The sequence below is a fragment of the Papilio xuthus genome, unplaced genomic scaffold (genome assembly GCF_000836235.2).
Source record: "Papilio xuthus unplaced genomic scaffold, Pxut_1.1 DF827714.1, whole genome shotgun sequence".
Lineage (NCBI taxonomy): Eukaryota > Metazoa > Arthropoda > Insecta > Lepidoptera > Papilionidae > Papilio > Papilio xuthus.
Genome location: NW_013530935.1, coordinates 3,262,239 through 3,332,656, shown reverse-complemented (window position 1 = coordinate 3,332,656; position 70,418 = coordinate 3,262,239). Strand labels below are relative to the sequence as shown.

At 31.7% G+C, this 70,418-nt stretch overlaps 2 protein-coding genes across 2 annotated transcripts in view; both read left to right on the top strand.

The window, feature by feature from the left end:
* The window catches only part of Fbxl7 (F-box and leucine-rich repeat protein 7), a 33,026-nt gene extending 31,255 nt beyond the window's left edge, over positions 1-1,771 (top strand). The window contains exon 6 of the mRNA XM_013310376.1: positions 386-1,771. Within this exon, the coding sequence (XP_013165830.1) occupies positions 386-598 (213 nt within the window). The 3' untranslated portion in view covers positions 599-1,771. The remainder of the gene's footprint in view (positions 1-385) is intronic.
* A 25,898-nt stretch (positions 1,772-27,669) lies between these two features.
* On the top strand, positions 27,670-45,173 carry LOC106116712 (uncharacterized). Its single transcript, XM_013310656.1, has 5 exons — positions 27,670-27,972; positions 28,377-28,566; positions 41,251-41,434; positions 44,318-44,523; positions 44,997-45,173. The coding sequence occupies exons 1-5, from the start codon at positions 27,796-27,798 to the stop codon at positions 45,017-45,019; spliced, it is 780 nt and encodes a 259-aa protein (XP_013166110.1). The 5' UTR covers positions 27,670-27,795; the 3' UTR covers positions 45,020-45,173.
* Positions 45,174-70,418: the final 25,245 nt, after the last annotated feature.

The following is a 70,418-nucleotide window of genomic DNA, read 5'->3' as shown; positions in this document are numbered from 1 at the left end:
AAAGAGATTAAACGGTTTTCAGACCATAACAGAAAGACAAAAAAGCAAGAGACAAAAAATAAATAAGTAAATAAATAGATTGTCAAGTTGTAATAAATATAAATTATTTATTTAAAAGTGCCGATTTTAAGATAATTCGATTTTATATTGCTTTTTTCTGATAACGATTAAATGACGCAAAGTTGTATGTTAGTTTTTAACTTTAAATTTAGAAATTTAACTTTTGTAAATTATATTCGGATTTTTATTTTTCATAACAACAAACAAACCTTTATAATTTAATTTCTATACAGATGAATTAAGTTCAAACCATACTATCAATAAAAATCTATATAAATATATATTTCAGATTTAATCATAATTCTAATGCTAATTAACATTTTAGATTCTAGCACGTTGCTGTCCTAACCTAAAGAAGCTAGCACTGCGCGGCTGTGAACTAGTCGGTGACGATGGACTGGAGGCTGTAGCGTACTACTGCCGCGGTCTCACACAACTCAATATACAGGACACGCCTGTCACGCTGCGCGGATATCGCGCTGTTAAAAAGTACTGCAAGCGATGTGTTATAGAACACACCAATCCTGGATTCTGCTGACGACGTGAGAATATACTAAAGTGGTAGATTACAGAATCGAAAACATCCTTCTGTTTTTGGTAATAAGGGTGTGCATTCACTGAAGTGGTAGAACATAATACATGGTGTTCAAACTGTAAGTAATCCATGGAATGTTTTCTAAGGGGTGTTTATAAAATAAGTGATAGTTTTTGATTATAGAGTGAGAGACTAAAGGGCGATGGATTTCTGTAGAACGATAAAGGTGTACACACACTGAAAGCAAATAAGATTGTAAATACAAGAGACATTTTTTATAAGGTGTGCACACACTAATGTGATTTTTTTTCCATCAAGGAATCTTCAATTTGTATGCGATGTTTGACGTATAAAATTGACTATTCGCGTATAGCGTAGAGACGTCAATTTACTTTATATTACAGTATTACAATAAGTCACAATGACTATGGAGTTTGTGTCTGCCAAAATTCAAGTCACGTAAATTCACTTCCCGTCCGAATAAGCCGCTGTGAAAAACGGACCCCGAGGGTTGTTTACTGTTAAAAATATCTTTGCGTTGTCAATACCAGGCTAAAAAGAGACATATATAAAATATTGATGTCTCTTTCTAGCATGTTATACCAATTTTTTTAGAATTGCGTATTTTTTTTGACAGTGAAATATTCAAGGTCGAGTTTTAGAAATATTCTGGATACTAATCGTTTAATTTCTTTCTTTATACAAGTATAATTTTATAATTGAATTAAAGGGTTAAAAGCTTTAATTCTGTATAAAAAGCTCATTGTATACTGCGGTAATGTCAGCGTCAGAGAACAAAGCTTTTATATCAAAAGCTTTTTAAATAAAAGCTCGTGTTCATGACGCGTTTTAAATTATTTAAAGTTGAATACTATTTGTTCAAGAGAAATTGACGGGTTAAAATGTAACTTATTTTCCAATATTCGTCGTTTTAAAGGTTTAAATTTGATGTATTGTGCTACAGGATGATATGCGGGATTTTAATTACGAAAAGGTACATGGTGTTGTATTTTACGAATACAAAAAGATTGGGAGCAATGTGCAAAAAATGTTTATTTAAAGTTAATTAGTTCTCAATTTGGAGTGAATATGAATGGTCTAAAATCTTGAATTTTAATATAATAAATTTCCATTTATCCATATGTAAATAATATAAGAATATACAATTTTTGTATTATAAAGGCTTTAAAATTGCTATTTATACTAAGTTTAGTATACAAATGTATGTAAGTTGTTTTTTTTATATTTTTTTTTATAAAATTGTAAATAATTAAAAAATTGAAAAAAATATATAATTTTGGTGCAATTATCGAAAAATATAAAATATGTGCTCAATTTATTTGCAATTTATCAACATAACATAAATATGAAATTTTAAAAATTACATAATGTGCCATAGTTATAAATTGTCTGAAACATATAAGATTTTTCAAACGATTTAACTGAAATATTTTTTATAAGAATTTGTAAATAATCAATATATATAGTTTCCTATAAGATAAAGTATTTGTAATATAAATATCTTTAAAAGATATTGTTTATATTGTAAAATTATACTTTTGTATTAATTAACTCAATTGCCATTGTTGATTCAGTTTATAATATAAATTATAATTAATACTAATAAATTGTTTCATTATACAACTGTATTGTCATACAAAAAAGGTTACATTTGAATTACAAAAACTAACAACAACAACGCATCTGCGGTTCCTCTGGTATTGCTGATGTCCATGGGCGTCGTTGAACACCTCGGTGTTCCCGTTACTCGTTTGCCTCCTTCTGTGATAAAAAAGTTACTAAAAAAAATTCATAGGACAATAAATTGTCTTTGATTTTTTTTACCAAATAAAAAATTAAATTGTTATCTAGATTTAAATCATAACAATAAATTAGAATTACAACTAAATAACTTATTAAAATAATTTTGGCTCTAATTTTTAAACCTTTGCGTAAAAAATTAAGCATAAATTGCAACTTAATTATCTCGAGCGTTCTTTATAAGGTTCAATCGCATTAGTGATTTATTTAAGGCAGATTCAACTTAGAATGACTACGAAGAAATCCCACAATAGTGGACTGTCAAAGAAAATTACACTTCGAGAGATCCAACAAGATAAATTACAAGATGCTGGGGGTGCCTTTTTGAATAGTCTTTATTCTATTGACTATGGAGTCCGTGGTTAAGTGACTTAAAAGCATTCTGAGGGCATACAATGCAACCTAATGAGGTTGAACGACACTATTACGTGCATACAGATAATAAATACTATATCTTTTAATATAAAAAATATTTTTATTCATTACTACCTCTTGCCTGCTTAATTAAATAAAACATTGGTAGTTAATGTGTTCTTCCAGACCGTGTTCTACATGCAACTATTCAGATACGTTCTAATAAACATCCATCCATCCATACATTCCCATTTATAACACAAGTAAAATTATTTTTATTTAATATTAAAAATAAATTTAGTAATTCATATTAAATTATTTAAAAATAACTGTAATTTAACTTAATTAATTTTTATAAAACGGTGAATAACAGTTGAACAACGAAATAATTAGAGAATTAAATTATTTTCAATGTTTGTCATATTATGTGACTGGGAACACCAATCAGAACGCGATGACGTCACATCCGATCTGTCATAATCAAGTTAACGAAAAAGGCGAGGGTGATATGTTTCTCCTGAAAATTATCACAATGAAGACTAAATTTATCAAAAGAAAAAGTTATAATTTACTGAAGACTTTAATCGTGATAATTTACTTTCGTGTAAACAAAGATTTTAGTGCATCGGAGCTCAGAAACATAAAAATGATTTAGTAAGTACCTTTAATTTATATTTTAAAAAGTAAAACTAATTTTGCGTACTAATTTGTATTATTTCAGAAATTATTTCGCTATTTGTATTTAGCAAATTACTTAATGTACTTAATACTTATCTTTTGCAAAATAACTAAAACAACTTTATAATAGAAATGAAAACATCAATTTTAATTTGATTTTACATGTGTGTGTTTTTTCCGTGATAAATGTATTACAATTTGTTGTCCCTGGTTTTTCGAAACGAATGAAAGAGATGACAGTATGTTTCTATACAAGACATTTGATGGTGGAAACTAATTCTTAACAAGGAGATGAAATAGAAGCCTTGTCATTTGATAAGTCTTCGTTCTCATCTCGGAGACGTACAATTAATTATCGGGCTTCAATGCTTGCGAGGTTATTTTTACCTTTAAATTTTTATTTATTTTTTGTATATTTTTAGAAGTAATTTTATCGTATTTAGCTAATATATAAATTAATAAACATATACAATTTAATAAACTTTTTAAGCGTATTATCAACCCCTTCTTAAAAACAAAGATTAAAAATGCAGTGACGCACATTGTAATACCCATAGTATGTTTCTTAATATCAGACGTAAATAGATGCCCTCATTTACACCGCATTAAGCAAATGTCAGTCCCATTTAGCAAATTAACTTTGCGGAGAAAACGTAGCGTATAACGCTTTCGGCCAACATGTATCAAAATTTCATCTCTTTCATTTTCTTTGTTAAGACAGAGACAACTATATGTTTGTAAAATATGCTTTAGCAGTGGAAATGGTTATGAGGACATTCAAAGGATTAATTTTCTTTCTTAGTATCGTATATTGGAGTAAACGTACAAAGTACATCCGTGAATAGTAGCCTAGCTATAGTTCTTTGTGATCGTTAAAAATCGACAAGTGGTACTGTTGACGGCGAAGCAGGCCCTCAAGACTTACTCGTTAGATGTCGTTTCTTACTTCCATTATGTACTCAGCACGTGGAAAACTTGCGCTAGTGTACATGCATCATTATATAATTCATCTTAATTCACGTTCAACTGTCGAACTATTTCAACTGTGAAAAATATCCTTAAATTTGTGATTTTGTATAAATACTTAATTTATTTGATATACCAGAAACCAGCATTCTTTAAATACGAGTTATCGTTAATACGATACGATACGCTAATGCGTAGGCTACAAAAATGCGATTTTGAAAACTGAATGACATTTCTAAGGTTATTTTTTTTTATTTATAACCAAGTTGACATCCAGCGATCAAAGGGTTAAAACACGTGTTTAATATCTAAGTGTTTAGTGGAATACAGTTTTATTACATCTATGTTGCTTATAAATAATTAAATTATATAAAGCAACGTGTAGTTACGTGTTGAAAACGGTAGTTGTTTTTATCATCAAGTTTCTGATATCGTATGAGTTCTGTGAGATGATACAAGTGGACTAACTCTTTATCACTTGTCAGATAAAATATTTTAAAATAGGCTGAAGATATCTGATAAAAACGCATCAATGAATCGTCTTGCTCTTATCGCAACACTTATAGAGTTTAGACGTTCGCCGCAATGTCGTTTTCAACCTATTATACCATATATGCTTCAATAATCTTAAGATATCCACCGCTGTGTCACCGATCAATTGTAAAATGTGACAATTTGATATCTTTCTAAAATTTATTATCACTTTTTACTATTAAAGAAAGCTATGGGGCTTGCGGCTTGTATTTTACCGTTGATATGACGGACGAGAATAGAATGTCTGGAATTAAATTCCATTACTATTTTCTCTAATAATCTTTGACTAGTAGCCTATTAATCGTTTCGGTTTCTGAGATGATAATTTCTGTATAAAACATATCGACATCCCTAAATATGTTTTAAACGGCGACTTTGAGCTCAAAAATCCACAGTAATTAAAGTAAAAATCTATCGTGAGTTTACCCAAGTTTCTACATCTTTAATGAATTGAAACATACTTCATCTAGGACTATATATTGATCTGTTCGATTGGTTTATAACTAAGATTCACGGCAGGCGTGATTCCCACTTCAATAGTAGAACAATATTACAAGGCCGTCCCAACGGGACGTGGCGGTGGACATGTAGATTACTATATTGCATGCATGAATAAAATGTATTCTCCTTTAGATTCCATTGACAGTGGTATATTTGTTTTAGTAGGGTTATACTTAATGCTAATAGAATTCTTCTATAGTTGATATTTAATGGTAGGTTTATAGTAAAAATTTACCGTGTCGTTTCAAATCGATTTAGAAAATAAATATGTGTAAAATGAATTTCACGCAACAAATAAATAAACTGTGGCGTTTATTCGAAATCAATGGAAATTACAAATTATGTTTACATTTCATTGGCTAACAAAGTTATTTATTGTCCAAGGATTCATTTTGAAAATTACTGTATAAAACATATAGTCATTCTTGTCATTACCTTCGAAAAAACTGTGATAACAACATATTTTAAAGGGAGATTTTAGTCTCAGAAACTCACAGTTAGTAATTAAATTAATGATACAAATACGTTTTCTTTTAATAAATATGTCATAGTCTTATAAAGATAAATTTGTTTAGATAGATCTGACTAATATAAATGTTTGGTTGGATGGATGTTTGTTTGAAGGTATCTCGAGAAAGCTGCATGGATCTCGCTAAAATTTAGCAGCGATATAGAACATAGTCTAGTCGAACACATACGCTACTAAGTTTGTTTTTTTAATTCCGCACGGACGGATTCGCGGGCGACAGCTAGTTTGTTATTTCTATTGAATTCCACTATAGAAGTATCCATATTTCTACTACGTATCATGATATGTAATATATTTATATTAAAAAATATAACACACTGTAATCATAAACACATAAATTTCGTACAAAAATTATCCTCTACGTCACGGCTTTACGTAGATCCTTTTTATGTCACGGGACAGTACCTCATGATAAATCACTACCCAATAACAATCCCCCAGCTAATCCCGCTGCCCTGATAAAATAGCTTAAAATAATCCTTTTTATCATTTGGATAAATTAATTTACTAAAATATATTAATTGAGTGACAAGTTTATCTTATCATATTCGATATGACCGTATCAACCTAAATTTCACAGCTCGTATTCTTGAACAATTTATTTATGCGTTGTATTGGTCTGTCGAATGTAGGTTTTCTCTTAAATAAATGTATTCGGGCTTTTAAGTTTTTCTCACTTGTATTTTCTCGACCGCTTTTAGTCTGTATTGTTCGGTCGTCGCGAGTGGTCGTATCGCGGCTGTTGGTTTTTGGTAAAAGACGTGCGAATGAAAAGTTGTGTTTAAATTTTATGTAACGCATTTATCTTTGTGTTGTTGTGTTCATCGTGATATTGTTTGAGTTTAAAACTATTGATTGTGTTAATCGGTAAGTAAAATTAATTTGAAATTAAATCTTAAATATCAAAGTATATAAATTCATTATGTACTAAGTAAATGAATATGTTTTCATTTTCACTTATTAAATAGGTAAGATTTTATATACGAATATAGTGGTTTTTAAAAGAAATACTTTCTATTTGTTGTTGGTTATAAGAGAATGCAATACGGTAGTAAATAAGGGTAGCTTCATACCTGAGACAAAACAGCACAAATAAGTTATTTAGGCATAAAGAGCGTCGGTGGCTCAGTGGTCAAGCACTTGACTTGCAATCTGCAGGTCCTGGGTTCGAATCCCGCCATGTACCAATGTGTTTTTCAATTTCCGATTTACATATGTACATTTATCCGACGTTCTTACGGTGAAGGAAAACATCGTGATGCAACCTGCACATTATTGAGAAGAAATTGAAAGATATATGTGAAGTCAACCAACCCGCACTTGGCCAGCGTGGTTGACTATGGCCTAATCACCCTTAACTTAGGGTAGGCTCCGAGCCCCTCGGTGGGGACGTATAGTGAGCTGATGATAATGATGTAGGATTATTTTAGTATCCTAGTATACGCAATTGATTGCAACACTGGTATTGCTAGTCCCATAATTTCTATTTATTTCTTTCTGAATAAATGATGAAATAAAATAATTTAAATCGATAAATTTATTATCAATTATTCAAATTAAATTTATACGCTGTATTTATGTACTAATATGTAAACATGTCTTCCAAATAATTTGCGAGAAGTGTTTAATTTTGGAATTCGAAACGTTAAATTAATTTAATTAAAAGTAATGTAATAACGGGTTAGGTTTCCATGTTCGGAAATCCCTGACAGTTGGGGTTTTTAATATATTGTACAGATTTAGACATTGACACTTCTTTCTTTTGTGTCCAAAAAAATCGTAGGCGTAATTTTTTTTATATTGTTGATTTTAAAAATAACTTTATTAGTAATTAGCTTAAGAACTAACTTACTATAACTTAAGCAGTTAGTGAACTAGTCAAATTAATTTTGAAACAACGCAAAAAATAAATTATTTTCAACGAAATTTAAAAACAAATGTGACACCGTGGTAAACATAATTAATTTTATATATGAAGAAGATTTTGATCAAAAAATGTGCGTTAAATCGAAATAAGCGTGAATTACTTTAAATAGGTTTGCGTTGAACCCACGTGATCAGTATTATGTTGAATTTATTACACGTGTTTATAGATCTGTTTTATGTTTATTATTTTATTTTACAATTGGAATGTATACAATTATTATCGAATGAAATAAATAAACAAAAGGTTTCGATGACTGTGTTGATAAGAGTTCATTGCTTTTTTAATATTTAGGTTAATTGCAATATTTTTACGAGGTTTTGTTGATTGTACTGTAAAATTAGCACTTATTATTAACGTTATCAAATACGATAAGTCTTTGTTTAGGCAATCGTACGATTGTCTGATGCACTGAATGGACAATTGAGGAAAATCATCATAGATGTTGGTGAATTATGGTTAGGTTAGTTTTTTTTTATATCATAAGGTGGCAAACGAGCGAGCGGCCACCTGAAATCACTGAAATAGCAAAGTGACCGTTGCCCATAGAAATACGCAATGGCATAGGCGTTGCCTACCGTTAATCGCCGGAGGAGAGGATGCACAGAAAGAAAATATTTTCCCTGCCCATGCATCCTCTCATCCGGAAAGTCCACTTCCTTTCCCATCCTTTCCTTATAAGAAAAAGGGTGGGAAGGGAAAGGGGACTAAGTAAAGCCTCCGGGACGCACACATATCAGACGAAACGCGGAATTGCTTCTACTTGACGCCTGTCTTCTGTGTGGTCGTGGTATTTCACCGGGCGAGCCGGGCCAATTTGTGCGAAGGTGTTAAAGCGGACTCTACCACTGTTAAACAAACTGATATATTTTTTTAAGTTAACATCTAATTTCGTATTATTGTTAAGTTTAGGCTTATGTCTAAACTTGAAAATATTCTTTATCATCAAACTGTTCAATTTATTATTACTTCATGGGTTAGATATTTAAAAATTAAAATGTGTTGGAGTTGAAAAGAAAATTAAAGCTGTCACAGCCTCGATCCTTATTGAAATGAAGTTTAATAGAATTGGTTTAACAGTCCACTTTATTGACGAATTGATAAAGACTTTATTATTAGTCTTGACGTTTAATAAAATCCTCAATGTTGTTTTCATTTTAATTTTACCCAAATATAACCTGGCCAAACTTTTATTATTATAAAAAGAAATATATTTTAAGATAAAAAAATACTTTGGTTAACTTTTAAAAATGTCATTCTGAAAACCTAAGTCCATTGTGTATTCAGACTTTATGTCATGAATAAGTACCAACTTTTGCTAACTATATTTGAATGGCAACTTTATTTAATAAAGTTTGACTTACAATATTGAGATTCATAAAATATAGGTATTATTAAGACTTTTTTAAATCGTTTTAATTAAACTATGTTGAAAAGTTAACAAGAATTTAATATTAAAACGATAAATATTTTGCCGTAAGTTATAAGCGAAAAGCGTAATCTTATATTTATATAAAATTCTGGTGTTATGTTAGTTACCGTATTCCTCCAAAACGGTTTGACAGATTCAGATCTTTTCAAAACCCTCACTGATAAGGATTGTCCACCCCCTAATATTTTGTTTTTATTTTTGTATATTTTTTTGTATAATGTGACATTCAAAATAGAACCCTAATTTTTCAACCTCATTTCTCAGAACCCTATTTTTTATAGTAATTATATTATAGTAAATTCTAGACATTCCTAGAAATAATTTATGAGGTAAAACAACGTTTGTCGAGCTAGTTTTATACTATTATACCGTACAGTATTTTTACTTCAAACGATCAATCGATTCCAACGGTGTCTATTATTTCAGTTGGCTAATCTTACGAGCTGTCTGTCGATACGATCCTTATTCGTCTAATTTTTTGTTACAAATCTTATCACGTACTGAAATACTAGACTAGTGTCTGTATAAGACTTTTAGTGAATTTAAACTTTCGATTCTTACGTAAAACATTACGTATATAACATTAAGATCGCTTGACACATTACTCCGACATACATCTTATTAATATTGTAAATGCGAATGTTTAGATGGATGGATGTTTGTTCTGTCTTGACATATCTCCAGAACAGCTGCATCGATCTCGCTGAAATTTGGCATTGATGTAAAACAAAGCCTGGAAGAATACTTAAGTTACTAATTTAGTTTTTTTTTATTCCGCGCGAAAGAGTCTCGGGTGAATGCTAGTGACATACATGTGTGTTACAAATCTAGACAAATATCTTATTGTAGTTCAGCAAATAATATTTTAAATATTGGTTTGTATGGATGGATAGATTGATGTTTGTTATAATTTTAACTCGTTAACGCATGAACGGATCTAAATAAATATGAAAAGAAATACATTCCAATTTAGAAAAGAGGTTGTAACTTTTTAAAATAAGATCGATAGTGTTTTATTTTTCTTTTCATGCGCTGACTATGAAGTCAATTTATTTAATGATAATATATTTGTGTTTTTAAACTTTTTAACATCTTTTCCTGTGCCAAAATGTTTTGATCTGCTTTCACAAGTTTCAGACGTCAAACACATAAGACTCGGGAATGGACGAAGTTGTTTCTTAATTCCTTCAAGTTAAACTTTTAGAGTAGGTAATAAATATTTTTGTAAAAAATATACGTATGCATGTATCATTCTTCACAAAGTTAATAAATATTTTTTAGCTTAAAGGGCTTTCTGCAATGATAATTTAACTCTATATATTATTAGCTTATTTTCATAGTTACCTATGTTTTATTATTCAGAAAATATATAATCTGAGATATAAAAGGTGCTGAATTAAGCCTAGTAATAAATAATTTATTTCTTAAAATATTTTGTACAATTTGATCTAAAACAGAATGATTGAATCTGTTATCGATAATAGATTTGAATTGCCTCATTCGAAAGTATTTTTTTTAATAGTTTAAAAAGTTTAATTATTATTGACTTGCTTTTCCAACTTTAGAACTTCGTGGAAGCTTGTCAATGCCAATGAATAAAATGTTGGTTACTGGAAGAAAGTTTCGACAGTTTGACTTTTTGACTTTCGCTCTTTGCAATGAAAGGTTTCTCATTGTAAAACTTTTGACAACAGCAAAGGTAGTCTTTCATTTGAAGAGTGTGTCGTTTTGTCGCCATTAAGTTTTTTTAAAAAAAGTTTAAATTAAATAAATTTTTACTAAAGTAATAGCGGAAAGTTTTAATACAAAGGTTGGACGTGACACCTTCAATTGATACTCTACGAGTTACAAATTCAGTACGAAGACAAAAATGTCCCGAATTACATTTTAATATTGATAATAGCAACACTGGCAATAAACAAAAAAATTATAAAAAAGAAAAACCAGACACAAAAATAAAATTCTTATAGCCCACTGACTTGATATTAATAAAAAATAGCAACACTGTACTCGGAAATGATTCGACGTCACGTCGGATAAATATTATAACTGCATCAATCTAAATCTATGTTTCAAGGTCAGTTATGCCTTGAATCGTGTATCATATATATCTAGTATCTGCAAATCTGAGAATTTATACTTTTTTTCGAGAGCTTAGTTTTTTCAGACAGGCAGGATGGTAATGAAAGTTAAAAAATATCGCCTTTAAGAGCTGGACACAAAAAGTCGAAAATAGACCGACGTGGAGAAAATTACTTGAGCAGGCCCAGGCCTAGGCCCAACCATGGCTGTAGCGTCTCATATGATGATGATGAAATTAGTATAATTGACCGTTTCATTAAATCCCATAGTCTTTAGTGATTAGGCTGTTTTATTCATAGACAATATAGAATTCTATTTAAGTGAAAGAGTTTAAAGTCGTCCAGTATTTTTTGAGTTTACTCGTTAAAAATATAGATAAAAAAATCTTTCCTCTTTATAATAGTGTTGATTTTTTAACATCAATAAATTATAATTTTATTAATATTAATGTAATACAATTATCAATTATTTGATAACACTATTAATAACATAATTTAAGATATCAACGCGTTATCGCGAACTGATTCTAAATATACTTTGTGTTAATTAAAATATCAAAGTTTTTATTATGTAGCTAGATATTTCGACAAAGTACAATATGCGAATTAGTAAAGAAATAATATTAAATAGATTTATTGTTAATTAAATAATCACAATAAAAAAGAAATTCTATAATATATTATTACAGCTGTTGCTCGCGACTTCGTCCGCGCGCGATTTCATAATAGAAATCCAATTCACAGACCTATTTAATATGCATATAAAATTGCATTTCGGGGGAATATGGTAACTAACATTATGACACGAGATTTTATATATAACATAATCTTATGATATAATTTTTTTATGTAATATTTAGTAAATTTCATGTTATAATCCAACAAAATTATTAACAGTGGTAGAGCCCGCTTTAACATCTTCGCACGAATTGGCCCGGCTCGCCCGGTGAAATACCACGACCACACAGAAGACAGGCGTCAAGTGGAAGCAATTCCGCGTTTCGTCTGATGAGTGTGCGTCCCGGAGGCCTAATTTAGTCCTTTTTCCCTTCCCACCTTTTTCTTATAAGGAAAGGATGGGAAGTGGAAGTGGACTTTCCGGATGAGAGGATGCATGAAAATGTTTTCTTTCTGTGCATCGTTTCTTCCGTAGATTAAAGGTAGACAACGCATATGCAATTGCGTGTGTCTATGGGCAACGGTCACTTCGCTATTTCAGCGATTTCAAGTGGCCGCTCGCTCGTTTGCCACCTTATGATATAAAAAAAATTCTTATATGTTAAGTAGACTTCATCAACATTTGTTTGTTAGGTGAGATTTATCCCAAATGTATGTATACATTGTGATACAAACCCTTTATATATTATATGTACATAAGATTTATATAAAAACATAGTTTGTGAGAAAACTTTTTTCCTTCGACGAGCTGTTTGATCAAGTTCATCTCTAGGGATAGAATTAAGGCCGTCCTATTTTATTGCCTAAGATATAGATGAGAAAATGTAATCAAACGGACGTCGTTCTTTTTGCGTTAGTATCTATTTTTAGATGTACCACTAAATTATACACAGCTTTAATCTTAAACTTTGTTATAAAAAAATATATAAAATCTCACTTAATAATTATCGCCTAATTTAACAATCTCCTATTAATAGTACGCCCTTCGTACACGTAAATTGTCTAAACTAAAATACACACAACGTCGAATCGTCAACACGACAGACATAGGGACTACATGTCAACTGTATAGATTTGCTCCGCCATCTTAAAAATTGCAGTGACTTTCCTCCTGAAGATCTTTACAGATTGCGAGCGACTGTCTTTGACAGATAGGAATGTCAGCGACGCGCGTTGTGTACGAACATCTTCATTGCGTTTGCATTGACATTGCGTAAGTCACTTATCGACTAAAATCGCCACGTTTCGGAGATTTACGTCGCCTTTGTACTAAGGGTCGTATTTAACGATAAAATCTGATATTTTTAATGATTATACAACTTGTAATCGTGTTATTGCGCAATGATAGAAACGTAAAAAAGTGACTACGGTTGATAAGCTTAGCCTCAAATTCCACTGCCAGTTGTTTCGAAGCATATAGTTGTCTCTTGTTTTCAAAAGAGAATGAATAGCAGAGCGATATGTTTGATACAAGTATTTCGACTATGAAAACTCGTTTAAATGAAATTAATGTGTAAATAAACGTACGAAATACTAGTTATTGCGTCAGAATTAGTTTCAGTCGGCACGATAAAACGCCACTTTTACGGTGCGTATATTTGAAGAAAATAAACACAGACATACGGTATACTGTTATTGCTATACAAAATGTTTCCGCATTGGCATCCGTAGCACAATGGGGTCGGCAGAGATATGAATTTAGTTAGATTAAGTGAGAGGTCTAAAATACATAAAATAGATTATAAAAAACGAACTATCTAGACATATGAAAATCTAAAGATGTGCTCAATCACACTTAAGTATTAAATAAATCTAGAATAATTAAAAAATCTTTCTAGAAGAAATAACTTTGTGTCTATAGTAATACGTGGATTATTTCTTACCCTGGGTTTCTGACACCAAAACCTTTATATAAAACATATCGTCATCCCTGTAATTATCATTGAGAGAACAGATATTTTTAAACAGAGATCATGGTCTCAGAAAACCACCATTAGTTCAATAACTTGGTGTATAGCAATGTAGGTAATATTGAATAACTGATTATTTTGCATGTATTGTAAAATTTCAAGATAATTCTCACAGGTGTTATAATTATTATGAAAAATTATAATTTATTTACTAAGTAAGATTTATATAGATATGAGTTTAATCGATTTTATATTCAATTACTGTATCTTACATTAGAAATTAGTTAAAAACTAGCTGTCGCCCGCGACTCTGTCCGCGCGGATTTAAATAAACTTAGTTGCCTTTGTGTTCTTCCAGACTATGTTCTACAACTGCACCGAATTTCATCAAGATTCTATTAGCCGTTTCGGAGATAACTTTAAACATCCATCCATTCATCCATCTAAACATTCGAATTTATAATATAAGTAAGATAAAACAAATAAATAAGAAAATAATTTAAAACAATTATTAGTAATTTTCATTGCATTAAAATTTTTATTTCCGTGTTTTTTTTAGATTAAAAAAATAGTATTACGTAAGCCCTCATTTAGCTTAATAAATAAATCTATTTGTGATTGTCTTTGCGTGTTATAAGCGTAAAGAATTGGCTCCAACCTTCATGACTATCGATATATAGATAAATGTATTTTTAACTATCAAGTGTTGCGTTATCAATGATCTTGAGTAGCGTCTTGTCCGGTGGCCCGCATACCTTCCGATAACGAAACAAACAACTCTTCAATTTATATGTCTTTAGTTTCCATTGCCGATACACAAAGATATAACATAACATATATGTAACACGTATCAATTGTAAAAATATAACGAATCAAGCTGTACGCTCTAAAATCGCTGCTAAGTAGTTTTTTTAATATTATAATGTGGCAAGAGGCCACCTGATTACGCCGAAAGAGCAAGGCTACCGCACCTTTGTGGTGGGAAACATACAGAAAATATTCCCGTTCAGATGCATCCCCTCCTCCAAATCCATATCCCCCACAGGGAAAGGGAAGAGTAAATTAATTTTGTTTAATATTTAAAGGAAAGTGCTCGCAACGTCCGCTCTATAAATAGTATTAACTTGAATCTCTTTGCTAATACACTGGTATAAGTCGTTGACATCTTTGTCATTCTCAGTGCATGGACTGAGAAAAAATTATTTCGTACAATTTTTTCGGATAGGAACTCACATTTTTATATCCAAATAGCTGCCAACACCGTCCGCGGGACTTTAAAAAAATGTAGTCATTGTGTTCTTCCATATTATGTGATAATATATGCCAAATATCAGCAAGATTCTTGCAGTAGTTCTGGAGATACCTTCTAATAAACATCGACTCATCCAACCAAACATTCGCATTTATAATATTAGTAAGAAGTAAGGTATCTGTACGTATATAATTTGTAAAAATGTTACATCACACGTATTATTGGCATAAGTTCATTACTTTAGTATTTCGTTTGAGACATCTCTAAGATATTACTTGTACAATGCTCCAACAATCCGAAGCGTTTGAGTATAAATATTTATATAAACATCGGATAACCGTGAAGTTGACGAGGATTTGCTAAATATAGATTCTTTAATACGAATAAACGTACAATAGTTTTTTCTTACGCTTCCAAAAATAAGAAACCAACTGGCGAGCGACAAATAAATATCATACGTGATTTGCTTTAAGAAAACCTTTTTTTTATAGTTTTTACTGCGTTTAAGGAATCATAAATCGCTTTCGATTATGCCTAGCATATGTTAAGAAAGAAACAATATTTTCTGTACTCATTTTTCGTTTTAAGAACGATTAATTAGGTATTTTACCATTCGATAAAATATGATTTATATGAAATACTAGCTGTCGCCTGCGACTCCGTCCGCGTGGAATTAAAAACAAACTAATTATGTAACCTATGAGTTTTTCTAGAGTATGTTCTACATCTATGCTAAATTTCAGTGGTATTCATGTAGCTATTCCGGAGATACAAACATCCATCCATCCATCTGAACATTCGCATTTATAATATTAAAAAGAATATGTAACACAAAAAGGGACCTAATCCAAAATGTAATTTCACCGAACGCATGATTTATTAGGGACGATTGTCGGAAGCTATTATTTGGATGATTTGAAAAATGTTCCTCTTGAGCAACGATGTGTGGTATAAAAATGATGGCATCGGCAACCGTATTACATTATCATGATTTGAATTTCCAATTCTCAAGATTAGATAAATTATAATCGGGTCTTGTTCGATTCTTTTAGTTATATTGAAATAAGATATTGTTATTAAGATAAAATAGACACACTAGATATTCTTTTAAACAACTCCTTTATTACATTTCAGAATTAATATGGAAATTTCTTGATTTTAACACTAAAATTAGTAAACTAAAATTACTAAATTCTGAAAGAACATACATGAAAGTTTTTGTTCATATTTAGGCTGTTTTGTTGAATATGAATTTATATCAGGAAATTAATATTTCAATTGTTGTAAGTATTAAGATTGTTAGCGCCACCTATCACCAATAATAAGACTTAAAATTAACATTACAGTTGGTTTCTGAAACCAAAAATCTCTATATAAAATATATCGCCATCCCATTATCCATGACAAATAAGTCATTTCTTAAAGTTAAAATCTATCACAATTGAAATGAGTTTCTTACAGTGATTTTCAACTACCGTATAAGGTCATTGTTTATCTCTGTTTTATCTAATGAAAATGAAAGGGATAGAGAACGGACATTGTTAAAGAGCTTTGATCTTCACGTACGGAACAAATCACGACATTCGGTAGTTTTTGTAATGTTTACATTTTGCGCTTCATTGCGAACTAATGTATTACATCATTGTGTGGCATCGTCCGAACTTGTGTTGCGTATAATTAAGCTATGATATAATGGTTGAGAACAACAGAAGGTTACCATTCCCGAAATATTAATGTAAAAAATTTCATCTCAGTAAATTTTCTCACATGATTATTTCACGGTAAGAATTACCAGTCTCTTCGTTTTTGCTTAAAATAGTATTCGTATTTAATACTTCAAAACTACCGTAGTTGTATATACACAAATCAAATAATACTTAATCAAAAAGCAATTCATTTAATTAGTTTCCAATATCTCGTGAAGTTCGATTAATCTTAATTAAAATTTACGAGTATATTTGTAGCTTTAGGTTTAAATAAACTATAGATATTAGATGACAAAAGACAAAACAATTTTGTATGAAAACTAGATTTTTAAATCCGTTTAACGAGCGGCTGTAATACCTAGGTGAATCAACGACTATAGTCATCAGCACCACACAGAAGACAGGCGTCAAGTGGAAGCAATTCCGCGTTTCGTCTGATGAGTGTGCGTCCTGGAGGGCTAATTTAGTCCTCTTTCCCTTCCTGCTCTTTTTCTCATAAGGAAAAGATGGGAAGTGGAAGTGGACTTTCCGGATGAGAGGATGCACGGAAAGGGGAAATATTTTCTTTCTGTGCATCCTCTCCTCTGTCGATTAAAGGTAGGCAACGCATTTGCAATTGCGTATGTGTATGGGCAACGGTCACTTCGCTATTTCAGCGATTTCAGGTGCCGCTCGCTCGTTTGCCACCTCATGATATAAAAAAAATCAGCAACACGGGTGAGATATACCTGCTATCAAACCGGGGGTTTCCGAAAACAAATTCCCAGTTTAAAACATATTGTTATCTCTGTCAAAGATTATCTGAGGATGATGTTATGTTTTAAACGGGAATGTCTCAGAAGCTACAGTAAGTGGTGTCGATGAATCGTCACTTTATAATGTTGGTATAACGTGATATTGTAAACGTAGTATTATAAAAATATAAAAAAACCTAACAACTAGCTCATAAAACATAGAACGGGTCGTTAACAGTTTAAAGATGGTAATAAATTATTGCTTTGTTTCAAACACTTACAATAGAACGATCGTACGAAGCAAAGTTTACGTTCAAACCGGCCAATATTTGTACAGCCGTTTTTCATTAAACAGTCAAATAAGCGATTAATTCATAATAAGTTAAACAAATACATCTTATTAATATATGACCTTGACTCTACATAAGCTTGGTGTACTCAATATTTTTAATATTTATACGACATGATTGGATCTTACAGATTTAATTTTGGAAAAGTCAATATTGGCACAAATTAAACAAGTTTTTTCGTTTGTATTATCCAATAACTATATCTAGGATAGTATTTTTATATCATCTCATCAAATAAAATGTACTCAATTCTTTGTTTTCATTTAATTTCATATCAAACATTTGAACCTTTAATTTATTATTAAATACTAGCTGTCTGCGCGAAATTAAAATAAAACGTAATAAATAGCCCTTGTGTTCTTTCAGACTATGTTCTATATCTGCGCCAAATTTCATCGTGATCCATCCAACTATCCATTCATCCATCTGAACATTTATAATATTAGTAAGATTTATTAATATTAAAAATCTAACCATGCGTTAATTATTGATAAATTGGTTAGTTATTTTTAAAAAAATTCAAAAAAATATATATAAAATTACACGAAGAAAAATTTTGTGATATTAACTTTTCAAGAAGGGTCGTCTAAAATGTAATTTCATTTTCTCTAGAACTTTATCTAAGAGCCAGAGATTTATCTCGAGTTTTTGCTTAAGTATACGATATCATTGTCTAAGAGAATAATACAAATTGAACAAAAGTAAATCATACAGCCTAATTTTGCTTACAATGAGTTTCTTTGATATCACGGTAACTTAGCAAGATTCCTTTTTAACAACATAATCTTTTTAAATAATATATTTAAGTCTTTGAATCTGATTACATTGATATCTATCTAAAAATCTTGTTTATTATAATTTGAATATTTATAAAGTAAATCTTGCACAAGCTATAGTTGTTTTGTCAACAACTATAGCTTGTGCAAGTATAAAAGTAGTTAATATAAATAATGTTTATAAAAAAATTACATTTATGTAAATTATTAAGAGTGGTAGATGCCGCTTTAATATCTTCGCACGAATTGGCCCGGCTCGCCCTGTGAAATACCACGACCATACAGAAGACAGGCGTGTAAAGGAAGCAATTCCGCGTTTCGTCTGATGAGTGTGCGTCACGGAAGCCTTATTTAGTCCTCTTTTCCTTCCCACCCTTTTTCTTATAAGGAAAGGATCGGAAATGGAAGTGGACTTTCCGGAAAGAGAGGATGCATGGAAAGGGAAAATATTTTCTTTTTGTGCATCCTCTCCTTCGTCGATACAAGGTAGGCAACGCATATGCAATTGCGTATGTCTTTGGGCAACAGTCACTTCGCTATTTCAGCGATTTCAGGTGGCCCCTCGTTCGTTTGCCACCTTGATAAAAAAAAAATTAAGTGGTCATAAAATTGTGTTCGTCTACTTTAGTCTCAATGATTGCATTACGTTAATAAATTGGTTATATTATAATATTATGTTAGTAATAAAATATTTTTATACGATTATGTTACGAAGTATGTTGCGCGTTTTACGTTTTCAAAACATTCACGTTCTTTTTATGATCACTATCAATCATCTACAATTTCGATTGTGAGTAATATTTCAAATAAAACATTCATACAATTTAAGAGCATCTAAATTATATTGAGAATGGCATCGTAAATATAAGCGGTATCTTCCAGTTGTAAAACGTACGCGCTTAGAATTGAAATTGGTAGGTTAATATTTATTTTACCTTTGAAATGGGCGCTGCTTGAAACGATGTTGCTGCAATGAATTGACAACAATAGTGGTAGGCAAACAATACCAATATCTATTGTCAAATGGATTGTCTCGCAGAAGACAGATAAGAGGTGGAAGTAATTGTGCACTTCTTCTGAGGCCAAATTTTAGTCCTGTATTCCGACCTGTATGATGGGCAGGGCAGTAAATTTAACGAAGGAGGGGGGGACGTATAATAAAGAGAAATATTCTCTTTCTGCGCGCCCACAGTTCCATCGATTAAAGGTAGGCAATGCATCTGCAATTATGAAATTCTCTGTGCAGCAGTTGTTTCGCTATTCCAGCGAATGTAGCCGGCCGCTTGCTCGATAGTCACCTTATAATATAGAAAAAAAATGGCACATTGATTCATAAACTTTATGTTAACAAACAACACTAATTGCTTAAGATTTCTACGAAAACTAGAAAAAATGTTTTTCATACTAACAAAAACGCTGTCTTATTGCAAATATTCATTTTGTTACAAATTTATTCTCTTTAGCAATTAATTTCGAATTAATAATATGATAAATGAATTTACATTTTAAAATCTGTATTAAATCAAAGCTTACTCGTGACCTTTAAAGTTTTGTTACCAATTTAATCTCAATTATTGACGGAGATTAAATTCCAGGAAATAATCGTTAAGTAACTCGGGAGTGAAATGTTTCTGGATAAGTTAATAAGATAATGAATAACTTGTGCAAAGTAAATGTTTCTAAACAAAATACAAACAAGATATAATTTTCTTTGAATAGACATATTTTTTAATTTTCTTGTATAAAATATAAATTGTATTCAAGACATATTTATTTAACAATCTTACTAATATTATAAATGCGAAGGTTTGGATGGATGAATGGATGTTTGTTTGTAGGTATGTTCAGAACGGCTGAACGGATCTCGATGAAATTTTGAACATGTATGACATAGTTTGGAAAAACACATATGCTACTATTTAAGTTTTTTTTAATACCGTGCGGACGGAGTCGCGTACGACAGCTAGTATTTAATAATAATAAAACCTCGTTTTATTGGTCTTCAGAAAAATCTATCCATGCTGTAGAAGCAAAATACAAAGGCTCCTTGACTTTTTTTTATTAATAACATTTTTTTTAATAACCGTCAAGATCAAAATTGTTTCATAACAATTAAACGAAAAATGTTTTATACTCATCTTTTTAGCCAACTTTAAAAAAAGGAGGTTATCAATTCATCTGTATTTTTATGTGTGTTACCGCGTAACTGGCCGCTTCGATTTTGAAATTGTTTTTTAATCGAAAGGTAGTACTTGCAGTTATTGTACTGGGTCCCATTTTGTATGCATTGACGCTGCGATATTTGGAATAGACTTCTTATCGAATCTAAAAGATGTGACTATTTTCGTCTGATCGGCCGAATTGTGTGCAGCATCTCGTGCGAACGAGACGCTTTAAAGTTTGGATGGAACTGTACTTTAGGAGTATTGCATGTATAGAATCGTATAATTAAATAAGCTAGATCGATTAGTCATATCTGTGGGGATTATTTAAAATATTCCATAATGTATCTACTTACTATCAACATTATCTGACGTCAGTTTTAATATCAAACTGCACGTGCAATTAATCATTTTAATAACTACTTGAAAATGTAATAATCTAGGTTAATTTATTGTACTAGGTACCTTTTGTATTGATTCTACTAACCCACTATAAAGGTGAGTACAGACTAGAGCATTTACTTGTAACAGGACAACCATACGTCCTTTGGAAACTTTGCTTTTACCTATATTAGACCATTCGTAAGACCAATACATTAGAGAGAAATGTTTTAGTGTATAGCCACCTTGAAACAATGCTCCTTCAATCTACCTTTAACAAAATTAAATTAAGAAATCAGAGAATTTAACCTAAGAAATCAAATTAGTTAGCCTATGTGTTCTTCCAGACTATGTTCTACATCTATGCCAAAATTCAACGGTTTCAGCCATTCTAAACATAACTTCAAACAAACATCCATCCATCCAAAGATTGGCATTCATAATGTTAGTGGGATAGTAAGATTATAAACAAATTATTATTTATGTTTAAAAATTTGAACTTAATTTTGTGCTTACTAATTAGTCACTTAATAAAATCCGGACGTTAAACTGCTAAAAGATCTTGAAACTCTTTGAATATTGCTATAAAAGAACCTTTTGAGTTGAATTAACGAAGGGAAATTGAAATTTATCTATCTATAAAACCCTTTTTATAATTATTCGTTCATTATTCCACAAGTACTCAGGATCTGTTTTGTTTCTTAATTTGTAATAAAAACTTTGTTTCATTGTAGAAAAAAGCAAGTGTTACTATAAAATAAAAGCAAAATATAGAGTAACAAAATGGATATCTATTAATGGAGTAATTTGAGGTAAGAAATAATTTAATACCTAATTAAATTACACATTTACACACACACGTGCACTTATTCTCGCACACATCCACGTGAGGTCGTAAATTAATAAAATCAATAAGACTTATGCTCTAAAATAATTATAAAGGAATACATATTTTTTAAGGAAGTTGTAGATGTTTTAAAAATAAAATAAATAAAACTATGCCTTTTTTATTAATACTTCCTCTATATTTGAGAAGTTTGAACCATAAGCCTTACCTTACGTAAAAAAAATCATCCCCTTTTAACATAGGGATACACTCTATAAAGTTTACTTTTAAATGGCAACCTTGGCTGAAAGGATTTGTTTTTTTTAAAGACCGAAAAAATAATAACGTAGGAGAAACTTATATAACGGGTAAAACACACACGTATATTCGTCCGGTGGCGGCACCGACTAGTTTTTTTAGCCGTTTTATATAAGTTTATTACAATGTCTCACGATAGTTTGAATAATTTAACATAGAAAAAACTTAAGAGTGAACAAATTTTGGTCAATGGAAACGTACACTTATATTATATTAGCTGTATTTTGATAGGAAACATGTGTAATGTAGACTAGGTTCGTGTATTTAGCAAATCCGAATCCGATTGAATTGATTAACACAAACATTGCAATGTAACCGCATTGGAATTGTAAACTTATTTGAATCTGTTTGTTGATATTATCGATACGTGATTCATCATCAGCTCACTATACGTCCCCACCGAGGGGCACGGAGCCTACCCTAAGTTGAGGGTGATTAGGCCATAGTCAACCACGCTGGCCAAGTGCGGGTTGGTTGACTTCACACATATCTTTTGAATTTCTTCTCAGATATGTGCAGGTTGCATCACGATGTTTTCCTTCACCGTAAGAACGTCGGATAAATGTACATATGTAAATCGGAAATCGAAAAAACACATTGGTACATGGCGGGATTCGAACCCAGGACCTGCAAATTACAAGTCAAGGGCTTGACCACTGAGCCACCGACGCTCTTGAGCCACCGACGCTCTTGAGCCACCGACGCTCTACGTGATTGTTTTTACATAATTGGTACATCTAATATGTAATGTAAATCCAATTTAGATCTAAACTAGCTGTCGCCCGCGACTCCGTTCGCGCGGAATTCAAAAACTTAATAAGTAGCCTATTTGTTCTTCCAGAGTGTGTTCTACGTCAAGATCCGTTGAGCCTTTCCGGAGATACCGTCTAACAAATATCCATCCATCCATGCAAATATTCGAGTTTATATTATAAGTAAGATAAAATTATTTGAAGATAGTATCTGACTAATAAGGAAAGCTGTTTGAATTTTCTAATCGATTATTTTAAAGAACAAAATCTCTGTATAAACATATCGTTATCCCTATCAATATCTTTGACAAAGATATACCAGTATATTTTAAACAGAGATTTCGGTGTCGGAAACTCACAGTTAAACTTTCTAGCCATTATACTAATATTATAAATGCGAATGATTTATTTAGATCGATGGATGGATAGATGTTTGTTGGAAGGTATCTCCAGAACGGCTGAACAAATCTTGATAAAATTTTGCATGGATGTAGATCATAGTCTGGAAGAACATATAGGCTACTAATTAAGTCTTTTTAATTCCGCGCGGACGCAGTACCGGGCGTCAGTTAGTTTTTATATAATTGCGAGAAAGTGGAAAACGAAAAAGTCATTAACATTTAAAAAGTCACTATGTTACATATAAACTACACTCATTTTTGTGTTATTAGTATATCCGCTATTTTATTAATATTAAACTTTGAATTCGTGTTCTACAATTTTGATAAATTGAACGATTATCTAGTGACATATTAGTTTGCCTCTAGGGTGTGCGATTTAAATATTTGTGAAAGCTTTTGATATCGTATGAGTTATTAATGTATGCTAATAGCTATAATAAAGTCTGCGTTGATAATATTTAAGTGTTCATAGAATTATTAAACAGTTTTATTTACTTATTTAACTTTGTACAATTTTAATTCATTAGTTTGATAATTTATTTATTCGTTAATATAAATTCATATTAAAAAATTGGAATACTATATGTTATACAAAGAAAAATCGTACACTTGATAGAATACATACGTCTGTTCGCGAGGTCGCGTTTTTTCCGGGTAATCTCTGGAGCGAGTGAACCGATTTTGACGCGACTTTGAAGAGAACGTAACGGATGCCCGCGAGCATTATTCTGCTACTACAATTCCGCGCAGATGAAGTTGCGGGCAAATGCTCAATTACTTACAAAATAGAACTGATAAGCATTTTATTTTGTTTGATTACTTATTTTTGACCATGTTTTGATATTAAGTTCTATATTTATATGATCCACATACTATGATAGTGTTTATTCTATAAATAAAGCAAACTAAATCCATTCGATCGTAGCACTAATCTATCATTTTTATCATCCGTATAATCAGAAACGTAAATTGATCGATTTTTCCAGCTTTATCGACGTAGATTTATCAACAATGTCCATTGCGTTCTACTGATTCTATTTTTGTAGTTTTCTTCAAGGTCACGCAGCAATGTATTTAATTTGCGTGCCTATTTTTGTCGTTAATTGTTTTTCTTTTAAATTTATCTATGGAATTTGTAGTAATTTAATCGACAGTGAAACTAGAACGATAAAACATAAGAGCAGGCTTCCATTGCCGTTAAAAATCATTGTAGTTACATATGTCTTTGTATATCGTAGTAAAAAACGGGTTTCGAGTTCTCAGCGAGGCTTAGTTTTTTCTGACCTATGAGACTTTTTCTTTATCGCCCTAAATCTTGTCTAACTTTCTTGGCAGAGGATAATCCTTGTTCTTTATGATCAAAGGAAACAGTAAAACGTTCTGTCCATTGTTTATTTATATTTATTGTAAAACAAAGAAGGCTCGTTTTTTGTGAGGAAAAGTTCTTTTCGTATCACAAACGGAATACGTAAAAAGTTTAGTAACACTATATTAAAGAGTAACTGAACTCAATAAGATGAAATAAATCTTATCTTATCAATATTATAAAAGCGAATGTTTAAATGGATGGATGGATGTTTGAAGGTATCACAGGAACGGATGAACGGACCTCGATGAAATTTGGCATACATATAGAATGTAGTCTGGAAGAACATATAAGCTACTAATTATGTTTTTTTTTAAATTTCGTACAGGCAGAGTCGCGAGCGACAGCTAGAATTAAAATGATTTATATTCAATTTTTGCCTATCCGATCCTAAGGTAATGTTTGTCACGGGTATGTTTCATTGTGACATGCGTTACTAAAGGGCTTTAGTAATTTTGAATGATTGTTTTTTTTATGGTAGAGGTACATTTATTTTTACACTAGCTGTCCGCGACTCCGGTATAAAATAAAAAAGTAGCATATGTTTTCGTCCGTACTTAGTTCTCCATCTTTGCCAAATTTCATCCATATCCGATGAGCCGTTCTGGAGATACATTCTAATAAACATCCATCCTTACATCCAAACATTCGCATTATAATATTTGTAAGATTATAATATTTGTATTATAAAAATAAATATATTTAGATAGCGGGAATCAACATTATGTATTTTTCTTTAACAATAAAATCAATATATTTCAAGCACATAAATAATTTCTTGAGTGCAAACAGTACAAAAATAAAATGAAGTTTCTCTAAAAATTTCATTTTAAAATCGCACCGAGTAAAAAGAACTTTATTAAGAATCGTGCAACGTTTTCCAATATTTAACCAGACAGAGTTTATCCCTCGGGCTCTCTCAGTTTGAACAAGAGGAATCCTAAGTCTACAAGCGGTGTGCAACTGCATAACAGATGTTTGTATTTCTTTAATAACGTACGTGTTTTGAAAAATGATGCTTTGAAATAAGATTAGATGCTATTAAAAACATAAGAATATTAAGCGTTAAAATATTAAGATAATTTTAGATATTATGAATTAGAATCCTTTAGCGCGAATGACAGGATTTCATTACTAAGTCAAGTGTCAGAATGATTAGTGAAGGGACATAATCGTCGACATTTTAGTACGGCTAGTGTTGCGCCATTACACCGGCACATTATCGGATTTTCTTTCTAAAGATAATAATTTTAATTTGTTTTATACAAGTATTATTTAAACTGATATAAAAACTTCTAAACACTCACATATGGTCCGGTGGCGGCACCGACTAGTTTCGAGCCCATCGGGGGCCCTTCATCAGGATGAGTGGTACTGGTATTTTTTCGCGGACGCGGCCCTCAGCTCACTGAATCATTTTTTAAAATATAAATGCGGTATATATTATTAGAATTGTGCATTGCAATATATTTGTGTTTTGCTACACGTGACGTTTATGGGTCTACGAACTCATCTCGTAGCGAAATGTCGTAGCAATATACAAAACTAATACTGAAGTTCAATCAGCAAAATTAAATTGGATACCAAAGAGAAACTTGTCCTTGTTAATGTAATTTCTAAGACTTCCACATTTAATTAACAAATGTGAACACTTGTATTGCATTTCTATGGTGATCATTTATTTAATTAATTTACTCATGACATTTTAATTTTCGCCGAACCACCTGCGTTATACAAAAATAACCTTTAGGAAGGCTCCGAGACCCTAAGTGGGGACGTGTAGTGAGCTGATAGTGAAATAAAACATAAGCTTATTTTTTTTACAGATTCCCTTAGTATTAAATTCAAAATATTTTGTGAATCATAAATTATCTTTTAAAATCATCCTTTAAGATATTTAATACTGTCTTGATCATCATCATCATCAGCTCAGTATATGTCCCCACCGAGGGGCTCGGAGCCTACCCTAAGTTAAGGGTGACGAGGTCATAGTCAACCACGTTGGCCAAGTGCGGGTTGCATCACGATGTTTTCCTTCACCGTAAGAACGTCAGATAAATGTACATATGTAAATCGGAAATCACGGATCGGAACACATTGATACATGGCGAGATTCGAACCCAGGATCTGCAGATTGCAAGTCAAGTGATATATATTTCAGACCCCTGAGCCACCGACGTCTTCATTATAGCTTACAATAATAATTAAAATTCCTTTTAATTTGAATTAAAAGTAATTTAAAAAATTACAAATTTATAAAAGTAGATAAACCTATAACAAACGGGTTAAATAATAATTTGATGTTTGTTTGAACTTTTTTATTTCCTACATTTCGTTTTTAATTAAAAGCGGCAACATTAATAAGAAAAGTTAGTTTGTTGCACTTTCTTTTTCAACATCGTTACATGGATTCTATAAAAAAGGAATACATACAGCTTGTTGAAAATGTTACGAAGAACTTGTTTGAAATGTATACAATAAATTTAAGTTAGTTACATTTATAATTCACAACATTCTAGATAAGTTTATACTGCTATAGTCGACAATTTGTCTGTGTTCCCGGAACAAGATTATTGTGTTAAACTTCTCAAACAATTTTTACTTTATTAGCTCAAATTATTTTCCTCTTTGTTCCAGGTTTTAGTGAAATATGGCAGAGCGCGTGAGTTTTGTGAATTAAATATTGTGTTAAAAATGAGTTAATTTAGTGTTGTAGCGATTTTACAAATAGTGTTGTGCTAATATCGATGAAATGAGGTGTCGATAAAATGGGTGTTTTATTGTTTATATTCGTGCTTGTGTGTTCGGGTTACGCGCAGAATTGTCGCGAGGAAGAACCACGGGAAAGGAAATGTGAAAACGTTTGTAGCGATGACGGAATTTGTAAGATAAGGGCGGCTTTGTTGCTGCCTAAGAATACAACGTTCGATGCGTCGTTACCAGTTGTAAGTAATTGTATTTTGTTTATGGTTATAGATATATATTTTAGACGTTGTTTTGTCTATGCTATGATAACTGGATCTTAATTTGCCCATAGTAAATTGTTAAAATAATGTACTAGAGAAAAAGATAAAGCCCTTTCAAAACTTAAATTTTTGAAAAAATTAAATTGATTTTTTCCGATTTGGTTTCTGAGACCAAAATATCTGTTTAAAACATATCATCTCTGTCATTATCTTTGACAAAACAATGATAAGAATAAGTTTCATACGGGGATTTTGATCTCAAAAGCATACCGTGAGAATCCTGATAATACACTTGTAGTATCTTTTTTTTCATGGTATTGGACAATGATGAATCTATTTGCGGTTACAAGTAGTGTTTAAAAAGGCATTTTTATGTTATTTAGGTGGAGCCAGTATTCGAGCTAGCCATGCAGCATGAGGTAGTTCGCAACGCGTTCCCACCCTGGGTACAGTTCGAGTGGCGGCGCTATGACGTCAGCGATTGTGACGCCGCATACGCTGTCATCACCGCCATCGATGCATACAACGACTGCTCACACGTCTTCTTTGGACCCTCCTGTGATTTCGCCTTAGGTAAGTCTCAACCTATGTTTCCACTACAAACAATAGATAAACGCGTACAGATAATTCAGCGGGGTTATACAAAGCGCATTCGCTTCGAAGCGATTCCTTAGCGAACTTCAAAATTGTATGGAACTAACGTGCAGTTCAGTTCTATACATTTTTCAAGTTCGTTATAGATTCGATTTGTAGGGAATGTAATTTGTCTAGCGCTGATTCGAGACCGACTAGTTTCAGACACTAGGGATTTTTTTTATGGTAGTTATCAGGCTAGATTCGTGGTCGCGTCAGGCGTCGCTAAACTTGAGGTGTGCTGCGAGCTTTAGTGAGTGCCTAAAAAATTCTCGACAGGTATAAAACTAGTAAGACCTAAAACAACTGATATAGTTTTTGTTGCGTAGATTGTTTAAGCATTTTTTAACCGCGAAAAAACATTACTCTCCTATGTAATAGTGCAAATCATTCTACTAATATAGATTTAATTATAAATATTACTTGTATATGTAAAAGACATAAGTTAATATTTCTCATGAAATTAACACATACGTATATGTCTGAAAATTCTGAACGTTCACTAAAACTGGCACAGTGTAGGATAAATAATGGTGGTTCCCGTCTTTGTCGCTACTCGAATCAATTTATTGTGGGTTCCTGGCAGCTGTACTTTTTCTTATAAAGTTACTGAATTTTTCTACCAACTATTTTACTTCATTTATAATATTACTGGCTGGCCCGCGACTCTGCTCGGAAAAAAATAATTAGTATATGTTCTTCCAGACTATGTTATGCCATCGACATCCGTTAAGCCGTGGTCCAGATAAATTCTAACAAATATCTGTCTATACATCCAAACATTCATATTTATATTAGTATGGTTAATTAATTTCTTTAATAATATACCTATTATTTTAATTAGTTACATTTATGTTACATAAAAGAGCATCCATTTCGTATAAAAAATAAACATTGAACATATTAATATGAAGAAGATTTTTCATCGGACGATTCAAAGCACATATCGTCTTAGAAAAAAACTTCAAAGGTATTCCTGGGGGACCATCAAAGACATTCCTATGACAATCTATATGTAGAGTCTTATTTATACAGGCTCTTAGAAAAATAACGGGAATAAGTAAAAGACTTTCTAGGTATCTAATTATGCAACGATTACTCTTATGAATATGTCCATTCAGTACCGGCGCTAGTGTGGGGCGTGGTTGTAAAACCTCCCTTGACAAACATCCATACATCCAAACATTCGCATTAATAATATTAGTAATATATACAAAGTAATACAATGTAACATCGTGGTCTTATAAACTCGGTTGGAGTAATAAAGTTTTATCGTCATGAGTTTTTCTTGTAATAAAGTTCTACGAAGCCTTTTTCTTCCTGAATCTTGCAATATTAAAGGAAATTTTAGACGGATTAACTCAAAGAACCTTAATAAAAGTAATTGTGATATAGGAGTGGATGCGGAAACAACCTTGTTATTGAAGGAATTTCCTTTGTTTTCCTACTGACGTAATAATATGAAACATATTGCTATCCCTTTTATCTTTTCTGAAAAATCTGAAATAACAATACGTTCCACAAGGGGAATATAAAATTTATAAAATATTTATTTACCAATTACTTTTATTTTTTCAACTACAGCTTCTTGTCTTCATAAATGTTGTAAAATTAAAATATTTATTATAAAAACTGGTAAACCAATATAAAAAAAAACCTTTCACCAATTGACAAGTCTTCTTATAATTTTAAGTTGAGTTTTTATATTGATTATATTATTAACTAGCTTTCGCCCTCGATTCTGTCAGTGCGGGATGAAAAAAAGAACTTAATTACAAGCTTATGTGTTCTTCCAGACTGTGTTCTTCACCTATGACAAATTTCAGCAAGATCCATGCAGCCGTTCTCGAGATCTTCAAACAAACATCCATCCATCCATCTAAACATTCGCATTTATAATATTAGTAAGACAAGATATAAATTCGAGAAACGCCTGCAGTAATCTATTAGCAACATAAAGTTGCAAGAACCAAGTTGTTACTTTCATTCAGTAATTAACTTTTACATATATATATATATATATAGAGAGAGAGATTTTAGAGACACGTCTTACATTAAAATTGTTATTTATGACTATAAATATAGTATGTACAGTGAAGAACACTCACCGTAACATACTTTGAACTTAAAACAGGTCCCTTGAGATATAAGTAACACAAACAGTAGCTTAGCTAAGTACTGACCTCTTTTAGAACAAAACCAGATATAATATAACTAAGTAACAGTGCGTGTCTAATTTATACGTCCTGCCAAAACAGTTTTAAAAGTTACATTATAGTTGGTTTTAAAGATAAATAGAACACAATTACTTAAACTTTAAATAAACTTTTATTATAACGTCATAAAAAAAAATGAGTTATTTTCTGTCTCTTCAAAAATTGCGGTAAATTTTATCTGCACAACGAATCGAATTTTCCCCGAGGGCACACGATGTCGATGCTATTTTTAATAAACTAAAAATGCAACTATTGAGTAAAATGCTTTAGTATTTGAGGTAAAAAACAAAATTTTCAACTTACTTGAAATATATTAAAATTTTCTTTTACTTTATATTTCTTATTAATAAACGGACTATTGAAGATATAATTAATTTTATAACATAAAAAACATCTTTTTACAGTAATAATTTAATAAATTCGCTAAAAGACTAATTCAAGTTTATAGCTAATATATTATAGACAAAAAATATACAATTACATTGGTGATATATGTGTTCGTGTTTTAATACAAAGATATATAAAAGACCAAACATATAAACAAAACACCCAACACTACTGCCCTTCTAATTTCCTGCCTTACGAACCGTCCATTATAGAATCGTATCAAATAACAGTTGTGTCAAAATCAGGAAAAACATTTTAACGTACATAAAGATCTTTATCAATATACTCGTAAATAGAACTTACTAGTTGTATAATTCGTACAGTTTTGATACCTTTTCTTTGTACGTCCGATGAGATAGCTATAGTCAGAGATATTTATGTAGCCAGGTACTGGTTGGTTGAAGGTGACTTAACGAAAGTTATTGTCAGTTGTATACATTTTTGAAGTTCGTTTTACTTCGGAGCGAGTGCACTTTGTGTAACCCCTTAACACTTTAGCTGCCAGAATGATTTTTCGAAAAAACGAAAAAAAATCATTTTTTTTCCAAAACCATTTGAATGTGGCCTTGCGAGTCACGCTGTATACAACGATTAAAAAGCCACAGTTGTTGAATGGAAGTATGGCTTGTCGGACATATAGTCCGACATCGCAGCTAACGTGTTAAAATATGTAAAACCTGCATGGTAATAAAAACGGTATAGAAGAATAAAGCATCTCTTTCACTCTTTTAGGGAAAAACAGAAACAACAATATATTACGGTTCATTTTTTTTTGTCAGTGGAAAATTATGGTTACTATGCGAGACATGTTTGCACAATTAAGTGCGTACAGAATATTGGCATATCTTAACATTGTTTACACGTTTAATACGGAATTATGTATCCATTATTCCTTACTCTGTTTAACATCGAAACATACGTGGGATTGTCAAAGATTATTAGGAAATAGGCTTTATTTAATACTATGTTAAGCTTAAGATCCGTTGATTGGAATATTAATTTACAATATTGGGCACAAACGACCGCCACTTTAATATCTTTTATGTGTTTTAGGATCATTTCAATGTTTGTTATACAATAATATGGTTAAAATTAAACAAAACATTTATTTTACAAAACAGATTATACATTTATAGACACTAGTTGTCGCCCGAGACTATGACATTTTAGTAATATTAAATTCTGTCAAATTATCTTACTAATATTATAAATACGAATGTTTAGATTGATGGATCTCGAAGAAATTTGGCACACATATAGAACATAGTCTGGAAGAACACAGTTCTAATTAGTTTTGTTTCCACTTGTGTAGAGTAGCGGGCGACAGCTACTTCCAAATAAAATCTTTATTTGTAATATTCCACTTCAGTTAAAGGAAACAAGCATTCTGCTTTAATTTATACTAAAGTTATAAAGTTGTCAACGTGTAAATTGGCAGTCGGAGCGTCGCTCACGAGTCACGAGGACAAATTAATAACGGCATCATTCAAAGGTGACATCCGAATCACATACAATTAAGTTGAACGTATCCTTGTTACAACTAACTTAGATTGAGTTTGTCTCAAGATTGTATAATTTAATACAACTTATAATATGAATATCGTACATTTCATGGAATATATTTTATGTACACCGTAGTGTATATAACATAATGTATTATATTAATATATAACGTGGTAAATCACAGAACTGGTAAATCTCTTATGTCTTTAGGTGGATGGATGAAAGGATGTTTGTTTGAAGGTATCTCCAGAACGTATCAACGGATTTTGATGAAATTTGCCACAAATATAAAACATAGTCTCCAAGAATACATAGGCTACTTATTAAGCTCTTTTTAATTCCGCGCCGACGGAGCCGTGGGCGACAGTTCGTTTATAAATCTTCTTTGAATATAGCTAACGATATCATTTATTTATAGCCTTATAAATTGTCTCGAATCAAATAATCTTTTATGTGGTAACATCATTATAGTAATAAAAGAACAATATTGAAGTGAGGGTTTCGCTCGTATAAAGTTAAGTAGGAATAAATGTGTTGATACGTGTTAATAATCTTATTATGAGGAAGTGAAATGTTTGTTTTGACTAACCTGTTTTGGAAATTTGAAAATTTTATGTCTGTTTAGTTTGCTTGTATTATGTTAGTGTTTGGATGCATGTGAAATTGGTGAACCCTACTGTTTGTAGTGCTTAGTAAAATGATTGACGCTGCTTATTTTTTTTAACGAATTACTGTTACATAAATAACTTGCCGTGAGTTTTACTGCCAAATGACATATATATAAAGGTGATAAAAATATTGTTAAAGTAGTCACAACACATTTTAAAATACAAGTGTGTCGATATTTTTAGAAAACGTTAAAGAATAGTAGAATATGTTATGTTTATTTTAAGCTCAAAAATAACAAAGATATTTCTAATAGGAACAACTAAAACATTTTTAACCATGTACAGTCAGCTGTATAAGTACGAGTATGTAATCATTTATAAAGGTTCTAATACCTTATAACTTCGAATTAAAAAAGTGGATGTACACGTATACATTTGTACGGTTCTGACTTTGTAAATATGTTATTCTCAAATGTTTGCAAACGTATATTTAAAACCAGCCTATAGAAGTGTCTAGAGTTTCATAAAGGTATACCTATTTATGCAGCTGACTGTACATGTTTTCCAATGACCTAATAACCTTTAACATAATTGTAACGGCCAACAACTAATTTGGATAATTAACATCGTTAGTGCTAATTAATCTAAGTGTCTAATTCATTGTTTACAATTTCTACACATAACATGTGCGAATAATAGATTGAGTAAAGTCACGAAAGTCCTGTAGTTAGTTAAGTTTATTACTATAACGATCCACGATTTTAAGGACATAAACCTTCTCTGATGTCTTAAGAACATCCTGTATAAGCTGTATCAAATTCTGTCATGTGGGAATGCGTTGAGACATATACGATTCATTTAACTTCTTCATCATCATCATCGTCAGCTCACTATACGTCCCCACCGAGGGGCTCAGAGCCTGGGCCGCGGACGAGAGCGAAAGCGTGCCCGTGGTCCCGTCCCGATGCGTTGGAGGAACAGAGGGGTTTAGTGGGTATGCCTCCGCTATGGAGGAGAATCCCACATAGCTACCGCGTCCCCCCGGGGCGCGGAGTATGCATAAAGCATTCCCCTCTAAAAAAAAAAGGGTCTCAGAGCCTACCTTAAGTTAGAGATGATTAGGCCATAGTCAACCACGCTGGCCAAGTACGGGTTGGTTGAGTTTACACATATCTTTGAATTTCTTCTCAGATATGTGCAGGTTGCATCACGATGTTTTACTAACATTTCTTACTAATATTAGAAATGCGAATGTTTTGCATAGATGGATGTTTGTTAGAAAGTATCTATAGAATATCTGTATGGATCACGCTGAAATTTGGCATAGATTTAGAACATAGTCTGGAAGAACACATAGGCTATTTAATAACATCTTTTTTATTCCGTGCGGACGGAGTTGCGTTGTAAATTATTTACACTTGAGGTTAATAAAACTATTAGAGTTGTTGCGCATATTTGATGTTAGCGGTTTTGTTTGTATGTAAATCAATATATAATTTCTACTTCAATACATTTTCTGCTTCAATGAAGATTACATTCTGAAGTTAGAATATACGGTCAGAGTTGAAATGAATCCAACAAGAATAATACTCAATACAAGTGTTGATTAATAAAGTTCAAATATAAAAGAAATACTTTTTCAAAAAGAAAGAAAATTGGAAATAGAATTATCTTAAACTGATTTGGAAAATATTAAGTAGGTAATTTAAAATTCTTCTTCTTCTTACAGTACCTCTTCATTGTTGTATTGGGTCTACAACCGCAGGTTTTGTTAATTTAAATTAAGTCTGTTAAATTAATTAATGTGTAACATTTGCGAGAGAAAATGATAAATTAACGCAGCATGTTTCCTGCGGTTAATATACGAAGCTATAAATCCAATTTGAAGTAAAACACGTACTTGAAGCTTACATCAAAATTATTTGTAAACTAACTGTCGCCCGCAACTCCGACCGCGTGGAATGAAAAAAAAACTTAATTCTGTAAAATATTGCAATTAAAATACAAAATGACTTTTAAAATAGACAAAGAAGCAACATTAATTTATAACGACAAAGCTTTTGGTTACTACTTACTCCGCTGGCGCATCGACCCAAAGTGTGTCTTGGCCTCCGACACAAGAGATCGCCAAAGTCGCCTGTCAAAACAAACTAAAAGCTTCTTTTAGTTTGTTTTGAAAAAAATTAAAACATTCAACGAACAATTTCAAACTAGACGAGCTAGGAGAAACTCGTATCAAAAGTTTGTTGCTCTTCATACAAAGTATTAAGTTTAATTTTTATTTATTCACCTCGTTGGTTAATTTTAAATGGAAATCCTTTACTCAAATTAGATTTGTTTGCCCATGCAGAATGAATTGATATTCAACTAAATAAATATGTTTTAAATTAAGTGTAATAACGTTCTTTAAAAATAAAATCCAGTTGAGAATTTTAAGCGTTATAACCTAAAACTTAATTCATTTTATAGCTGCCACATTAACTCACGTTAGTGTAAATATTTATTTCACGTAATTAAACTGGTATACCATAAAAAGTAACGAAAAAGACGACGATAAAGTACATTTTAACATGACTTTACTTATCCTCGTGGATAAATGCTGAGAGTGCAAACTGCCTGACATAGGATAACGAGTAGCTTCACTCCAGTATTATATAACTCACGAGTACATATACCATTACCATTTGGAATATCAGCTAAACTATCAGCTGCAAAGTTTCTAGATAACCTATATTTAAATTGTCGCCTGCGTCTACGTCAGCGCGAAATAAAAAAAAAAACTATGTGTTCTTATGTGTGTGTAACTTATGTGTTCTTCCACGGCATGTTCTACATCTATGCCAATGATCTATGCAGCCACAAACATTGTATTTGCGTGCATGCAGTACAAGTTTTTCATAGAACTTAGACATTTATAGAATACAATTTTTTTAAGCTTAATACTCTATCATAATATATAAGAATTAATAGGTATGTAGGTGCCTTTTCAATACATATAATGGGTCACCTAAAATGTCAATAAGAAGAAATGGTTCTCTTGAAAATAAATTGAGTTTATTGTCGATCAATGTAAGGTTTGGTTAATGGTAAATGATAATCTTTATATATATATAATTCTTCTGTGAGTGTGTATGTCACTGAACTTCTCTCAAACGACTGGACCGATTTTGATGAAATTTTTTGTGTGTGTTCAAGGGGATCTGGGAATGGTTTAGATTCACAATTTTGTCCGCTGGACAATGTTTTTTTAATTTATTAGTAGTTGTTGATTTTAGAATGTTTTACATTGGATCCGACAAACAGCGCTACCATCGCAGTGTCAAATTTTAAATAATATTCGAATTAAAGACGTATAGACAGGACAATGTCTGTCGGGTCCGCTAGTTAAATATAAATTCAAAGAAATTCTTTATTTCGTCGTTTCGTCCACAGTAACCATAATCTTAAAGGAAATTAACATAAGGTATTTTGATACTGTTGATGTTTTTCTATCTTAATAAAATTTTCAAGAAGCTTCGATATTTAAAAGTCTAATTTTTCAAAAGATTTACTCTCAAGTCAATGAATAATGCAGGAACGTAAACATGTTTTCGTAGCCGTGAACAACATTTACTTTTACTTAAGAAGACAAAGTATTATCTTCACTTTTTCATATTGATGTTGAATTAGTTATTTATTTTTAATATTAGTAATAAAAAGAAAATTTAAAAATTTAATTATTTCAATATCAAGAAATCATATCATTATTATAATCAAAGATTGTATTATTAATAATTAAGAAAGAACACATAAATTTTTAACCATGTCAACATTTAAATAATACATTTAACCAGATTTAATTCCAAACAGAGTCAAGTTGACTGTGCACTTGAAATGTTTAATATGCATATTACTGAGTAAGTTAGGCAATAAACGTTATACTGGCATTTCATAAAGCTTTCAACGAGCTTTGCAATTAAATATAGTACTGAATTATATGCATTACTAGCTATCGCCCGCGACTCTGTCCGCGCGGAATTAAAAAACATAATTAGTAGCCTACATGTTCTTCCAGACTATTCTATTTGTATGCCAAATTTCATCACGATCCGTTTAGCTATTCTCGAGATACCTTCAAACAAACATCCATCCATTAGTAAGATAAAGTTTTTTTTAGGTGGTGAAAGAGCACCTGATGGTATTCGATTTCGCTAAAAAAGCGAAGCTGTCGCTACCTATAGATATCTCCAACAAGTTGTCGATGGACAGAAGAGGGGAAAGGGGAGAAAATAATATTTCTTCTACATTTTAATCCTCTCTTTCACTAAATTCAATTCTTTTTCCCATCCTTTAGTTATAAAAAGAAGGAAGGAGAACAATACTCGTATGATAACCCCGGAAAAAAAAAATGGCATTTATCTTTAATAAAAATGTGATTTATTTTATTTAATCCTATAGTATAAATCAAATTATGTTCTAAACATTATAAGACGCAAAAACATTAAGGGTAAAAAAGTATACTAACATAGTTACGTATACGATCAATCGTAGGATTTTAGAAGCTTTTCTGATTTATTTATCAACTGTTGCCGATATCTGCCGAGATTTGATTTACGTTTCCTTTTAAGATAACATGTTTCCGGATCATATTATTTATGTGGTGTATCGGATTATAGTTGTCAACTGTAATCCGATAATCCACATAAATTATTTTGGATTAATATACATGGATATAAAATAAACATGAATTTACTATTGTATGTATATTATATTAGTTCTCTTATTTACTTAAAATCATATATGCATTTATGTGTTTTAATGCTCTCTTTGTAGTTTAAAACATTTAATTTAACCCTTGTTATAGACATGATGCGTCGAAACGTCGGTGGCTCAGTGGTCAACCATTTGACTTGCAATCTGCAGGTCCTGGGTTCGAGTGGGATTCGAACCCAGGACCAATATGTTTTCCGATTTCCGAATTGCTTATGTACATTTTATCCGACGTTCCTACGGTGAAGGAAAACATCGTGATGCAACCTGCACATAGCTGAGAAGAAATTCAAAGATATGTGTGAAGTCAACCAACCTGCACTAGGCCAGCGTGGTTGACCATGGCCTAATCACCCTTAACTTAGGGTAAGCTCCGAGCCCCTCGGTGGGGACACATAGTGAGCTGATGATGATGATAGACATAATGAAAGCTATTTTAAACTTGAGGAAAACATACGTACATGTATGCGTAAAAATGTATGATTGTAAACGACACGAGAGAAGTGTATCTGGAACGCACCAAACAGAGGATCGTTGTCTCTGCCTACCCCTATGGAGTAAGGGTATGAGTTATTTTGTTGTTGGCAAAAGACTGGGTAAAAACTTTTATTAAATAAATCTATCATTGTGTTGTTGTTTTAAGAACTCGTTTACTCTCACGAGCGATTCACTACTTGCAACTGTCCTCGTCTGATCTTTACGGTGACAAGTGAACTAATCCTTTTATCTTTCTAGATCGAGTGTTTTCTTGTAGGAAGTAATGATTATTTCCGTGTTTATTCTCTAAGAATCTAACGATTTTCTACTTTTCTAGTTTTTGTATGGAGAAAAAGTTACTAGAAAAAAAAATAAACTGTTCCATTGAATTCATGTATACATTTAGTGACAAAATCACGATAAGAAAAAAACCCTTTCGACCTTTATTATCAAATATATGAAACATTAAAATATTTAACACAATTTTCTCGTTCCTTCACTATCAAATCTTACTATTATTATAAATGCGAAAGTTTAGATGTGGGAATGGAGAGATATTTGTTAGAAAGTATCTCCTGGAAAGCGCTATATATCTCGATGAAATTTGGCATGGACGTAGAAAATAGTCTAGAAGAAGAGGTTACTAATTAAATTTTTCATGAGTTGTGGATTAACAACTATTAAATTAATATTACACTGTAAGTTAACAATAGTTTTATTTATTTCGTCAATGGAAACTCATCCTTAATTTCACCAGACGTAGTGTTTGCTGATTCCGTTGACATTAGCTCGTACGTACCCTTAATCACACATTTACCCTTCCACGTGAGCTGTAATTTTAGGGATTTATAAACATTTTTGTTTTTAAGTGTTGATTCCAAATACAATGTTATAGGCGAGTTATTTTAATCTATCCCACAATAAGATGTCTTGTGTAAGTATTTAAATAAATAAATGAAATTAAAAATATATTGTTAAAATTGGACTAAAAATATTTTTACAGATTAAATAGGGCTCTGTGTTCTGCACTAGGCTTAACCTGTGTTACAGGAGACAGCGTCTTCTCATATTTGTGATCTTATGTTACTAAGATGTAAAAAGTATCACATTTGTCTGTACAAAATTTGTTATCATTCTGTTAATGTTTTTAAAATTTTTAACTAACAACTACAGGGAATCACACAAGCATTAAATGTGGATGGCTATAAAGGTAGAGATAGATTGAAAATATGGATAGATTGTGTGAAAGAGCATTACGCATAAGAAGGAAGTGAATTCAGATATGACGGCTGATAGGTGCATGGAAGAGTACAAATTGTCCAAGCCTTTGTAGGGAAAAGTTCAAGATAATGATGACAGTAAGAAGTAAATCTTTACAATAAAATTATATTATATTTTGATGATATTACATTGTTTTATTCAGATTTAACTTTAAATATTTAATGATCTAATTCCCTTTTTTTTTGTTTTCGACATCGTTAAGTACTTCGAATGTATAATTAATTTCTTTCGTGAATTTTTATTACGAAATCTATTTGTATTTTCAAGTAATTTCCATTTCCAAGAAAAGTAGAGAGTTTGTTCAACTATATAGAATTACATAACTAATGAACAGATGTTAGACACTTTAGGAAAATGTGATGCCTTAGATTAAAAAGATTTTTTGAATTTATTATTAAGTCATCTGAAAGCTTTCATTTATAGTTAAATCTGATAATTGAATATGATTATGTCTCACTCAGAGTCTTACAATGATTTCTTAAGTAGTCAAATAGATGTAAAGCACTAAATGGATGGGATGGATGGGAAGTGGAAGTGGACTTTCCGGATGAGGGAATGCATGGTAAGGGAAAATATTTTCTGTGCTTCCCCTCTTCCGTCGATGAAAGGCACGCATATGCAATTGCGTATGTCTATATGCAACGGTCGTTTCGCTATTTCAGCGATTTCAAAAGGCCGCTCGCTCGTTGGCCACCTTTTAATATAAAAAAAAAACAAATCAATCAATCTTAGTGAGATTGTAATTTTAGTAAGTAAATAGTAGTAATTCTAGTAAGTAGGATAATAATATTAGTAAACACAACAAAAGTAAAACAATTGTTGTTGTAAAATGCAGAATTTTTATTTCCTTTTCTTATGGATTAACAAGTTTTCCATACATTCACAACAATGTTGGATTGTAAGTGCAATTATTCAAATGTATTCGACGCGTCTACGAAGAACAATCGTAAAATTATGGCGCCTGGATATAAATAAAATTGAATGAGGAACAAATCACGTTTGATAAATACAGGAAATGTATTTTGTAGCTAAAATAAAAAAAAAATATATTGAATATTTTGAATAAGAATAACAGCGTTAAGCGGCTTGGGGGTCAAGCACTTGAGTTGCAATCTGCAGGTCCTGGGTTCGAATCCCGCCATGTACCAATGTGTTTTTTCTATGTCCGATTTACATATGTACATCTGACGATCTTACGGTGAAAGAAAACATCGTGATGCAACTTGCACATATCTGAGAAGAAACTCAAAGATATGTGTGAAGTCAACCAACCCGCACTTGGCCAGCGTGGTTAACTATGGCCTAGTCACAACTTACTTAGGTTCCGAGTCTCTCATTAGGAACTTATATTGAGCTGATGATGCTACTAAATATTTAAAATAACCAATTCATTTGTTTCACAGCATCCGTAGCTCGGATTACAAAGTTCCTGGGCAATACTGGTATACCTCTAGTGACGACTGGCGGCCTCACGTTCGACTTCGTTCAGCCAAAACAAAATTGTCACCACGAATATTACATGATGGTGCGCTCCGGACCTCTCGGCTTCAAGGATATGGCATACTTCATCATTGATATCATGAGACAGTTAGTATCTACATTTCATTCATTAATCTTTTTATAAATGTAAGTAAAGTCAGGCTGTTTAAATCGTTGGCAGTATATTTCTGTTTAACAAGTAAGTGTTTTTATTTATTAGTTTAATGGTATTGGTTTTTGGGGCAACTATTGGTTATGTACTCGTATCATCAAACAAACAGGTGAGTAAGAAAAAATATATTATAAAATTATTTAAAGTCTAACGACAGTTTATATCACACTAGCTGTCGCCCGCGACTGTGTCTGCGCGGAATAAAAAATAATCATACTTAGTAGCCTATGTGTTCTTCCAGACTATGTTAAATATGTATGTCAAATTTCATCAAGATCCGTTCAGCCGTTCTGGAGTTACCTTGAAACAAATATCCATGAGTCCATCCATCCATCTAAACATTCGCATTTATAATATTAGTAAGATACAATTTAGTATGTTTTACTTTTTCCGAGTATTTCAAATTAGATAATTAAGTTCAGAAAATTAAAAATATAGTGGTAGGATGAATATCCGGCACTATGCCGGTGTACTAGCGCAACACTAGCCTTACTAAATTGTCGACGTTTATGTCCCCACACTAATCATTCTGACACTTGACTTGGTAACGAAAGCGCGCCATTCGCTTTAAATGACTCTAACTAATAATGTCTAAAATTATTCATTTAAAATTTAAATGTAACACACAATAAATAACAGGATTTCTTCTTAATTTTCAAATATTATAGTTCTAAGCGCCCTTTTATAAAGTAATAGTTGGGTAAAAATAATAAAAACTTTCTAAAATATAACTAGCTATCGCCCGCGACTCCGTCCGCGTGGTATTAACAATAGATATTGGCCGATTCTCAGTCCTACTCGACATGCTAACAAAATTTCATGAGAATCGGTCAAGCCGGAGGAGTATGGGAACGAAAATTGTGACACAAGAATTTTATATATAAGATTTACTAAACGGCGTCTGTTATAAATAACAACAACAACAAAAACAAAAGTTATTGTTAAAGTCTGGACCAACAATTAGGTGTGGTTCAATTAAAATATTATTAATCAAGTTTAATGTTAACCCAAATTTTCAATACAAGAGTTTCGTATTTAATTGACCTTATTCACTCCTCACGTTGTTAATCACGTTGTTTCGTTTACTTATAATTCAGTATTATTAAATGTAAACATAGCCTGAATATTTATCAAATTATTCCTTATTCCAGTGAAAAAAGAGCTTTAAATAGAATCTTACTTCTTGTCTTACAACCATTATAATAACGAATGTTAAGATGGATGGATGGATGTTTCTTTAAAGGTATCTCCAGAATAGCCGCATGGATCTTATTAAAATTTGGCGTAGATCTAGAATAGCGCCTAATATAGACTACTAATTATGTTTTTTAATTCGGCGCAGACAGAGTCGCGAACAGCTAGTGTAAGAATAAATTCACGTATTTGAACTCTAAGTTGAGTAGATATTTTTTATATAAAAAGGACAATAAAGAAGAAATCCCTTCAATTTAGAATTTAAATATCGCCGCATCGATTCTGAAACATATTGACAGGAAATGAAGTGTTTCATTTTAATTAAATCTCGCTTTCAATTAAGCTTCGGAATCGAACAAATAAACTTGAAGATAACACGATACACCATTTTCTGATTTACTCAACCATCAACGTACTAAAGAGATTAGATTTAGCTATATTTAAATAAAATATACATAATTGTAATACCCCAAAACATAGACGCTGTTTAGCTAAACATGTGTTTTAACCCTTTGGACGTCTGCGTAGAATATTATGGATGTCAAAGTTGTTACTTTCAGTGGAAGTATTTCATTATTTATTGGACAAGAACTAATTTGTGTTCATTAGCCATGATTTGTCAAAAATCAACGGTCATTTTTATCAAAGCTATTTCATAAATTTCTTAAAAATCTTCTAAAAAATTAAACATTTAAACTGATATAAAAACGGCTAAACACTCACGTATATTCGTCCGGTGGCGGCACCGACTAGTTTCGAGCCCATCAGGGGCCCTTCATCAGGATGAGATTTTATATCAGTTTAGTATGATGTCTGAATAATTAAAAAAAACTTTTATTTTGAAATGCGTTCGTAGACATTTTACGTTATGTTGGTAGATTCTAGTAATGTGCTATTTATATTTAGTCCTTTGTTGAGTGGACGATAGTAAAAATGGCCAGAAATAAAATTTAATCAAGTTAATGCGCAAATATTCAATATAATCAATTCTATTTCAAGTGAACTGGAGGTAAATAAAAAAGTTTTTGTTGAAACAGATGAAGAGGCTTTTGACGTTATCTGTATTTGTACAGCGGAGTGGATGTGACGTGTAGGAGATAGTGCATTTGGTGTACGCAAATAGAAGGGCCCCGAAATTGAATTGGTACCTGTCCCAAAGTGTTTACGTTAAGTGCTTTTCATAAATAAAAATAACGTTCATAATGAGAAAATTGATAGATTATCAGAATTAGTTATCGTCTAGACATAAAAGTTTGAGTAGTTGTAATGTTAGCATTTTATCCATTTTCTAAACTTACTAGGATTTTAATGGTTCTTTACATAAATGTTAGTATTAGTAATGACTCTTTATTATCAACTTTACTAATTACATTATCTAAAGCTGGGTATTGACTATTAGTTCTGAAATTACAAACAGTTACATGGTACTGGCTTAATGAAAAAAGAAACAGATTGATATTTCAACCGAATTTTCTGAGTTTTGAATAAATAATAATGACTAAAAAATTGAAATGTAATGATAGAAATTATAATAATAGTATAATATAAATTTAATGTGTGAATATGCACGATTTTAGCACAGAGTGATATTGCACTAACACGCTTTTTATTTCCGCGCCATCTAGTTACGACTGGAGACAACTTCTGTTGATCAACGAGCCGGAGGCACAAGTACACGTAGCGGGCAAATCGACTTGCCTGCTCATGATGAAAACGTTCGCGAATTATTTGAAAAAAGAAGACATCATTTATACACCGTGGGATACCACGTCAGACGGCGGCCTCAATTACACAGAAAATCTCAAGTTCTACCTCGGTTACAAGTACACGAGTAAGTACATTTTTGTTTAATTAATTTAAGCGTACACTGCTGTGTTAAGGTAAGTAATTTATAAAAAACGCTATGTTGTTCGAATAATTAGGATTACTTTCCCAGGAACAATAAGACGTTTTAGGGGCCTTTTCCTATTTTTGGTGCCTACATTCATGTTCCTTTTCAGGATGAAATTTTAGTTTGCGATATTTCCCATAGATGACAGTTTTCCATATTTTTATGACTACGCAAGACAATTGAAGTATTTTATAATATCTTATTAAACGATCAATTTTAATTCACAATATGTTAATATTTATTATAACAAACACCGCGCGAATATACAATATATATAACAAATCTGTTAGCATAAACCATACGAGTTTGAAACAAATACATAGATGGCTCTTTTATATTTCATAGATTTTTAATTTACGTCACTGGTAATAGATGGCGCTATAGGTGGCATAAAAATTTTAATATTTCTACAGATTTGCCTGGCGCAGAGCAATAATCCTATACGAAACACCCGCTTACAAATCATTCGTTGGGGCTAGTGGTGGCTTCCTAATGGCTAGTACTATTCACGAGTACATGATGTTTGAAGGAATCTCGGTATTCGGAAGGGAAATGCAACCTCAACAGACTTATGAGGACTTGTTACTTCAAAATGTCGGCAATAATTTCGCCAGTGAGTCAATTCACGTTTTACAAGGGGTGTTCGCACAGTTTGGTTTTCCTAAAATAATTTTCACTAAATTGGAAAAAATTGTTTGGAGTCACTGGTGTTTGAGTATATTTTCAATCGACGATAACAAGGGCTGCTAACTTTTTAACAATTTTATTTTGAAATGTATATTTTTTTATTTACCGCTATATGTTATTCGGTTTGTTAAATTATTTTAACAAGAAATACTACAACATTTCAGTATTAACACATATTTTGACAATGGTCTTCAAATAAATACAATGATAAATAAATAAAAATGTTAATTTTTTACGCTATTACATAAAAATCGAACTATTAAATTGCAATATTTAATAAGAAATAATTAAAAAAGTACACACAGTTAGCAACCCTGTGACTTTCACTTAACATTTATGAGATTTTTATAGCCTACAGGGCTTTATCACGAAAATTTATGCACGTTTGGATTTTATGAGTAGCACCAGCACAGTTTGATAGTTTTATAATTACATTAAGATTGTTTCAAGGATCAAGTTTAGGATTTAATGCTGACAACTCACAAAAAGGACATTAAAAGGCATAGCTGTATAGCTGATAGTTTGCAATGTTTTTTGTTGTCGTCTTATTTAACAGGGCAGAGTACCGTTCGAGATTTTTTCGTAGTTTGTTGGAAAATTATTATTTTTTATAATGAACTAACATTGTTTCTATCAACTTGTTCCATTCCTTTATTTCTGACAATAAATGAAGCGTCCAATCAATTCTTTCAAGAGCGAGATTAATTTGAAAAAGGGTGGAGCTAATTCTTATATCTGTTTGATAAATTATCATTGCCATCTTTTTCCTTTAATCAATTAATTTATTATCTATCGAGATTCAGAATCTAATTACTTCTACTAATGAATCTTTTATATGTTATTTACTGGTCATCTACGTTTTTCTTGTGAGGGGACATAAACGACGACATTTTAGTAAGGCTAGTTGTGCCTGTACACCGGTACAGTGTCGGATTTTCTTCCTAACAGTAGATAGTATAGTAACAGACTCAATCTTCCCTTAAGCTACCCACATCCTAATTGGATGGAAACATTTCGGGCAACTTAACATACTCAATGACCGTAGCTTGACATCGTAGATGTAACGATCATGTTACACTATTTGCTCGCTTGTGTTTAACCACCAGTTAACGATAATTAGTTTGTGGTTGAACCTTAATTGCGGCTTAGATTTTGGTCATCCATTAATTTGAATTCAAACGGACTGTAATCTTCATTGGTTAGGATATGTCTGTATATGTATATACAAAATGTATTGAAGTTCAGATGTACATATGAACTTCTATACATTATGTATATTATAGATTAAATAGAGACACATAATATAATTATTAACTGATTTGTATTAAATTTTGATATTTGGTAATTAATATTAGTCTTTAGCTGTCAGCGATCTCTACCTACCCTGTCTACCCTCTGGGTTAGGGGCATGAGCTTTGTCGTTGTTGAAAAATAAGAGAATTTTATTCCTTTTTAATAATCACACACGTAGTAAGAAGCAAACTTGAATAAATTGGAAAAGCTGTAATAAAAAGCTGTCTATAACTGTGATCCTTCAGAGGCTTTGCTTCGCATTACAAGCGCGAAAGCCTCGGAGGTCGTTGGCTGTAACGGCGCGGCTAAAGACCGGGGATCTTTGATAGCTTTCAGTTCGTTTCATGTAAGCATAATATTGCAAGTAATAAAAGTCGTCTGCATTAACATTTCAATTTTGTTTTCATAAACTTTTCTCATATACTTACCAGGGTTTTCTTGGGTTGTATATTTCCTATTTCCGTAATTTTTTATTGCTTACGTAATGGAGATAACAATATGTTTTTGTACAGGTCTTTGAGTTGGAATCTCACAGTACGATTCTGTTACTCTATATATATATATATATTTTCACTAAAGTAATAAATAAAAATGTCAACCTAATGATGATAAGTCTAAAACAAGTTTACATTTTTTTCTTTTACTATATCATTATATTAACTGTTTTCATAAAATCTTTGTAACCAAACTTATTTGGATCACCGCCAAACTCGTGTCCTGTTACCAAAGACATAACATTCCGGTTGACCTGATCGTTCTATAGATTAGGTAGTTGATATCTTTAATTAATCGCCTATACAGATATAAATTCAATTACTAACCTAATTTATATATTAGTCTCTATATACTCTTTTTCGTAGATAGTATATAAATGTTTTTCTTCATAAATATTTTTATGGCTTTGTTTTTTTGTAACAGGTCAACAATTGATTACAATTTCCTTAAACTTTTTGTTTTTCCAAGGTAATTTATATGTAATGTAACATACAAGAAGGGCGGTATTAAAACATCTGAAACCATGCATCGGTTTATGTAGAAGTATGAATGTAGAAGAGGCATGAAAGGTGTGTCAAGACTGCGCCAAATCGAAGTCTCTGCTCTCTGCCTAACCCTTCTGGGTTAGGGGCGTGTGTCATTTTGTTGTATTCAAATTCCTTAGAAATTCTTTTATAGAAACCCCAGTGCATTGTTGGTTAAAAACTTGTGTGCTGTAATTATGTATACGCCTTCCTTCACTTAAGTGTTCGCAAATTTCCTTTTTAATATAATTATTTTCATAACTCGATACATTAAATCCTTTGTGGAAGACAGGGAGAATTTCCAGAGAGCTTTTAACCAATAAATGATGTAATTACTTTGCCAACCTCTCTACATAATTACAGGTACTTGGACGTAAAAATTAAAAATGTTCAATATACAAGTTGATTTTAATATAACCAAACACAGAAATTCGATTATTTTCCTACTCAGCTAAAACGAAAAAAAAGTATTTTTAGAGTTCCGTACCTCGAAAGAAAAAAAACAGAAACTTTATAGGATCACAGTGTTGTCCGTCGGTATGTCTGTTAAAACCCTTTTTTAGTTAAGTAATATAAATTATAACCATTTAATATGAACGTGCATACGCCTGGACCTGGATGCAGGTAGCACAGGACCGGTCATCGTGGCGATCTTTGGGGGAGGCCTATGCCTAGCAGTGGGCGACTTACGGCTGAGAAAGAAGAAGAAGAATATGAACGTTAGCTCTACCATTGGACTATTATAAAAATAAAATCAAATTTATTTACGCGAAATATTTTTTTTTATGGAACAACACGTAAGAATAAAAAATTTACTCTTTTATTGTATATTTTGTGGCTGTCAGAATACATCTTATAAACATTCGAATAACATCGCTAGCCGAATAACAGGAGCGACACAGCGTACATTTTTCGCATCATAAATGTATCACGCTTGTCCTCCTTTGTTTGTTGATTTAAAATCATTTTATGGCATAAACGCAAGCCAAGTTTGCAAAAAAAAAATAACCACAGAATGAATTAAAAAAAAATTAAGAAACATTTCAAAATTTTACTTTGTCTGTGGTTCAAAAGTTTTCAAGCTTGAAATATTTTCTTTTATACACAAAGAAGTTAAATTGTACAATAATATATTATCAATATGTTTGCATATATTGCAGTTTTGCAATTGCATATTGCTGCAAATTTTTGCTATTCGATGCATAAGATTTCATACAGTTCTTTGAGCACGAGTCTTTTGAATTGCAGATTTATTGTTACTTTCAAATATCATGCATAGAGAATTGTTTCTTTCGATATGCGACAATATAAAAATGTTGCTTTGTTCTCCTATTTTTATCATTTATTTTTCGTTAATGACAAAGATGGTTATGCAGTATGTGTGTGCGTGCGTGGGTGTGTGTGTGCTTTTGTGTGTCTGTGAGTAAGTGTGTGAGCGCGTATGTATGTTTTTTTATTAAAGTGTACTTATAAGATTATTTGGTTACTGAATTGTGGCAACTTATGGCAGTACCTTTAACTTTTGATTTTTTTATTTTGTTTTTATTAAATCCTTATTGCTCACTCAAAATAATCTTTATCGACATTTAGCTGTCGTGTTTCCAGATAGCGGATAATCCCCGAAGGGATGATAGAATGACTTTCTTAATCTTAATGGATTTCGAAAAGTAAATCCAGTCTGTATTAGTGCAATACTTAAGTCCATTTTTATTATTAATTGAAAATGTGTACTGGAATTATTACTAAGAAAGATTAATTTAAGATTAAAGTCAAATAAAATAAACTATTAGATTTTTACGCATTTCTGGAACCGCATTACATTAAGTAAGCTACAATTTATTAAAACCGTCGTTGAACTTTGCAGTTAAAATGTTGACAAATAGATACAGTCTAGTAATGATAAATAAATAGTTTATTAGGGTAACCTAAGTATGAATAAATTACAAAGTAGTAGTACGTTGATTCCTAAACTAGGTTCTAAACCCGTATTGTATGAGACAGAACTCTTTCGTCTTAGTGCTATAGTTTAAGTGAAAGTAACATTACAATATTGCTTGCCTTACTTAAGAATTACAAAAAAAAGTAATTTACAATTAAAATAGCTTAAATATTTGTGCGTATGTGTATGTGTGCACGTGTGGATGTTTATGTTCGTGGATGTATGTTTCTGTGAGATAATGTATGGGTTTAAAGGTTTCTATATAATAAAATCAATGAGTTTAAATAGTATGTTAAATGTTTTAATTGAAAAATAACTTTTCATTAGTTTATTTTTTGTAGTATTCTATCAAGATTAATTTAAACATACTATAATATTTTGTAAGTGAATTCAGTTAAGTCAGATTCTTCGGTATTGAACTCGACTAAGCTCTTGAAATCAGGACAAAGGAATTGTTTGCAGCTTTCTTGTAAGAAAAGTTTAAGGTGATTAACTTTTCGGGAGAGCTCTCTTAGTTAATTCCAATTAAAATTAATGAGAAGTAAAACCTTAAATCGTAAAAGTAAATCAAGTTTGTCCAGAAAAAAATATGAAAAAAAACATTGCTCCAACGCACACTGGGCAATTTTTCGACTTTTATAGACACATTCGTCTTATGTTTTGAGTATATGTTTTTGATTCGATGTGTTTTGTATGTCTACACACGTGAAATTTATTAAATAATGATCCATACGGCGTTATAATTCCCTGAAGTATTGTGTGGCGACGACAAAAAAATCGGCGGTATTTCAGCTATCGCTCGATTTAGTTTATAGTTTTCCAAATCACATAAAAAACATACTCAAAAATATCAGACGAATATTACTTTGAAAGACAGAATTTTAGCCCACTGTGCACCGTTGGAGTTTGGATACCTCTGTATTTTAAATACTCTATATTTTCAAGAGTATTGAACTTAAAAACATTGTTAAAAGTTATTTTTTTTTTAATAATTCTTTTACGAAATTCTTATACGAAAGTCACGTAGTGCCTGTCTACTTCAAAACGTGTGAAATAAATAAGTCTATATGTTCTACTACTAAGAGCCCCAACACATTAAAGACTTTTAATCCTCCGATATTTTGATGCGCATAATCAGTATGAGCATGTATGAAGGTGCTCACATTACACTGATTACATGCTTCATACTGATTACGCGCACTATCAAACTATCGGACAACTAAGCCTCTAGTGTCTAGCGACTCTAAGGGCAGATTCGACTAAACTGAAATAAGTTTATACTCGAGTAACTATTGCTAGTCTTAGATTAAAAGTAATTTTTAAACTCTAGAAATTTAAAGATAAATTTAAAGAGTAATTCCTTGTATATCCACGGATTAAATTTGTGTTTAATCGAAATCGCTCTAAACAGGTTAAAAATATAATTAAAGAGTACTGTTTAGAGTAACATTTTAATTATTTTTTTATGCCGGCAACGTATCAACGGTTCCTCTGGTATTGCTGATGTCCATGGGCGTCGATGTTCCCGCTGCTTGTTTGCAATCATTCTTTATAAAATTCTTTGTTATGGGAGTGTATTAAACTCCGAGATTTGTCGCTTAAGAGAATTGGAATGAATTTGGTCTTTGGTTTATTCGATTATTTTATTATGATAGATATAAATCTGTTCCCTTCTTACTGTAATGTTGTAATCCGATATGATTCGTTCTTACAATATTTACAAATTGTGTTTGTGCTATAACATGTACTTAAGTCTTTAAACTTTTATGTTTGACTCATAAATGAGATATCTCGATTGACATCTACTTCAAATGGAATTTCTTATCTATAAGATTTTTATGATATAAAAATTATATGTTTTTCTTCTTTCGTCGCATTTATTGTAAGTTTCTGATTGGAATCTCAGATGATATCGATGTTTGTACAACGATTCAACTTGCTATTATCGGAGTTTTTATATATTCTACCTGTTCGAAAGGAATATGCTCACGGCAATGGATTTGAAGCAGTGTAGGATCATGTAAGCTAACATCAAATCTTCCTTTTACCTAGCTTATAGCTACGGTTTGAATGTTTCCTTTCAACTGAAAATATCTTACTTCTTACTAATATTATAAATGCGTATGTGGATGGATGTTTGTTTGACGGTATCTCCGAAACGGCTAAACGGATCTTGATCAAATTTGGCACAATTTTTTTCTGACGGCTGCTAGTTTAAATATAAACACAAAATATATTTAAGAAGTTTCTTATATAATATAATCACGTAGACACTGAAAACTCGAGTGATTCGTCAAACTTCGTAGCTTTCAGACCGCGTAAATTCTTCGACACGCCAACAAATTGCTAAATTAAATGTCGCGTAACTTTTATAGCACGTGTGATAAAATTATACTTACGCAATACGCATTTAAGATTCCATACATTACAGTAAAAATATTACATTGATCACCTAGCTTAAGTTAAAAATAATGTTTTTTTCGTTCATCCTCTCTCTCAACATTTCATCATCGATTTTCGACTTATCCTTATTAGAAAATAAACTGGGTAGGACTAGTCAGCCTTCGAAAGCATACGCAACAGACGAAAAGATAATAACGTAATAATGAAGTTCGGGTTTCAAAATTACCCCATTGTTATTTACCATTAAAATAAATTGTATAAACATCCCTCTGCGCCCCAATTATCGCGAAGTATAATTTTAGCCTGCAAAGTATTATTCGATATTACATTGTGTATAATCGAACGCATATTGTTATAGCTTTTTCAGAGAATATAGAAAACAATGTTTATTTTGCAATTAATATGTTTACAATATATCTCAAATCTGTTTAGTTAACGATTATTTTAGTAACTAGTAATTTATAATTGACCAAAAAATCATAGCATAAGAAACCTGTTCATATTTTTCGTTTAAACGTAATATAAAGTTGTTGATTTTATTACATTGTTTAAATTTTTTCGTTAGATATTGTTTTGCATCTCACTAATATTATAAATGCGAATGTTTAGATGGATATATGTTACAAGGTATCTCCAAAACAGTTCAACGGTTCTCGATGAAATTTGCCATAGATGTAGAGCAGTCGTTCCCAAACTTATTTTGTCTACTGCCCAATTTGAGAATAAATATTTTTTATCGCCCCCATATTTTCACATATTTAAAAACCACTATAACTTCAAAGTAAATTAATTAATTATTGTGACCTATATATGTATATTAACGGAGAATTCTAAACGAAACTTTTACTATTATATAACCAGCAACTTGAGACCTGCAGCGCCCACAAGGGGGCGTTATCACCCACTTTGGGAAAGACTGATGTAGAGCATAGTCTGCAAGAACCCATAGTCTTTTATTTTAGCCCCGCGCTGACGAAGACGCGGGCGACAGCTAGTAAATATATAAATATTATATTGATGTCTATACATATACGCTCTTAATGATAGTGGAATATTCCTGTGTCTTATAAACTTAAATATCTCATCAGTGCTAATATGCTGGCTTCATTATATTACTAAATAACATATATTATGATGCTTTTATGTTACAATACCCCTAGCGTGTCATAATTGCTGTAATTTTCAACTGTCATTACAAACACATTGCTGTCTCATTCTTTTTCAAGGATAATGACAGGGATGACAAAATGTTATATACGAGTATTTCTGCAATGGAAATAATTATGTGGAAACATCATGATGTTAAGGGACACACTTTTCTTTTCCCCCCTTTTGTATGTAAGAAAAATATGTGATTAATTGTCCAACATGTTTACAAATATGTTAGCTTATATTAAGAAAATCATCTTTCCTAAATTTTCCAAGACAAATTACCCTTGCTAATGTAAATGTCAAACTCATCGCCAACTTCGAGATTTATCAAAGTTCTAGGTGATAATAAATCTGTTTTGGTGGTGAATTTTCCGAACGCTGTATATCGCGTCGACTTCACAAGTAATTGCGAACTTAAATGGCGTATAGAACTTTCACGGTCGAACATGATAAGATTTCGACGTGGCGAAGTGAATTGAAGTGTATAATTTACGCTTGTAAATTTATCTTACTAAATTTATAAATGCAAATGCTTAGATTAGGGAGGGATTAAGTCAGCAGATGAACTGTTTCGCCTTGCGCTTGACAGAACCAAATATTCGAAGTTAGCGGCCAACCTTCAAGACTGAAGAGGCACTAGAAGAAGAAGAAATGCTTAGATGGATGGACGTTTATCAGAAGGAATGCATAGATCTCGATGACATTTGGCATACATCTAGAACATAGTCTGGAAGAATGCAAAGGCTACTAATTAAGTTTTATTTTAGTTCCGCGCGGACGAAGTTACGGACGTCAAATAGTCTCTTATATATAAAATTTTCGTGTCGCAATATTAGTTAATCCTTCGAAACGACTTGACCGATTTTTATGAAATTTTATATGCATATTCAGTAGGTCTGAGAATCGGGAATCTATTTTTTAATCCAGCGCTAACAAATTTGCGGGCGATGGATAATATAATATATTTTAAACAATAAAAAAAATACTAACTACGAATTCTGACTTGTCAATACTACTTACAAATATTGAAGTTAAAAGTCGATAATAATCAATTAAAAAAAATCCTATCTTATTACTTAGACAAGACACGTGAAATTTCTTGTAGGTATAGTGAACGTACATCGACACGACATTTTTAAAAAGTAGAGATTCCTAGTATATCACTGGAATGCGTTATATTCTATGCCTTGTTTATATTTCATTCATATTTCTTCATAACTTCTTACTGTTGTTTCCAAAGACCAAACACTCCGCATAAAACATATCTTTATCCCCTTAAGTCTCTTTGAATAAAAAACGAGAAAACAATATGTTAAACGTGTATTTTGGTCTCAGAAACTCACAGTTAAACTTACAACTTTAATCTTCCGATCTTATATTTAGCGAGACTTAAATAAAATGAGATCGCCTTTTATTTAGTAATTTATTGCGTTTATTGTTTTACCGCGATTTCTGTTATTTTTGGAAATAAGGCTTTTCTGATTCTGTTCAAAGATAAGGGCTCTTATTATTTCAATGAATAATTTTACTTCCTTATCATTATTTTACAGGAGCGGTGAATTTAAAGTGACAAGCCGCCTCATTATAATGAAGTTTTTTGAATGTTTGGCTACATTTTAATGTTTCTACTAAGAGGAAAATATTTCTTTAAAAATAACCCGTGAAAGTACCGTTGTAGATAATTAAAAAAAATAATTTCTCATTCAAACTTTTGATTTAATTGTTTACATATGTTCAATACTAATAATAAAAAGGAATGATTTGATTGTTTGTTTGCATTAAATAGATTCCAAAACTACTGATCCGATTTAAAAAATTCCTTCACTGTCTCGAAGCTCCATTATCCTCGGATGACTGCCAATATTTATTACTAGAATGTTTTTGAATTCCAGACGAAGTCGCGTGCAAAAGCAAGTTATAATAAAACAGAGATTACAATATTTTTAAACGAGAATTTTGGTCTCAGACACCTACTATAATTAAATATATCTTGGTAATTAATTCAGCCAATACTAGAAATTTTTAAACTCATTTTTTATTCATTAATTTTATAAATCATTAACTCTTGAGTACTTCTGACTCTGGCTTTATTTATCACCAGTCTTTTCATACATTTTACGAACCTTTCATGCTTTGTGCAATTTCTTGTGTACGAAGCTTTTACAAAATGTGTCATTGAGGTTGTGTGCTATATGTTTCATTTCTAAACAATTTGATTAAGTATAAAAGAAACCCGGAGTTTCACATTTTTATGATAGTCTAGCTGTCGTCCTCAACTCCATCCACTCGGAATTAAAAGAAAACTTAATAAGTAGCCTATGTATTCTTCCAGAGTATGTTTTACGTTTATGGCAAATTTCAGCTAGATCGATGTAGTAGTTCCTTAGTTGATAGTAGATACCTTGTAATAAATATCCCTTCATCCAAACATTCGCATTTGTGATATTAGAAAGATTATTTTCAAGACCAATCTTCAAATGTGTAAATATTAATTTCCTACAAAGTATACAATCATAATGGGTATAATGTCAATCTCCTTGATTCGAAAGTTTCGATGTTTGTTATCACATAACTATAAAGGGGCTGAACCGATAATTCTAACAAATTTAACAATCCCCCTGTATAAGGATAACGTCATGAATGTTCTTCGAAATCCATTTTACTGATTAGTTAATTGCTCCCACAGTGGTGTCAATTACAACTTAAATATCACCCATGGAGATTCTCTACATGTTGTCTAGACGAAGTATTCCATTATATCTGTTCTTGTTCTTGTTTAGATGGATGGATGGATGTAATGGAGAGCGTCGGTGGCTCAGTAGTTAATCCCTTGTAATCTGCAGGACCCGAGTTCGAATCTCGCCATGTACCAATGTGTTTTTCGATATTCGATTTACATATATACATTTATCCGACGTTCTTACGGTGAAAGATAACATCGTGATGCAACCTGCACATATCTGTGAAGAAACTCAAAGATATGTGTGAAGTCAACCAATCCGCACTAGGCCAGCTTGGTTGACTATGGCCTAATCACCTCTAACATAGGGTAAGCTCCGAGCCCCTCAGTGGGGACGTATAGTAAGCTGATGATGTGTGATAAATATTTAAAATTAAAAAAAACACATTAAATATATATAGTACACAATTCTCTAAATAATCAATATCTTTAAAATAACCGCCATAATTTTAATTACTTTAAAAAAAGATAAGATAAAAGATACTGTAACAAAAAAAAGTAATTACGATTCAAATTATTATCGATATAAAAGTTAAGATGTTTTGTAAAGACAAAAATCCACTATACATCACAAGGCTATACTTTAGGCGCAATTTTATTCGATCTTCGTACAAAGAAGAGAATCATTGAACTTAAGGAATAAAAATGGATATACGAAATGTTAAATTATATATGTATTCGTGAAGATACTACAAAACCTCTTTGATATTCGTTCAACTGCACGAAAGTGGAATAAGTCATGGAGATGTAAATATTCTGCTCTTCTTGTGTGAGAATATTCAATATTTTTAGGTGATGCTATACTATTCCATTATTAAGTCACGATTAGGAAGGTCGAATGAAATATGTCGATATGGTGGACAAAAACTGGTGCGCTAACCCTACATGAGTGGTTTAAGCACATAGGTATGATGTTTATACAGTATGTTCCGTTATACCACCTGCAAGATAAACAGCAAACAAGATATTATAATGTTCTAGAATGTTATAGAATAAATTCAGCAGTCCTTCTACGTTTTATAATTAGTATGTCTCGTTGAAATAGAAAGATCGATTTTTCGGCTCTTAATCGTCGTCGCTCGACCAAGTACTGGACCACTTACCCGACCCACAACTCGGCAACTACTCGATCGACTCCTTCCATCGATTAAAATATTTCTACAAATACTAGCGCAGACATTTTTACAGTTATCATTTAAATTCAAAAGCCGTTGCGTAAAACTCATAAATTAATCAGCCACAAAAAGGTCAGACTGTTATTTAATTTCTATAAAATGTGTACTATAAAATTAATATTTAATTGTATTAATTAATTTAAATTTTAAATTCTAAATTACTTTATTTTCATATTCATTTTAAATGCAAAACGTTTGCTGGTTATAAAAGATTCATTATCCTTCCTTTGTCAACTCTTAAGTAGGTGAAGAAAGTACTTCGTAGGCACTTATCCTTTTAATGTGACTGAGCTACCCATTATTTCATTTTCTTGGTTTATGAAGGCTGCTTATTTTGGTTAAGTATATATTTAACTACTGATATAAAAATGTTCATGCTTATTACTTATACTAGATGTCACTTACGACTCCGTTAGTGCGGATTAAAAAAAAACCTTAATTAGCCTATGCGTTCTTCATGCCTATGGTCTACATCATTTAATAAGTTTGATACACTTAAAACGTTTATTAAGTATTTTTATTTTACTTTTAATGAAAATAATCTTGTTTTTCATTTGTAAAATATTGCTAAAATCATATCTAGTTGACCAAATAAACTTCAAAAGATTCCTTAATTGTGCGTGTGATTAAAAGCACATAAAAATGCATTTACTGAATTTTGTAAAATGTTTTTCACCGTGACATATTTGTCTTTGATAGCATGTTCGTTAATTTAAATAATAACCACAACTTTTAAAAAACTCTTAAAACTTGTAAAATGCGTTGAATAACGTATCAGATAAAAGCGAATAACATTAATTTTATTAAAAAATAATTTAACGATCGAAGTAAATTTACATATCATTTTAGAATATTACAAGTAGGTAACACAGGCGGTGTCTCACGCGTATCATAACGTCCATAATTTCACTGGACAATTATGTTATATGATTAACGCAATGGTGCCTTTGATAGTACAGTCAGCTACATAATTATACATTTATAAAGAATCAGAAACTTGTATACGACTTTAGTTTTAAAAATATGTATACACGCATTGGTCCCCATGCTTCCATCCATAAGCACATGTTCTTGACCAATACGTGAAATACAATCTTTGAAACCGACGGTCTATCCAAGTTTTGTAAATGGATACATACATATCTATGCAGCTGACTGTACAACACATGAATTATAATGTGGGATAAATTCATTTTGGTACATCGCCTTGACTTACATATATTGCCTAGTAACTGTCGCCTGCGACTCCGTCCGGGCGGAATTAAAAAAAACATAATTCGTAGCCTATATATTCTTCTAGACTATGTTCTATATGTATGCTTATATGAGCATCGAGATCCGTTGAGCCGTTCTAGAGATACTTTTAAAGAAACATCCATCCAATGATTCGCATTTATAATATTAGTAAGATGTGGCTACGATGAAGCAAAGACGCACCCACCTGTCACTAGACACACTAATTGAAAATTATTTATTTGCCCTGTTGTACGCAAAATAATCATTGCCGCCCATGAGACATTTTATATGGTCGTTTTAAGTACCCTGCTGTGAAAGAAATTGTCGAAATAACCCGTCTGTTACAGAGAGGTAATTGATAAAGACAGTCGATACAGACACGTCGATAATGCCCTGTCAATTTATTTACGGAGACTCGTGCCAAGAATTGTAGCTTAAAATTATGACTTTTGTCTTTATTTCAAAAATAAATATGACGTATTCTAGATTTCCAATCAGCCCAGTCATCATCATCATCACTATAAGTGGGGACTGAGGGACTCGGAGCCTACCCCAAATTAGTTGTGACTAGGCCATAGTCAACTACGCTGGCCAAGTGCGGTTTGGTTGACTTCATACATATCTTTGATTTTTTTCGCAGATATGTACAGGTTGCATTACGATGTTTTCCTTTACCGTAAGAACGTCGGATAAATGTACATAGGTAAATCGAATATAACACATTGGTACATGGCGGGATATGGACCCAGGACTTGTAGGCTACAAAATAAGGGCTTAACCACTGAGCCACAAGCGCTCATCATACAAGAACGAAAGATATAATATTAAGGAACTTTGTTATAATAATAAAAAATATAATTTGCATGATCTCAAATCTTTCAGTTTCATTCTTTAGGCGTATAATTCTAAAATGCGTTAGATGGATTCAAACGAACTCATTCCGTTGGTTTTATTAAATGCTAAAATTTTAAATATCCGCCATTCGTGACGCTTTTACATTAAATCTTTTTAAGTGCTCGCGGAGAAACGTGGACTTCCTTAAAACAACAATTTTATAACATTCTTCTTTTCTCTTTGTTAAATTAATAAAAGGAAAATAAATCCCTACTTTCGATTAACGTAAAGACATCGCATAATGGTTCTACCACTAATAAAAAAATGTTTCTGAGTCCATAATTCTGCATTCGTAATTAAAATAGCATCATCCTGTATGTGGATACAAGCTGGCGCTCGCGAAAGTTAATAAGTATAATAGTATATGTGTTCTTCCAGACTATGTTCTACATCTATGCCAAATTTCAGCGAGAACCGTTTAGCCGTTCCGTAGATATCTTGAAACAAACATCCATCTATCCATCCATCTAAACATTCGCATTTATAATATTAGTATGATTGTTTTAGAAACTTTATTGGTCAACCGTTCTACATGTAAATATAACCGTGGTTTACCACTGTCGTTACAACAAAGACACTAATATAAAAATACACTAATACAGTATATTTTTGTTTATAAATTTAGAAAATATACGCTAAGTTTGATTGTAATTTACAGCACGTTTGTAAAGCTTCACGATTGATATCTTTTACATAAGTACTAAGAAATTATTGGTATAATTTAAATAGTTTTCTTACTATTACTGCTTTCACTATTAATGAGTCAGATAAAAATTTTAATCTATTAAATTAATAAAAGACATTACTTCTTTGAAAGAGTGCAACAACTTCCGCCTTGTGGAAAAAATCCTGTATATAAGTTTATCAAGATCGTCTGCCGTTGAACCTGTGTTGATTCGGTGCTAAAAAGCTTATAGTTGTCTGACGACCGTTATTAAATGAAACAGGACACCCAATTACTGGTAATAAGACATTTAACGTAGATCAGAGATCTTATCTACCATTTATGTTTTTATGTGCTCCGATTTAAAAATGTAATCCCTTTTTTACACATGCTTGTAACAGTGTCATTATAAATTGTGAAAATACTTAAACAAAATAAAAAGGGTAACTTGCTATCTTTTCTTACTATCTGCATACTATATTACGAGAAGAAAAAACTTTGTGTCCCGTTTTAAGAAAATTATGCGATTGGATTAACATGAAAATTGTCACCGGGCAAGTAAATAATAAATAATTCTCTAACTAAGAATAATGTTCGAATTTTAAACTAAGGATAGACTTTTTGTACTCTCAAAATGATTTTTTTCTTTGTCTAATTATACCGAATTTTTAAAAACAATTCAAAATTTTATTGTAGCTTATTGTAGCTTCTCTACCCTAATATAAATATAAATAGTTTAATTGAATCAATCTTTCAGACAAATAGAAAAAACACAGACGTATAAAATCAAAGTATAACACTATAAAGCCATCGTTCTTTGCTGAAACAAAAGCAACTTACATATTCAATAGACATTTTTGTCGCTATCTCAATACAATTTTCTTTGTCTGTATCTTAAACACGTTAAATGGAGTCGAAACTGATAGTGCTAGCAAGAAAATGTAGCGAACAACAAAACCGTGACGAAAGAAAACTACTTCAACGAACAATAAACGCTAGACTATTGATATATGATGCTTGTGGAAACCATTTCTAAAGGACAGTGAATTGATGTTGGAACATTGCCAGATGTACGGAACATCATTTACAATAACACGAGAACAGAGGTCAATCATTATTACAACGATTTCTACGATAATTCATATTATTATTAAGATTAGTGTTTGACAAACATTTCGTGACAAAACCCACTTATTATAAGAAATTTTTTACGACCCTCCAACGCTTGGGCGGGAAATATTTGCGGGACAATTGCAAGCGTATCGTGATTGACACAATTTGAATTGAAATTTGTGTCCCCTGACGTAAAGTACACCAAAAAATCTCATACAAATTTTAACGTGATTGACGATTACGTTAGGAAAGCTATTGACACAAATATTTATACTGGTCATCCCATGGTGCTAAATTAAAGAAAGAATCACGACATATAATTCAAAATTCCATTCAGGTTCCATCTACACCATCTCGGTGGCTGGCAATCCACAAACGTGCGGTTTGCGCAAAACTTCCTGCCTCGCACCGCAGCGTTGTGGAATGATCTGTCCTTGGTGGTATTTCCAAATCGCTACGACTTAGGGTCCTGCAAGAAGCGAGCTTATCACCACCTAAAAGGCCGGCAACGCATCTGCGGTTCCTCTGGTATTGCTGATGTCCATGGGCGTCGTTGAACACCTCGGTGCTCCCGCTGCTCGTTTGCCTCCTTCTGTTATAAAAAAATTGACCATCCCAAATAAAGACTTGGGACTATTTTAGTAACTATTCTTTGGACAGATATGACAATAATTTCTTAACACGATAAAATGCTGCTAATATAGGTTTGGAAAGGTGATTTTTATATCACAAATAAGTGAAGGCGTTTTATTATTATAAACTATATTTTTTGTGTTGTGTTTTGTTAATTTTTTACTCTGTTTAATTACCATTAAGTCTGATAAATGTTTTCAACACACCTCTTTACAATGGTATTCCAAAACTGTTCATGACTAAGCATTGTTTCGAATTTATTTATAGATATTCTCCGATCACAATTGTTATTTTATCAGTTAAAATGAACAATACAGTAATAATCATGACAATCCAATTACGACTGGCATTGTTAAAGAGCTTAATATTATTGCTAAACATAATTAATACATATTCCATTGAATTAGAGTTTAATATCGAATAAATTATATTTAAATTAAAGTAGTATTTCGGAGTTAATTATAATTATTCTTAGTTATGGGAATTTGAGTAGGGAATTACGATTATCGAGCGGGGCCACCATTAAATTGAGACCCACAAATTCTTAGTGACCGTACTTATTTTTAAGATTGAGACTGGTCGATTTATTATTTTCATTGATAACCTTTTTTCGTACTTAATTGTATAGTCTGCTTCGAACCCAAAACCACGTGTTACATACATACATTTAACCAGTAGGCTATTTATAAGTAAAAGTAATTAATGGTGTAAATCTTAAGGAAATTTTCATCTCCTTCACACTCTGTTCTATAAAGAATGGATGGGAAAGCGTGGTGGTTTTGGCAGAGGAGGAAAAGCATATGAAGGGGAATTATAATCATTCAATTTTTTTTATATCATAGGAGGCAAACGAGCGAGCGGCCCCCTGAAATCGCTAAAGTAGCGAAGTGGGTGTTGCAGATATACGTAATTGCATATGCCTACCTTTAATCGACGAAGGAGAGAATGCACAGAAATAAAATATTTTCCCTTTCCATTCATCCTCTTATCCGGAACGTCAACTTCAACTTCTCATCCTTTCCTTATAAGAAAAAGGGAAAGAGGACTATATTAGGCCCCCGGCCTAAATCCTTCCTTCCTCTGTCAATTAAAAGGAGGCATTGCAATTCGGGTGTGTAGGGGCGCTATTTTGGCGAATTCAGGTGGCCAATTACTAGTTTGCCATACTACAATAATATAATAATATGACTTTACTTACATCTTACTTCTTAATATCTTATCTTACTGATATTAAATATGCGAATGTTTAAATAGATGGATGCATGTTTGTTTGAAGGTATCTTCGGAACGGCCCAATGGGTCGTATTGAAATTTGCCATAAGTGTAGATAGTCTGGAAGAACACTTAAGCTTCTTACTAAGTATTTTTTATAATTCCGAGCGACAGAAATAACGGGCGATAGCTAGTCACTTAATATAATCAAGATATCTTGAAGTAACAGAATAAGTTCTACCTGTTTGGACAAATTAAAACCAATTAAACTGAGCCGTCGAAGTTATGACAGTTGTGACAGATGCATCGCAAAAAATATGCACTTAATTAATTCTGTACAACGCCAAGAACTTGCTTCACAAGTGATAAATATGCATATTTTTTAATTACTCCTGTAATAATGAATTACGAGATATAAAAGTAAACGAAACGTGGTTTTCAATTGTTAGGACTTCTTATTGACACGTATTGTCATCACTTACATCCTCTTAGAAAAAACAGAGACATAGATCTTACTAACTGTTAACAGTGGTAGAGCCCGCTTTAACATCTTCGCACGAATTGGCCCGGCTAGCCCGGTTAAATACCACGACCACACAGAGGACAGGCGTGAAGTGGAAACAATTCCGCGTTTCGTCTGATGAGTGTGCGTCCCGGAAGCCTTACTTAGTTCTCTTTCCCTTCCCACCCTTTTCTTTTTTAATAAGGAAAGGATGGGAAGTGGAAGTGGACTTTCCGGATGAGAGGATGCATGGGAAGGGAAAATATTTTCTTTCTGTGCATCCTCTTCTCCCTCGATTAAAGGTAGGCAACGCATATGCAATTGCGTATGTCTATGGGCAACGATCACTACGCTATTTCAGCGATTTCAAGTGGCCGATCGCTCGTTTGCCACCTTATGATATAAAAAAAAATACTAATAATAAAAATGCGAAAGTCTTAACGAATCTTGATGAAACTTAGCCCGATGTAGGACATAATCTGGAAGAATACATACAGGCTACTAATTTCTGATTCTACACATTCCTAAATGACTAGATACATTTTAATGACATGTTATAAGTGTATATTATAAATATATCATCATCATCATCACCAGCTCACTATACGTCCACACCGAGGGGCCTGGAGCCTATCTAAGTTAAGGGTGATTATGTAATAATCAACCTCGCTGGCCAATTGCGGGTTGGTTGACTTCACACATATATAAATAAATAAATATATATTGAGTTTAATTGGTTTGAGTTCCTAATTATATCAATAGTGAAAACTTAGGGGTTCGTGACTCAATATTTGAATTTGACTAATTTCAGTCCCTGAAACTGTTGTATGAACTGTTATGCGGGTTTGTCGGATACTAAAATAATCAACTAAAAACAAATAGTAAATTACAACGTTTAATACATAGTTTTTTATTTAAAATATTAACAGATTGTTTTTAAAACATAAATAAAATAAATACAGAATGACGACAATATATTATTTATTGTATTCATAACTTGTAAGCTCCAGGCTTGTGTACATTATGTGTGTTAACGATAGTCCAATGTCGTGGTTCAAACCTCAGACAACGTGGTCGATTTTCTTTACCCTTAAGTTTACCATTATGTTATTGGCGCTATAACTAACTAGTACAAATTTCTCACTTACTCATGATAATCAAAACAAATTTTATGTTAAATTTTAAGACGAACCAAAATACGAATAATGACAAAATTTAATCACGATCGAATATTTTCCAACTGAGAAATAAATAATACAAAATAAAAAACTGACTTAAGTAGGAATTGACTTATTATTGTGCTGGTTATCCGAGATGATTGCTTAGCATTTTAGTATAAATTAAGACAAACGGAGACAAAGAAGGCTTGTTTATTTCATTAGTTGGCGCCGCTATGTCCAGAACGACTATTGACTAAAATACAAACGTGTTAAATCATTTTATATATCATTTGAAATTTGAGAATAGCAAGTTTAAACTTTTTTTAACATTTAATTTTATTTTGACATAAAAATAATATTAATTTTGAAATGTTTCATTCTCTCAACTACTGTAGTGATGATTAAAAAACTACGCATAGTGAAACAATGTTTTTTGTCGTATACATTTTTTGTTGTTTCGTTGTCTAAAATGATTTCAAAAAATGTATGACATACCTAACCTTTTTTTAGGTTTTTTACTCAATGAGACCGAACAACAATTTAATTGACCTGATTCATTGTCGTCAGTAAATTTAATTTAATATATAAAAGTAGTTTAACGTGTTAAAATATTATATTAAAATGAAATGAGAAAATTTTATCGCAATATGTCCGGAGTAAAGGTTAATATGAAAACTTGTGATACGAATGAAGCCATTTAATCAACTAAAAGCGTGGGATGAAACACTACTTACTTAATGTTATTTGGTACTCATAGTTGGAGCATTTTAATTATTAAACTCGCCGTAGTTTTACTTTATATTACTATCTGTCGCCGCGACTCTGTCCGCGTGGCATAAAAAAACTTAATTAGTACCCTATGTGTTCTTCCACACTATGTTTTATATGTATGTCAAATTTCATCGCGATCCGTTTAGCCGTTCTGGAGATACCTTCAAACAAACATCCATCCAGTTGGATGGTTTAGATAGACATTCGTATTTATATTATTAGTAACATTAGTAAGATGTATAAGAATATGAATTAATCTAGATATCTAATATAATCTAGACTGAGCAAAAATTGCGTACATTACCCTCTAGCGTGAAATGAATTTGACGCGTCTTTTTATGCAGTGAAATATTCATGAATTTGAATATTTTTTAATCAACGCATGAATAAATTGAACAAATATTTTTACGAACAAAACGAGATTTGAACTAAACGAGTTTTAGCAAAAAATCAGTAGAAATATCTTTAAGATAACATATACTAATTGAAGCAAATGCTATTATAAAATTAAAAACACGCATAAACAAAATCGTCAGTGCTAAAGAGTGTTTAATCGGCCCCCTCACCTTTTCTTACCTTTTTCTCGCACAAGACGATGCCACTTAAATACATTGATTCGGTCGGACGCGCGGTCTTTTTGCGCATGCAATCGCCTAGTGTCGGTTTTCAAGCGCAGTGTCCAATTTTAAAATATTTTTTATATTACATTCGAGGGACTAGTGATGTGTTATCCATTTCCTATAGTTGCCAAACGGCGTAGTATATTGCATTGCGTTTTTTCTTACTATGTTATGCAGCAACGAACCAGCTAGCAGATCTTCCTAAGCAATCGAATGCTAAAACTTTACAACTGTCTCTATTGATAACTGAATTCTTAAGAAGCCTTCTCCATGGTAAGTTGCGATTTTAATACGTTTACACAGAAATTAATTTAATTGTTTTTATTTTAGCTACGCTTTAATCTGTGTGAGAAATATCAAAATTTCATATCAAAGCAAATTTCATTACCTATTTTAGGGAATCTTTATTACTTTTTCAACTATTTTGTTAGTTAAGTGAAATATACTTGCTTCAATTTCCTTTACCTTCGCAAATCGCCTTACGGTGATGGAACCGCGTAAGCATATTTTTAACACAAAGCTCATCTTTTTCTATAACCAGCTTTATTTATACCTCAAATTCTATCTTAAATTTGAATCTCAAATAATATTAAGTTCTATTTAAGTGTCTAAAATACTGCACCTTATATTTTTAAAGGCAACTAAAGAAATATACAGGATGTACAATAGAAAACACTTTGTCTGAAAACTTAACGATTTATTATACTAAAAATGTACTAAAAAAAATTTCTTTTTTCTTTTTCGGACACCCTGTTTATATCTGATGTTATATAATTAGAAAATATTATCACACATGACATGCTTATCTGTAGATTTTAATAGCCATAAAACTACTCAAAATTAATATACATCGTCCAAAAAAACCAATTAAAAACCTGCTTTAGTCAAAACATTGCTACCGATACTCAGAAAAATGTCATATATTTTTCTCTCATCTTTTCTTTATGGTAATGTTTTTAAAGTGCCCAGCTTTGGAATTATTATTGAATTAGCTATGATCCACGACTCCAACCGCGCAGTATTAAAAAATATATAATTTGTCGAATATGTGTTCTTCCAGATTAGTCCGTAGATCCGTTCAGTCGTTCTGGACATACCTTCAAACAAAGATCCACCAATCCAAACATTCGCATTTATAATATTATTATGATTTAAAACAAAGTCAAACGTGAAATTAATATACGTTAAAAAATAATGTACTAATAAAGCTTACAAAAAGTGTGGTAAAAAAGGAAGTATTTGCGATTAAATCGTATTAAAAAAATTGCAATGTAACTTGATCTTTTCGTGAAATACTCTATTTTATTTTTCCAGTTCCTTTTTTAATGCATTAAAGGTAATTTACGAGTCGTCAACTTATTTTATGTATTAGCCCTTCGTATACAAGACAACGTATTTTCAAATTCCGACCATTTCAGTCGTTAAGCGACTTACGATAAGTTTTATGGTATCATAGCAGTTCGTACACAAAGGGGGTCGCCAACATTTCTATCAGAAATTTTACAAAGACAGTCGCTCGCAATGTGAAATTAAACGGATGGAATTCGAAAGTTGTTGTATTAGTTTCGTTCTAGCAATATGCAGCATTTGGTAGATTTTATTTTCCAAGTAATTTGACTTTTTTTTATAATAATTCGATGTTATTATTTTTTTTTTAAGATACTTCATTTTGTAAGCCAAAGAAAATTAAACAAAAACTTTGTCTTGGATAATGAGAAAACTCTCAAGCTTCCAGTTGTTTGACTTTGTCACGAATTTCATAATTAATTTACGTAGATTTAAAAGTGTTGAATATTAATTAGAAGTTAAAAGTATGGAAAGATGCAAGTAGCAGGGACTTAGTGTAATAGAAAGGCTATTTAGGATACCTTGCAATTCATAATAAATTATACATCTTATAGTTTGAGAAAATCTAGCTATCTTACTAATATTATAAATGCGAATGTTTGTATGTATTAAAATAATTCAAACTTTCGTGAGACGGCGCCGCCGGACGATTATACGTGAGTGTTTAGCCGTGTTTATATATCAGTTTGTATGTATTGATGGATGGGTGAATGAATGGATGTTTGTTACGTCTACGGAACGACTCAACGGCTCTTGATGAAATTTGGCACAGGTTTAAACATAGTCTGGAAGAAAATATAGGCTACTAATTAGTTTTTGTTTTTTTGCAATTATACACGATTTTTTTTATTTCATAACTCATTTCATAGTTTTGAAAAAGTTAAGTGTGCTACTTTTTTTTGATAATAGTATATATTTCTACAGGAATAAAGTTTTTGAACGAGTCTTTTTCCTTCTTAGAATTCTTATAGGGTTGTTGATAGCCTTGTTAATATTGATGTTTGTCAAAGTATAAGTCGCTAAGGGATGGCTACTTACGGCATCATACCTAAATCTGGAATCACTTTGACCTAATTATTGTTCGTACCGTGTTTGTTGATTACATCTTTACATACTAGCAGTCGCCTGCGACACCGTCCATATGGAATTTTTATGGGATCTGTTTCCATTTCAAGCAATTTATTTCAAGAAAATGTATATAAAACATATGTTTTTCTTTTATGGCGGATACGACAATAGGCTGAAATCTAATTAAGCGCGTTAGAATGTCTAGACATTGTAACTAGCCAAATGTTTGCCTGTCTCGAACGATGTAAACAAGTAAATAAAAATATATTTCAACCAGTGGCGACTGGACTCTGTTTTAGTGAATCATTTAATAGGGACGTTTTAATATGTCCAACACGAAAACATGTAAGCCAAACTTACAAACTATCTCAATTAACCCAAGAATAAGTAGCATTAGAGTTCTCGGGTTAAGACTGTGATAAATGTTTAATTTAATTTACATATTCTTTTAATATCCTATTAAATAATTTTATATTACGGTAACAAAGATAAATTATATTTAATAAAATTATTTTACGCCTAATTTTTTTTATGAGCAATGATAAATAATTGTATTTCGTATTCTAATATTTGCTATTAAATAATGTAAGTATTTTAAATAAGATGTAGACAAATATGTAGATTTATGGAGACAGTTATTAACGGTGTCCATTTCGTAAATATCAGATTTTGTAATAGAGGATGAACGGAAAACATGTTTCCATAGTAGAAAACACTTTAATTAACATTTTTGTTAAAAAGCATGTGTAGTAGATAGGTTACAAAGCAAGAGGGACAGTAGAAGGATTGGTAATAATAAAAATGTATATTTATGACCTTTGCTTGAATACTAATCTGGTATGCGAACGGTCATTTTTTTCAAAAGGAATATTTGCTATTGAAAAAATTAAGGTACATAAATTAATACTAATACGAAGCTATTATTACCGTGACTTTCATGTAAATTGACTAAATTATTTAAAGCACTGGAGTATCCGGTTTTGAAGATATTTTTTGTGCAATCTGGTCGTCTGTTGACATTTTATAACACACTAGTATACCTTCCTGGTTTCTCTCGCGTATTATAATAGTAATTTTAACATAGGTAAAACGATAATTATTATATTACAAACAAATTAATTAATAATTTAAGGGATTACAATTTTTCTCGTGAATCATTCCATTTTTGATATAATAAAAACCATGTAACATTTTTTTTGTGTTTATCGAATACAGACGGTCAATTCTTTTTTATGTTTTAAAATGTGTTAAATTTATAAAAATAGACTATCGTCCAGTCTCGACATCATTAATTTAATTATTTTTATTTAATTATTGTTGCGTTGTACCAGAACAAGAAATGTAACAGAATAAGAAATATAAATACAAAAATTTAACAAACAAAAATTTTCCCTTAACTGATAACGTTTTTAACGTAACCGTTTCGATAATTTTATACTTAATTAGTAACGAATTACGTTGATAGGGATTTTATTCAATTGTATTAATTGGGGAAAATATAATACATGTAAATGCAGTAAGGAAACTAAAACGTTGCATTCCTATACGAGAGTAAGTCTTACTAATATTATAGAAAGCTAAAGTTTGTTACCTCATAACTCCAGAACGGCTGAACGGATCTATAAAAATTTTGTACAAACATATAATTACAGTCCTCTAGCTGTTGCCCGTGACTCCGTCACGATAAAAACTACCCTATCTCCTAAGTTGTACCGAATTACAGATGCTTACAAAATTTGATAAGAATTGATTCAGTAGTTCCAGAGTTTATCGCGAACATACATCGTAACACGATATTTAATATATAAGATATAGAATAGAGAGCGTCGGTGGCTCAGTGGTCAAGCACTTGACTTGCAATCTGCAGGTCCTGGGTTCGAATCCCGCCATGTACCAATGTGTTTTTCGATTTCCGATTTACATATGTACATTTATCCGACGTTATTACGGTGAAGGAAAACATAGTGATGCAACCTGCACATATCTGAGAATAGAATAGAAAATATATGTGTGAAGTCAACCAACGCGCACTTGGCCAGCGTGGTTGACTATGGCCTAATCACCCTTAACTTAGGGTAGGCTCCGAGCCCCTCGGTGGGGACGTATAGTGAGCTGATGATGATGATATAGAATAGCACCCACACCGATTTTACTAAATCTATTCCACTCAGATGCAATGTAGGGATACCCAGAATCGTCTAACTAGT

What these genes read in the sequence shown, in the direction of transcription:
- LOC106116712 (XM_013310656.1), top strand. Translation starts at nt 27,796, where the DNA reads ATGGGTGTTTTATTGTTTATATTCGTGCTTGTGTGTTCGGGTTACGCG. An exon ending in CTCCTGTGATTTCGCCTTAG is followed by an intron (nt 28,567 to 41,250) that starts GTAAGTCTCAAC and finishes TTTGTTTCACAG; the next exon opens with CATCCGTAGCTCGGATTACA. An exon ending in CCTCGGTTACAAGTACACGA is followed by an intron (nt 44,524 to 44,996) that starts GTAAGTACATTT and finishes ATATTTCTACAG; the next exon opens with ATTTGCCTGGCGCAGAGCAA.